This window comes from Corvus moneduloides, chromosome 2 (genome assembly GCF_009650955.1).
Source record: "Corvus moneduloides isolate bCorMon1 chromosome 2, bCorMon1.pri, whole genome shotgun sequence".
NCBI classification, from domain to species: Eukaryota; Metazoa; Chordata; class Aves; order Passeriformes; family Corvidae; genus Corvus; species Corvus moneduloides.
The window spans coordinates 98,014,314-98,086,402 of NC_045477.1; the positions used below are offsets into that span (position 1 = coordinate 98,014,314).

Below are 72,089 nucleotides of genomic sequence, written 5' to 3' on the forward strand. Positions count from 1 at the left end.
CACTTACCCATTTCCAGAAAGGTCTAGCAGAATGAACTGCACAAGATAACTAATTTGCATAGAAGTAAGAAACTTAGCTCCAGGCTGGGAAAACTGTTCTGTAAAAAAAAAGGCCCTGTTAAGCCCAGGCAGCATCCGTTCAGGACCCTGGGCAACCCATCTGCTGGATCGACACTGGAGCCAGGACTTGAGATCTTCCTTTTTTCCTTTCTTCCATTCTTTCTGTCTTTCTCTCTCCCTCTGTTTAATCCCTCTCTCTTCTCTTTGACACCACCCATTATTCAAAATGCACCACTGTGTGTTTATGTGGTAGCATAAGGGACTTACTTATCTATTTCCATGTCATGTGTATAATTTACTAATAAAACTTGGTAAGTTTTTTCAGACCCTCTGACTTTTGTAGTTTGCTTTTGACCATGGGTATCTATGAATCTTGGATCCTCCCTTCCCTTTTGAGGTGGGTTTCCACAGGGCTCTGTAAACATATATTTTCTATATGTGAAATTAAAGAAAGGGGTGAAAATGTATTTAGAAGCAAGATCTCACAAGTTCGTAGATTCTACTGAAACGGTAAACTCTCCTTTTACTGACAAACTCTGGATTTTTTAGATTTCACAGTGTCAATTTCTCCTAGCACAGTGAGACAAGCTGCATTCATACAGAGTATGACCTGATAAATTCTCTTTAAAGTCATGCTAAAGTGAGATCTGGACAATAAATTCCAAAGATGCCTAGTATACAGTAGTAGAAAATAGCATCTTGAATGTATTAGCACGTACAAAGCTTGCTTTTTAAAACTGGTTTGTTGTCTGCTTATGGGATCCTGGTGCATTCTAGATGCAAGAGCCATCTTTGATTAATGCTTTTTAGTACAATAAAAAATATGAATCCCCTATAAGTCTGTTTTGCCACCGGGTCCTGCATTTTTCACCCACCTGAAACTCCCACAATGTATGGAATGCCCAAGAAAGACTGGAAGGAGCCATAAATATTAAGTGATTGTATAATGGTGAGGATGCTGCAGTTCATCTGCACTGGTAAAGGCAAGACCTGCACATAAAGTTCCCACTCCTGTGAGTTATGGGTCATTTGCTCATTAGTGAAGTGACTAATCCAGTAGTGAAGAGGGTGTCTGCTGAAAATAAATTACATTATACTACTGACTGCTGTGATGGATTCTTTATATGCTCTTTGTGTTATCGTTCAGAGGAGCCCTTTTACCCAACCCTTGGTGTTGCTGCCATGTTATAAGGAATTTTATCAGAGCAAACAGGAGTCTTCGTGAGGCAAGAAACAATAGAACAAGCAGGAAATAAATAATAACCAGATAACCAGGAAACAGCACTCACACAATAGATGTTCAGTCATTAGTTTAAACAGTCGCATTTGTCCTGAAATGATCAGAACAACCACAGTGGAGCTGCAATAGTGAAGTTTACGATAAATCCATGCTTATGCATTTTGAAGGCCACTTCAGGAGGGTTAGAGGAATAAATAGGGATATCAAGGGCTAAAGTTGATGTTAAAAGTAGGTGAGCTGGAAAACATTTCCAAGCATTTAAATTCTGTAGAATTTTAGAAGCAGTTACCGCTGAAAAGAAACATTGTTTCACTTACCCACCATTTATGATGACCTAACACTAATATGGTAAACTAGATGGGATGTTTAATTATGACGGGGTTTCTTCCCCGACATGTTGTACTCCCAGATGGAGTTTAATGAGGCAAGTCTGTTCAGCCATTTCAGTCCACATGAGTGGCACAACATCGTTTCAACACATGGAAAGATTATTCTGCCACTGTCTGATCACTGATAAAATTTTATAGATTATAGATAATTTAACCAAACTACATTAATCCTGGATATTCAAATTCATAGTATTTATGCAAATACTGTAAACTCTGAAAGCTAAGGTCATTTATGACAAGTTTTTTTTATAATTTAACCTGTTCAGTGCATACAGGATGAAGAAAAATGAGTAGATTCAAGTTTTCTTTGTTCCCTTTTGATGCTTATCAACACAAAAGGATTCTGCATTGTAGCATCTGACTGCTTCTTCCACTTTGATTTCTCTTTTGTACCTCTTTTGCTGGAGACACTTAAAAGGAACTCTACCAGTCTGTAAGTAAAACAACCTCTAAGAGTGAGTGGCAAAGTTCTGGTTGCTTTGCTTTGCACTTCTCAGAGTCAAAGCTAAGTTTAATAGGAGCTAATCTGAGTCATCACTAAAAAAAAATCTTCTTATTTTTTCCCCCTCTACGGTACAAAACAGAGAGACATTTGAGTTTTCAGTTGTGGTTGTTTATGACCTTCTTTGGTAAGACTTGCTGAATTTCTATTTATGTGCTTAACAACTGGAACGAGCTCCTTATATTACTGCATAAAAAGTCCTCCTTCATCACTTTTTTCCAAATTACACAGAAGCCTTGATCAGTGAAGGTATGGGATTGCTTTCCTTACATTTCATGAAGAGCTATTATTTAAATTATTTTGCTTGTTTCAATGAATTTGTCATACATTGTATTTTACAATAGATTCCTTTTTCGCTTGTTATTTACATAAAATTTTCAATGTTGTGTTGCTAGAAATAAGGCGATGAATGCATACATGTAAAATTGAGATTCACCAAAAAAATCAAAGATGAGCGGAAATATATGAGAAAATGCAAATTTTTATGTTGCTGACAAATTGCATTTATTTGTAAGAAAAATTTTAAATTAAAAGTATTGCCATAAAAAGTAACCTTGAGCATCTCTCTTCAAGCATTTCTAATTCTTTCCAAGTTAATCTGGTTTCACAGGAAAAGAAAGATGTAGCAAAAATAACCTTTTTCAGCCTAGTGGCAAGAGGCATGGTGGTGTAAAAGTTCTTGAACCGCAGCCCACCAGAAGTCATTATACAGTGACATCACTCAGGGTTGGACCAGGGCTTGAGCAAAAGTTTTTTTGAGTTTTAAACAGATGTGAGACCAGAATCAAGCTCGACATACAGATATCAACTGCACTGGAATGTGTTTCTCTATTTTAGCAGGATCAGAGAACAATTCTACCAGTCTGCATCTGTACTTGTAAAACAAGTTGCTTTTCCAAAGAAATCTGAGTAGCTGACAGTTTGCTCCCAAAAATTATTTCCTTTCACATTTTCATCAAAGCTATAATCCAATTTAGAAAAAGAAAATAAATAAATACCTCAAACAGGTTTTTTAGTAGTATTTTTATAGTTCAGAATTCTACTCTGAAAAATGAAGTAGGAAACACAAATGCTATATATTTAAATGGAATTAAAATACCTGAAGGTTTGCTTTTCCATGGTGTAGACATTACACAATAACTGACAGGAATTTAAATTTCATCATTATCATGCATTTGTAGAGTTTCTTCAAAAGTTACATTGATAGTTAATTTGAGATTTCTGACTTAGATCACAATACAGTAATTAGCCAAAGTTAAAATTAAAGTAAAATTTGAAAGAAAATGAATCAAGTAATACAATACATGGTGTAGTACTTTTTCTATGGGCAACTCAACTGATAATCTTACAGTGCATGAATTACCAGGGAAGAAATATGCTTTGATTGTACAATTCTGTTACAAAACTGTCTTTGAATTAAGGTGGCAATGCAATATGTGCTAGCTTCACTGAAAACACTATGTGAGGTTTTTTACATCTGAAGATGTATTTTGCATCAATTTTTATCATGGCAATAAAAATAGCAAAGGTTTTGAGGTCTGCAGGATGTCTCGTAGTGCTCTACTGCTTTGGAGGAGTGTCATTTGTTACATATCACTCACACGTGTCTTACAGTAAAATAATTATTTGAAAGACTAGAACAAATCCTGAATAATAAGAGTTAATGTAAACATTTTAAAGTAATTCTGTTCCTTATCTGAGCATGAGATGAAATGAAACAGAAGGAGGAAAAGAAGAACCTGTATTTCAGCAGAAAGGGGTTCTTATCTCCTCCTGGCATCTCTGCTGTCCAATAATTTTTAATCTCATAACTGGGAGTTTTGGCTATCTTTTCCACATAATTTTAAACAGAAACTGGAAGAATAAGAAAAACAAGACAAAACAAAACCTAAAGCGTGTATGCTCCATTTGCTGAATATATGGTTGTCTTCCCCCAGTGTGTGCATGTGCCAGATGGCACTACACTGGGCTGGATGAAAAATACAGTCAGTGCATGAGCAGGGATAACTGTGGCTGAATGTACCAGGACTAGGGCTGGTAGAGAGAAGGGCAGAAGTTCCAGCTGTGAGAGAAAAGCAAAGTTCAGCTTCTCAAGGGAGGAGCTGATCTTGTTTCCAGTTAGTTCCCCCTGCCCAACATGGGGCTACTGGGGAAGGAGGTTGCCCCTGCTTATCCAAGCACCCTGCCCAAAGGGCAGATTTGGGCCCATTTCCTTCCCAGTAGAACCAAGGTCATTAACCTGATGTGATGGGAACTGGTTTGGTTCCATGAAGGGACAAAAAACCTGCAGGGGGGTGGCTAACCCACCTTTGGGCTCTCATCCCTGGCATGTGAGGCTGACAGGGTGCTGAGAAGGGGTAAGGCCCAGCTGGCAGCATGATCTTAGAATGGGGCTCTTGTAGGAGAGGGACATGCCTGGGTCAAGGGTGTTGACATGACCTTGTGGGCCCCTGTCGCCCACCCATCGTCTGGGCCCTGAGGACATCATCTGTCTCACCATCAGCTGGGAATTGTGGTGGGCACAGAGGAGTCTCCCACTTCTTCATAGCTCCAGGGCAACACCTACATGGGATGTGTGACAAGAAGCTGCTCCTCTTTGGAATTCCTCCTTCACAACATCTTTCTGGCAGTGCTTCAGCAGAGACCCAGATGAAGATGCGCCCACTGACAGTACCAGAGCATTTGGCCCCTGGCCATGTGCATTTGCTGTTGTCCTCTGTGCAGGCACTGGCTTCACAACATTGTTTTTCCTCTGGGTTTCTGCATTCGAGTCAGTAAGTGAGTTACCCAGACCTGAGGCATGTCCAACACCTCCTAGAACATAGATTTTAGGGAATCCATTTGTCTAGGAGGTAAAGGTTTAAGGTGCTAAGTGATCAAATAGCTGGCAGAGAAGAGTGCTTACAGTGCATATCATCTCTATTGAAACATTTGTATGAGGCAGGTAGCAGTCTGAGTTCCTGCATTACTCGTTTCACCATGGGGCTGATGCAGTTGAAAGCAGGGGCTTTTTTTAACATAGTAGTAATCCTTGGAAAACTTTCTTTGGTGAGGGGAAAGATCTTCCAGCCAGAAGATGAAATGGTACCTATGCATTAATTTACTTGCCCCATTTGCTTCAATCTCTCTTTGGTTTTCTTTGTTACTCCCATCTTTTCCTTCTTATCCACCACAGCAATCTGAAAGGGGAAATCTTAACTTCAGGAAGCCAATCAAATCACAGTGAATAATTATTTAGTTTTGAATAATTCCATCCTTTGCTTCCTTTGTAATTTATGTGATGTTAAAGAATGCATTAACCAAGCTAAAGGGAAAGAGCCAGTTTAAGGGGTAAGAAAGAAGCACTGAATTACTCTCGGTCCTGCAAAGAACATATTTAAGAGTTTCTTAGCTCAGCTCTCTTAGACTGGTGAAACTTTCTTCTCTGCTCCCACATGAATGCTAAACAGTCTGCACTGAAGGGTGACCACTCTCGTGTGTGACCGCTGCGTCTGTCACAGTGTCAGAGGCTGGGCAGTATCCATCTCTGTAGGCTCACTGGAGTCAGACTATCATTGGAGAAGAAGCTTCGGATTCACTAATTCCCGTGAGATAAGACACCGGGAAGAGGAAAAGACAACCCCCAGCATTTTTAGATATCGGTGGCACAGACCTTTGCTCCTTGAGCACAGGCTCCTGACATGAGGGTGGAAGAGAGGGGAGTTTCCTCTGCTCACCACATGGTGATCACAAATGTCACCTACAGACAAAAGAAAATGAAAAGGAACAATAAGTGAAACACGGGCAATGATTTAGTCCCTTGAAAATGCACATTAATCATCTGACATCCCTCAGCTTTACTGAACTGGAAGTTCGTTGCTCGTGGCAGAGCTAACTTTGGGACCAGTGCCGGGAGGCGAAGCTGGAGCAGGGCTGGCAGCAATATCCAGGAGCGACAACTGCATGAGTGTATTAAGAAACCGAGTATTCACAAAACTCCTAACGGACCCATAAATACCCAGCTTAGTTGCTGGTTTAATCACTCGCAAAGACATTGCCTCACTCTTTTAAAGCCGCGCGTATCTGAAGTTTTGGAAGCGATTGTGAATAAATACTTCACTGCCTGCTCACAGCGACGTTTCATCGGCGTTGGCTCATTAGAGTGCCTGAAAGAGACCCGACAGAAAATAAGTTAAATGCAACTTAAATCATCATCCGATTCGACGCTAAGAACAACATGAAAGGCGAGGCGTTCACCAAAAGGTTGCAAAAGGCGTCAGCTGCACCGCAGTTAGGAGTGGAGGGACCGGGATTGCGGGATGTGAGCGGGCAATGTGGCTGGGATCCCAGTCCCCAGTGGTGGTGGTACTTTTTCTCCTTTTTTTTCCCCCCTCCACTTTTTTTTTTTTTTTTTTGGTGACTTCGAAAGATGTCACGGCAAAGTGAAATCTTTGTGGAGGGCTGATCATGCATTCAGACTGTAGAGTTTTCAAAATGTGATGTTTTGCAATGATGACATTAGAGTAGCAACCAAGGGTCCGAGACAGCAACGCCTGCTGCAGCTGGGCTTCGCTTTGAAATGCCCAAGACAATGGGGGCCACTGTTCTTCATCGCTTCGCCTTTCCATTCCATTTGCATAGTCTGTTCTGCCTGATTGACCAGCTTGGGCTGTCCAAGGGACCAGCATTGTTCACAGATCACTTCAAGATGGCACAGATGACAAGATTCAGGTGAGAGATGAAGTGGGATGATTCTCAAATGCCATAAGAAAAAGCTACCCTGGGAACTTTTAGCTCAAGTGAAATAATTCAAGAATTTAAGCAGGGTTTTTTTGTTTTTGTTTTTGTTTATTTTTTTAAGAAACCGTTCATATTTGGAAACGCCCTGCCATGACACACAAAAAAGTAATAGGAGGTTTGTGTGTTTCGTTGAGGTGTTTTGTTTTGTTTATGTTTGGTTATGTTGGGGGGAAATTTTTTTTTCTGTTTTGTTTTTTGGTTGGTTTTTGTTGGTTTTTTTTTTCCTTTTCCGTCCTAGACCTCAGCTTCCTCAGGTTAAGACACGAGTCGTGCCATTGGAAACCTTCGTGAATAAAAGTTTGCTTGCGAAAAAAAAAAAAACAAAACACCAAACAAACAAAACAATCAAACAAAACCTCTTTAATCAAATGTAAATAAAGCTCATCACAGAGGCGAGTTTGAAATTCTTTGGTGCCTGCTCCATAACTAAACGCCAGGATTACTCAGTTAACATTCATAAAGCACTTTCAACGTGGAAAACCCTCCTAGAAGGGCGAAGCGCGCAGAGCGCTGTCATCCAGCCCTGAGGTGGCCGGGCAGGACGGCGGTGGCCTCGGCCCGGGCTCCGGGCGGGCAGCGAAGGGAGGCTGAAGGACGCCTCACTCTTCCCGAAGAAGTTGTAAACTCTCTGCTGGCACAGATTCACCACTGAAATGTCATTGTTTTAGCTGCTTTTTTTCTTCCCTCCCCCCCTTCCCTCCCCCCCCACCACCCAGGTACTCCAGTAAACACACACACACGGCAGCGCCCCTAAAATGAGTTTAATTTGACACCGATGTTTTGACTTCAACTCAAAAAGACAAAATCTTTGTCATACAAGTATGTTTTCCCTGGAGGGGTTTCCAGCACAATTTGCTATAATTTCTTTACACCTAACGGAACTGATGGGATCTGAGCATTAGAACATATTCCCACAGTAGTTTCGCTCTCTCGCACTCTCGGTTACCCTCCTGGGGTTCAGATCACTCTCTAGTATAAATATTGCCAATAATTGTGCTAATACGGTGATTCTCGGAAGGCAGCAGAACTCTCTTCTCGTGTATCAGACCTAAAGCCATGCGACTCCTGCTTAATCTCTGGGTGTATTCTCTCCTAGCTGCTCGTCTTTTCCCTGCAGAGACTAATACACTTAATTATATGATTTACAGGAATTGCCAACAAGGTCCCAGGGGCCGCTAAAGACCGACCCCCGCCCGACGAGCGGGGCGTAAGGTGCGTGTCTGTCTGCCACAAGGGCACCTCAAAGGGAAGGCGCCTTCAGCAGCCCTCGGCTGTTCAAAATAATCCAAAATTTCAGGCCCTTCTTCACTGTTTCACACACCCACACCCACACACACCCCTCTCATGTTGTGTTCCAGTCCCAGGTTAGTTTGAGGGGTGTCGTCGTCCCAACTCCCCCTCCTCCCGAGAAGGCGGCTAAAAGCTGCGAGGAAACTTAAGTGGCTCTGGAGTTTGTTTAATTTCCCTCCAGTGTTTACTGATAATTCGAGAGACGCTTATCTCGGGGAATATAACGATTAATACAACCGCAGGTTTCCAGATAAGTGATTGTGATGGAGATTGTTGGCGAGAAAATAGACAATTATCCGCTGTTAGCTTTACATAAAGATCGCATTAACTTGAATTAGTTATCAGACAAAAGAACATCAGAAAGCTGCACCTTTCTGCCAAGGCAACCGCTTGCAGGCGGTGTGCTCCACACAAGCAAACGCACCGCTGCCTCCCCAGCATCTCACAAGCATGAAAGGGGCGGCGGGCTCGGGGGGCAGGGGGGGCCCACGGCACCGAAACGCCGCGCTCCTGCGGAGGCATGGCCGCTGCGAGGAGCGGGGAGGGCGAGCTTCGGGGCCGGGGGATCGCTTTAATATCAGCTGCCCGGCCGGGCCGCTTTCATTTCCATAGGGCGAAATTAACATGGACGTGGGGCAGGCGCTGGGGCGGGGGCAACGCGCCCGGGGAAGAAGCGGCGTGGCTGATCGCCAAGGAAACCTCGCTGAAAGGGAAGGGTAGAGCATGTGGCTATTAAAACCCCGACACAATAATAACATTAAGAAAAAAAATAAAACCATAATGATAACTTGGAGGCAGCTCGCCATTTGCATATGAAACCAGCGGCCAGAAGCGCGGCAGTCCCCTTGCCGCATTATGTGCTCGGCGGTCCGAGGTCGTCCCCCCTCAGCAAGACTGAAAAGCCTTTTGATTATTTCTCCTCTCCCTAGGAAAGGCTGATTCCTCCGTAATTGATAGCGGGGAAGGGCCGTAATTAATTTTTCAGGGAAGTAAAGTGCAGCTTCTTCTCTCGGCTGGAGGGAAGGGCTGAGAGCGAGGAAAGGGGGAGAGGGAGCGGAGGCGAGAGGAGCTCCTTCCGAGAACCCCTAATTAAAAGTAATCACGCTTCACCCTCTCCGGCACCAAGACCCCCCTCGACTCCTCGCCACCCCCTCGCTCGCCGGGGAGGCAGGAAGGGCAGGGACCGTGGGCTGCTTTCAGCGAGTCAGAAAGCATTCACCAGGCGTTTGTGTTGCGGGAGGTTTCTGTGGGAATCGGGTGGCTCGAGTAATTGGGAGGGGAGGAGGGTGCACTCTCGGCTGGCTTCTCTCTGGAATTAAAGGCAGGCTTCCAAATAGGGTGTTTGTTAGAGAACTTCAGCTGGGAGGAAACCTGCCATTTCGGATCAGTGCGTTTTCTGTGCTGGGTTTCCAGACAGACCCTTAGCACCGTGTTTATCTGGGGAAGGGAAGACGAACAGGCTTTTCGTGTGGGATGGGGTAGTGAGGAAAAAAACGGCAAGGTATTTCAGGCGGCAGGCTGAAGACTAACAGATGCTGGGATACAAATCATTTCGGGGGAGCAGGGGCACCTCAGGTTCGTGCCTGAGGCAGCCGCGAGGGGAGCGGAGAGCGGATGCCAGGTGAAACGGCTCTGCTCCCAGCCGGGACGGAAAGCCCGTCCCCAGCCTTGGGACGTGCCGCTGCCGCCGCTGGGTCCCCCCTGAATGGAGAGGATAATGATCCCCGGTTCCCAAGGCAGGCTTGCTGCTGCCTGGTGAGCCTTGGATTTGTGTGGTCCAAGCCTTTCCCAGCTTGTCCCATTCTGTCACCGGGATAAGGGGCTCCCTCGGCTCGTTTGCACCTGCGTCGCTTTTGGCTCCTTCAGGAATGCGCTGAAGCTTGTAATCAGCTTTGTGAAGCCATTGAGTGCACGGCTGAGTGAAACTTCCAAAGCTCGCAGAAAACTGGCCCGCTGAATAGGAGTCAGCATGGGGCTTCTCTCCAAGCCCCTGGCCTGCCAAATTCCAGCAGAGCCCCTCACAATCAGTCCACACAAGCTTTACTGCTCTCCCCACACTGAGAGAAGCGAGAAAAGAAAAGCTAAAATACCAGTCACCGAGGTTAGCGGTTTGTTCCCAGATTAATGGCAAACGCCTCTCTGCCCGATGCTAACCAATTCACTCGGGTGATGTGTGTGTACATATATATATATATATATATGTGTGTGTGTGTGTGTGTGTGTGTGTGTGTACGCGTATAGATATAAGTGCATATGAATATGTATGCAAGCCTATGGCTATAACAAGAAAAAGAAAAAGGAAATAAGGGAGAGTTATTAAAATTTTATGTGACTGCAGAAGTTCTTATGGCAGCAAACAGGTAGCAGGCTGTCTTGCTATCCCACAGGGTCACATTATTCTCATCTCAATCTTTTCTGCAACCGTGTGGTTTTAAGGCTCTGGGTGAGCATGACTCTCATCTGCAGTCTGGTTTTCCATCTGGAAGGGTTTAGTACCAAACAAAACTCCGGGGGAGAGCAAGAGAAAAGTAACAGGCAGGTTAAAAAAAGAAAAAAATCACCAACCCCACCATCACTTAAACCACTTCAGGATAACTCAAGAGGGCCAAGACTCTGGGGTACTTGCAGGACGTGTTTGCCATACCCAAGGTTCGTGGCCACTCCATGGTCCCCAGCTCGGGGGAAGAGGGGATTCTCCACTACAGCCTGGATAATTTCCACACTGGGGAAGAGCGTGCGGGAAAGTTCCCACTTGAGGGAATCCCTTTATTTCGAACACCTTTAGCACTTGCGACATGTATCCATTCATCCTACATTGCCAGCATCTGACTGCACAGGCAGGAGTGACGCTAAACAACTCGGGAATACGTAGCACAACTTCATCATACTTTCTATCTGAGTTCTGTACGGGGTTGAAGATTCACATTTATTAGAGGGAAACAATTACTGAGTTATAAAACCACGTTCCTTTCTAGAGCAAGTCCTTTCACTGTAATAAACACTGTAAAATGTCCTTAAATCTAAAACTGTAAGATGAGTGCACTGTGACATCAAGTCTATGAGCATAGATCAACTGAACGCTCTTCCGGTTTTGGGATTTTTTATTCAATTTATGTCCTTCTTCTTCTACACGTATCTAAAACAATGAAAACAATATTATGACAACATTAATACTTTCTGCAAGCCCTCCTCTTGAGCTAGTATAAGGGGGAAAATGGAGACTAGCAACACTTGCAGAGAGGATGTCTCATGAAGGTTTTAGCCATGCCTCTGAATTACGTCATGCAAATCATGTTTTCTTGATGTCCACATTGAAATAACCGCGGCAGAAGGGACAAAACTAACTCCACAGAGCTGGTAGATGTTTCTTGTGAGTACAGCAAGATTTTGTCTCGCTTTGCTGTCATGCTTTTGGCAATTGCTTTCTCAATTAACGCAATTTTCAGGAATGTCCCAGAAACTGATGATGGCAGTAGGTGTTTTCGCCATTGCTTTCTGACGAGTTTGTAGGGGCTCATTGGAGAGTCGTTTGCACAGCAAACTGCATAGTTTAGCAGCGTCAACACACAGTATTCTGATCCCCAAGTCCCTCTAAGGACAAGGTAACCTCTGATGTAAAGAGTTAGGGAGTAAAAGCTCAGAGGAGCATGTCTTAATGTTGAAATCCTGACCCTTCAAACTGCTGCTGCACAAAACCTTCTACATATGGCCACAAATGGTTTAAAGCCACATCTCTTTCTGTGTGTAAAGTTTCTTTTTGGAAGTTTGATGTGCTATTTTCGACCGTGTTGCTCCTTCCAACCATTCTCAGTGAGAAGTCATGAGGATATGCAGTAATTCAGAAATTAGTGAAATTTTATTCTTGGTGGGGGCGTTGGATTAAGAGGCTGGGAGAGTGTGAAACAAGTCAACGTGTAATTGTATGATAAGGCTCTCACGAGGAATTTATTGGCCAAGTTGCTATTTCTATTCCTTCCTAATCTCGTTTAGCACATTCATTCTCTGCAATCTGTCTCCATAATCTTCTGTGACAGAATGGCAGCCAATAGAAGCATGCATGTTTGGAGAGAAGAGAAAATATGCAGAGGCGTGATAAACTGATGCTAATTATCCATATTTAGGACACCGAGTGCAGAAGATCAAGGTTTACAAATAACAAACCAGAGCCAGTGATGATGGCTTCCTAGTGTGGAATATATTGGAGGGGACAAGATAAGGGTTTCACATGCAGAAGAGATTTATTGGTCAAAGGGTTCACCTTCCACTTTTCCACTTTTATATAGCAGTAAATTATTTGGGCTAAATTCACCAGAACATTACTCTTTTATTTGGCAATGTGCCATGACTTGCTCTTTCTTTGTGTCCTTTCAATGCAAATCCTTGTAGTGTAACATCAGTTGATAAGAAACAAATAATTGAAGTAATAGGTAATTCCCTTTAAATTGTGCATATAGGACAGTAAGGTAATCATCTAATGTAGAATGAGACCGCAGTATAGAGCAGATAACTGAAAGTGAAACAATATCCATCTCGGCTATTAAATTACATTTATACTGGAGAAAAATAACCTGCAGAAGACTTGGAGGCTGAGGAAGAGACAACACTAGTCTGGTCACCCTTAGGCCATTTTCCTACAGACTTCTCAAATTTATTTAATTTTAAAAGACAGCTTACCACCATTTTCCTGGCTTTCTCTTTCTATTTTTTTTTTTTTCTAGAAAGCTAACATTTAAATTAGTGACTCTGCATTTCCTTTTTTAACAAGTGTTGGCTCTGAGAAATAATAAGGGAATTCAGTTTGGCAGTATCTGTGTAATATGGTTGAGGGTCAGTAGAGTGATCTTAGCAGTCTGCAGTAATTGTATTGTAAAGATTCCAAAATGAGAATAATATTTGTTGAGTTTATTTTTATTTACAAGTTCAGAAAGTATTCTGTACAGTGGCAAAATTCTAAATGTTGGTTCTATTAGCATCTTGTTGTCAGGTGGAAGCAAACTGTTCTTTAAGAAATTCGCTCTTAAATTGTGTGTCAACACTCCTCGCTTCTCGAATGGTATTTTTCCTGTGTTGGTGGTACAACAATACTCCGCAAAATACAGAACCCCGCTGTTGGAGCAGAAAACACAAAGTTCCTTCCATTAGGAACACTCTTTAAAATATCTGTTCTTCGATATAAGAAAAGGCATTTCTTCCGTGACCAGTAGTTCAGGAGGAGAAAATTTTCTGACTTTGTTTTACTGCTGAATGACTGTGGATTTATTTCTCTTCCTCTCTGAAGTATTCTTTTAAATGTGTTCATATTTTGCGTTTTGTGCAGGGGCAAAAATCCTGCATTACCAAGCTGAACATTTTCGCAGGTTTCCTGAAAATATTTCTAAAGTCAGTCACGCTTTTTCAAATTCCCGTAAGTAGCTGACTTCCCTCAAAATGACCTGAAGCACGTCTTTAGAGAAGGAAGGTAGGCAAGCAGACAGACTGCAGCTTAGGTCATAGAAGTTGCCATTTGGTCACTAGAGGACAAAAAATAAAGGGCCTAGGGAGAGGAGCAAGACAGCCAGGGGACAAGCCTGGCTCTGGGGCTGCCCGCCGCAGTCGGTACCGGCCCATGAGGCGTCCCCGGGCTCTCTGGACAGGGAATCCCCGGGGACCGATTCAACCCCCGCTAAAATCCACCAGGGCCAGCCCCACCTGTCCCACTCGGGAAGCGCAGAGTGGAGCCCCTCTCAGCCTGAGTGCCGCCGGTTCCCTGACCTAAGTCAGGTGAACCTTTGTCCCGTGTCCCTTCTCCAGGGACAAGAGGCGTTTATCTCCTCAGCCCGGCCACAGCAGCTGCTCCCCGGGGGCGTGGGGCTCCCCACTCGCATTCCCGCTGCCACTACCCGACCTCCTGCTCTCCCCCCGCCAGTCCCCGCACCCCCGCTGCGGGCCGCCTCCCCCCCGGCGGGGCAGAATCCCGCTCCCCACGCGGAATGCGGGTGGGCCTGGAGGGAGCCCTGAACCTGCTCAGCAGAAGCGCCAGGGCAGCAGCCGGGTGCCCCCCGGGTGAAGGTGCCACGGCGGGGCACAAGGGGCCGCTCACACCGCCTTCTGTAAGAAACTACTCGGCGCTGTCGGGGGGTGGGACAAGGGCGTGTGTGTGCACAGGATAGCCGGGTGCTGGGCTTCAGTAAATGACTTTTGGCAACTACTTTGTCTAATCAGGTCGATTTTCGAAGTTACGGCCTCTCAAGCCCGGCCCGGTTTGAATCAGCAGCCCCTTGGGCCGGAGGCAGAGCGGCAGGAAGCTCTGCTACTGCTGCCTCCACCCCTGCTTTCCGTGAGAAAGATCTTTTTCTCCCTGTCCGTAGGGAAAAGGCAGACGTCTTCCACCGAAAACTCTAAGAGTTTTGTTAAAATCAGCATTTCACAGTTCCATTTGTCGTCTCCAGAGAGACACTGGAAACCCGTCTGAGCCTGGTGTTCTCGCTAAGCGAGGTGTGCGCATCGGCGGAGGGAATGCCGAAGTTTCCCTTTCAAGTGTTCTGGGGTTGCGCTTACTATATGATACTCAGTGAGGGAAAGAACTCCATTCCAGATGTTGCCCAACTCTTCCACAGGATAGAAACGGAGCTTCTGTAATACTTTTTCTGCCCTGTCCTCTTTTTTTTTTTTTTTCCAAATTTTTATGTCTTGCACCACACGATCCTCTGTGAATTTCAGCTATGATTTTCTGCCTCCATACATCCACTCAATTTTCGCGCCTGTAGCGAGTCCTTTTCCTGATAGGCAATGGGCATGTGATATTAAAACTAGAAGGTACGACAAGACACCTCGGCTCGACGGTACCAGAATCTGGTGTGCAGCCATGTGTGTATGGAGAGGGACTTGCATTCTGCAGCAAACGTCCAGAAAGTGTGATGGGATGTTCCCAAGGACGTGACGTCACTGCATGTATTTCTAAAGCAGTTGGTATCCACACACTGATTTTTATTACAGTTTTTTTTTAAATAAGCCTCCCTGTTAAAGGAGATCAACAAGAATATCCTGAGGAGCAGAGACCGTGTTTTAAACAACGAACTCTGAGTTTGTCCATTTTCATGGCAATAAGCTTACCTATCAAATGTATTTTCTTGTATTGATCATGTAAGGCTACCCTAAGACAGATGATAAATACAGACGTCTAAATAGCAAACCTTAACCGTGAAAACATAAACACATAGTTTAGACATTATGAAAGATATAAAACGTGTCTGAGACGCACAGACATATTTAGTTTATCTATCTGAAACTACCCACTGAATAATACAGCCACATAGCAAGCTCCCACCAAATTGTACAAAACTGGGCTCGTTTGGTCACACTAGGATGCCTGTTGCAATAATGCCATTTCGTTGCTTTCCTTATCTTAAATATGTGGATATATGGCACATTCATAATGATCAGCTTGTCCCACTTATCTAGTTAGCTTTGGTCTGTGATCTCTAAAACTGAGATGTTGCTATATTCGGGAAAATCAGGCAGAACTTTTCTCTGCAGCTGTTTAGTCAAAACAAAACGATTAGGAGACTGTTCCTACGTTGTGACCCAAACTTAGTCGGCTAAACGGACATTTTGGTTGGAGGTGTAGCAGAAACTTACTCAGCCTTGCTAGAAAGTTAGAAACTGAGAGGAACATGAACGGAGGAAGTGCTTTTGGAGGGAAAAATGCATGTTCTACTCTCATTACTTTGTTCTCCACTGTTCCATAAGACACATAAGTAATGAAGTGACAGGAGAGCACCGAAATTCCCCGTTTGCAAAACGCACTGCATGCCCGTATCCCTCCTCTTCACTCTTACGGCTGTCCAAAACACCGCAAAACACAGGCTGAACTCCACGCTTTCCTTATTCGTACTCTGTCCTGAAACTTGCAGGATTGAGCTCACCTACAGCCATGTATTTTAAAAGACGTTTCCCGCTTAGTTTTCTTTTTTACGGTCCTTCAAGGTAGAAAATGCACATGTTCACAGTGACTCGATTGCACAGCGTCTTGGGGTTTGCACTACTTCCTACATTCTGACATCGGGGAAGAAGGGGACGATGACGAACCATGAAGCTTTCGCTTGTCCCGTGACTGAAAAGCAATTTAGGGGAAGGTAAAACTGATAATGCACTAAGGCACAGATAATAAAATAACCCCAAACAAACAAGTAAACAAACCAACCCTTAACAAAAGCAAAACCTCTTTCTCTCTTCTGCTACCTACAGGTAAAATGAAAGGTAACTGATCACTTGATCAAGTAATTACTCAAGATTTTTCCAAAAGATAAAAATGCTCTGTGTGCAAGGAAGGAAGAAAAGACGATGATTGAGGTGTACATAACTCGGAAGAACCGTAGGTGGTTTCAGGGCTTTCCTCACCGGGTGGGAATTGTGCTTTCGTGTCGATACTTCGTTTTGAACTCCCGTGCTTGGGGTTTTAGGTCTTTCCTGGCCTTGGGCTACTTGTGTTTGTAGCTCCAAACCTGAACAGCCATTCATTCTTCTAATCTGATTAGGATTGAACTATCCATTGGTGTTTTTTTCCTATAGACTTTTTCTGCATTGGAAAGATAAAAAAACCAACAAACCCAAACCTTTCTGTAATCTGGGTTTAACAATTTTTGGGTGGGAAATAAACGTCTCCCTACTCCCCCTGCACCCCTCCCGCAACTTCACCCCGCTCCGTGAATGTATGATGCCTTTGTTCACCACTAGTTCCTAGTTGCTATGGAGTTTTACGCCTTGGTAAACTATATTTCACCTCCTCCCGGTGAAAGCTATTCTTTTCCTAAATGCACACTTTGCAGACTCCTGTCCTTCCCCCCTGTGTCGGTCGCACTTCTTCAGCCCATGCCGGTCTGCCCCGGGCTAAAGTGTCGTTTTCCCACTCGGATCTCAGCTCACCCTCTAGCACTTGCCCAATTGTTTGACCACAGACAGATGCTCTCCTGCTTCTCCTCGGTTTCATTGTCCTTCTTTTTTTTTTTTTTTTTTTTTTTTTTTTTTTTTAAGGTTTCTGAGAGATAGTCCCTCTATCCGAGAGCCGCAGCTAACCGTGGCACACGTCTTCTCCAAATCAATGAGAGGTGTCCGGGCTGAAAGCGTGGACAATGGGATTTTACCGAGCATGAAGCATATTACCCCCAAACCCGTCCTGACAGGCCGTGCTAAAGCATTTGAATGACTTTCTTGAAATGAGACCTTTCTGAAGGCTCCTCCCTTCAGAGAATTACGCCATCCAGGAAAGATAGGCATGAAACTGCACGGGGGCACCCCAAGGCTTTGTAAATTGGGGGTGGGGTGTGTGTTCTCTGTCACAAGGCACCACTGCCTCCACCCCAAAGCCAGGGACCAGTGTCCTTTACCTTGGGGGTTGCCCCTCACTCAACACAACCCCGTTAAGGGATGGGGGTTTTCACTTTGGAACTTCCAGACTTTTTGATGGCACATACAGCCGTGTGGTTCAGCTCAGTCAGCTCCTACTAACTTCTAGCCTATCCTACAAAGGCATCTCTAGGTGTGTCCTGGGTTTAGGCATAAAGACTGGGAAGGACTTCCAGGTTTCCTGCTAGCATCCCTTACCGTTTTGGTCATGCAGCCACAGGAGCGGGCCCCATATATCACACCGCTGTTACATTAAAGATCCTCAAGATCCTCTGAAATTTCGTTTGTTAATCTTTACTTTTGCAAACTTTCCTCCAGCAGTAGAGTGGTTCACTGCATGTAAAAGTCAATGGGCTTCCGCTTCAGCCTCTAACGAAAGCCTCCCGTTACATCTGTACCTGCACACCAGGTTCCCCAGCTCCTCTGCCAGCTGTCCTGCTGCTCGGGGCCGCCCTTGTGCTCCAGCTTTTCCTGACATTATTAAGCAGAGGCACGGCGGGGCTGGAGCCAGCAGGCAGGCAGGCGTGGAAGCAGGCAGGCAAGGCCCTGCCCGCGCCGCACCCACAATCTGTTATCCTTCCTACCACCCGGGCAGCGGGAGTCGGCTCCCACCTCTTCCCCACGCCCCTCGCTGCAGCCACTCCGTTCACACCAGCCGCCCGGCTCGGAGCTCTGCAAGACCGTGTCCTGCCACATTTTCTGTTTTGTCTCCTCTGTCTTTTGGCCTTGCCTCTTCAGAAGTGACTTTTCAGCCAGGCTTGGCTGTCTAACTCCTCTTCGCCTCGGCCGTGTGAAACCACTTGCCCCAGGCTTCACTTTCCCCACGGAAAGCAGCATCCATCCCTAACCTCAGCACGAACCGAGGGAGAGTCACTTAGTCTTGACCGGTACCCTCTGGTGCCAGCCTGGCTGTCCCGAGCGCCAGCCCTCTGCGGAGCTGCATGAGTCCAGTGGCGCTGAGGAGTCGGAAGGGCAGCGGGGTGAGACGGCTCCGCGTTCCGCAGAGTGGGGCCACGCGTGGCAGCAGCTGCCTGGGGCTTCACTCTGCACTTTTACAAGGGATGTGCCCGAAGCGGGCCAGGCTATTTGGCTTCAGATCCCCTTCGGTTCGGACGATGTGCACAGAGGTGCTCGGTGCTGGTCGTGGGGTAGCGCCGAACCACCCAGCATCCTGTCTTTTTGGGGTGCTGAGTTTTCTGGAAGAGGAGGAGCCAAAATGTCGTGGGGTGGAGGGACCTCTTGCTTCACTCTCCACCACCTCACCCCACCCGCCACCAAAAAAAAGCAGATAGCTTGTGTCGTCTCCCCGCCCTGTGCAGTGTCTGTGTGCGTGGGGTGTGCGCGGCACGGCGGAGCGGCGGCACCGGCTCCCTGCAGGGCGCGGAGCGGCAGCCGAGGCGCCCACCCGCCACTGCCGGCCCCGCTCGGCGGCCCGTCGGGGGCCGTCCCTCCCCCACCGCCATCCCCCGCCCCCGGTAGCCGCGCAGCAGATGGCCCGCGGTCCGGGAGGGCGCCCGCCGGCCCGTGAACGCATGACTGGAGCCGGACTTTGGTGTCGCCCAGCCCGGGAGGGTCCCGTGTGGAGTTCAAGAGAGGCCTTTCCCGGTTGACAGCAATGCTCTTGTTTTTCCCAGATATCTCGGCCCGCCCCCGCCTCTCACGCCTGGAACTGTCCCTCCTTCCCTTCTCCCCCTACTCGTCCGTGAGGGGCCCGAAGGCTGCGGTCGGGGGACGGGGCACACCGCAGCACTCCCCCCACCGCCACCCGCTGCAGTCTTCCGACCTCCCTCTGGCACCTCTCCTCTCACTCCCTCCCGACTGTGGCGTCTCCCTTCTCCCCGCAGTAGGGCCGGGCCCTCCCCCACCAGACCCCGCTCTGTCCACGGGGGGGGTCTGGTCTCGCTGGCTGCCCGGCCGGCCGCGGGCTTGCAGCGGGAGCCGTCGGTTTTCTGCCGGGTGATTGTAAACGGGTTTGACTGGCCGTTGATCTCGGGGTCAGGACTCTCCTCGCTAATCCCTCGCTCTCCAAACACCGCCCCCCCGCTCCTCCTCCCCGCGCTCTCTCTCCCTCTCACCCCTCTCCCCTCTTTCCACCCCCGTTTTCCTCTTGCATCATTCATCTGCCGTCCCGCTGACGGCACCGGGGGCACCTCGCTTCCTGGGGCTGCAGCTCTCAGGGACGCACTCGCACCCCACGAACAATATCCCCCAGGCCCACTGCTCCACGGCTCCGGGGGGATTGGCTTAGCAAGGAGGGTCCTTCATGCAAGATCAGCCCCCTGCACACTGACACGGACACACAGACACACAGGCACGCTGACGCTGTCCGCCCCCACGGGACTGCCCCTTGCCGGCGCTCCCCACGTGTTGCTGAGTGTAGGAGGGAAGGGGAGAGCTGGAGATTACTGGGGGGAGCTGACAGAAAGTGTACAGAGAGGGGGAGGGAGGGGCAGAAAAGGGTTCGGGAGAATCGGTGAGTGCCCGGGAAAGGCGGGGATATCGTCGGGAGTGGGAGAGCGTCGGCGCCAGGCCCGGGAGAGCATCCCGTCCAGATAACCCATCAAACCCACAGACACCTGCCAGTTTGCGTCTTTTAGCTCCGTTTTACTCTACAACAACGCTTAGATCAGCCGTTTGGTTTGGTTTTCGGCGGGGGAGCGTGTCTGTGTGCTGTTGTGGTGCTTTTCTTCTTTCATAGGATATTTTTTTCCTTCCGTGGCAGTTTACACATGATGATAAAATGCTGTAACCGCGTCAGACGTTCAGGTGACCCGGCCTGATGTCGCCTGCATGTGGCGCAGCTGGGAGGGAGGGTCCTCCCCACCCCCCACCCCGCCCTGCCAAGGAGCATTTCGCGGAGCTTCTTGTCCCGCTGTGGCCCTATGGGCGCGTTGAGTCTGATTTCTGGAATCGTCCCTTTTTATCTTCATGGACAATTTCGTTGTGCCCTCCTCCCCCGCTCCGTTGCTTGCAGAGGCTCAGAGCCGTCCCACCGATGCTCCCCCCCGGGGCTTGTTGCGGTGTGACTCCGGCTGAAGGCGTGGGGGAGTGGAACTGGAGGGAACGGCTTTTCCCCGGGGCCCAACGCCACTCCTACGAGCTCAGTGAGCCACGCACCGTGGAGGGGAAGGAGGGGGGGGAAATGTTTTTTTAAAAGGGAGAACCGTTGGGAAAAGAGCTGTGAAGTTCAGGCCAAGTTTGTGTTTTGGCTCGAAGTTTGCAGCGGATCAAACCTGTTATCTCTCTGTGCCTCCTGTCCTTCTGGCTCCTCTGCCGCCGTCCCCTTCCCAGGGCACAGGGACTCCCCGGCAGAGCGGTGACCGCGGGGGTGGGGTCTGGCCCACGGGGGACTTTGACCCCAAGCTCCCCACGCTACACGCATCCTAACTGCGCAGAGAAAGCACTGCTGCCCCGCTCCCCTTCGCCTTACTCCCTGGATTTTCCTTCCTTTTACTGAAAACGAGATGACTTTTTGCTTTAATTCTTCCACATACGTGATTTTAATAGCTCTGTCAATCATGCTATAGGAGGAACATTTCATACAATTTTAGATGTAATGTACTTAAACCTTGAATCGCTTAAACCTATTCTTAGTTTTGCATATTCAATTACTCTCTTATATATAACTCGCACAGCAAAAAGCCCGAAGACATAATTGTGTTACTGTACCTAACCCCAACTCATCTGCCTAGGAAAGTTGTTTTGTTTAAATACCCAAACGTGAAGTTTAACTCAAATCAAACTGAACTGCCAAACCAACCAATAAATCACGAACAGCAAAGATTATACCCCGATGGTATATCAAGGGGGTGGGATGGGTGGATGGTTTTGGTATTTTATGGAGATAGGGTGGATTTTTTGGTTTTTGGTTGGTGGATTTTTTGGCTTTTTTTTTTTTTTTTTGATTTGGTTTTGGTTTGTTGGTTTTTTGGTTTTTTTTGGGGGGGGGAGGCGACGTTCGCAGAGCGAATTGTATTACTTTGAAAGGCGGGCTGAGGATGTTCGAAGCTTATTTGAATATAGCCGAGATTGAGTCTCTTTAATCCCCTTGTGATGAAAGTGCAGGTATTCCTATTATTCTAGGCATAATGCCATTGAGCCGCTAAATTGTGAGGGTACGAGGGAAAACTCGTTAAAAGGAGCTCATTTAGAGAAATATAATATTTCTTTTTTTCTTTTCTTGTTTTTTTTTTTTTTTTTTTTTTAAAGCGCTTCCCCATTGTACTTCTGTTGTTTGGACGCAAACGAACAGATGTTTATTTGCTTTTCTCCCTTGACCGCTCCAATCTTCCTCTTCCGTCAGCCGTGTTCAGAGATACACGATCGTCTCGCTGGGATTTTTCTACTCCGCATTGTCACTAAATGTGATTTTCAATAGCTATGACCCTTAAAGAAAAAGGCACGTAACAAGGGTGCACCAGACGTGTATGTGTCTACATGTGCACATGTACACACACACACTTCTCTTCGGTCGTGATGCTATCTCCGGTGTGTACAGATATTTACGAGTACGTATGCACATGAAGGACAACACGTTTCAAGAAACAGTTCAACAGGTATCCAGCTTAATCTGCATACCTAAAGGTACGGCTAACAATATTTTAAATTTCGTCTAGGACTGTATTTGGCTGGAGGCGACCAACGCCACAGAAGGTTTCTCACAGTTTCTTGCTTTCTGTATGCTCTTTTTGGTCGCTGAACACTTCTAAAAGTCGTCTGCTCTCTGTCTGAACCCGCACACTCTTCACACTCCTCACTTTAATAAAGGCTCAAATGGGGGGGGGGGGGGGGGGGGGGGAAGGAAAAAAAAGAAAAAAAAGCGTGGGGGATATTTTGGGTTGAAATCAACAGACAGCTTCCATGAAAATTTCGCGTTCAGTATGAGTGATGTATACAAAATTATCGACAGGAGTCTGAAGAGTTACGTATGTCAGTTGACATGTCAGCATTACAGAAGTGTAATCTGTAACAGCGTCCTAGCCCGCTCCTCATTAGCTAACTAAACTTCCCCACTCCTGGATGGATGCAGTACTTATTCACCAGAGCTAAAAGATGAACAGTCCTACAGCCTGCTGCGATTGACATTAAAGTCCTGGAAGTTAATTCTTTTTCCTTTTGTTTAAGCAGTTATGACTACTTTAAAAATTCATTTGCTACAGTAGTTTACAGCAAACTTTTAATTCTAACATATAGAAAAGTATCTCTCAACAGCTAGAAAAAAAATTAATTAAATTTCAAAGCATTAAACAACATTCTGCAATGAAATGACACGCATCGTTTTGCTCGACAGCTTTCGCACCAGTCGCTGAAAACGGGGGGCGGGGGGGGTGGGGAAGGGGGAGAAACGTGTGACCTCGCTGCTCTCCTCTAGCCCCCCGGAATGCTCCGGAGGGATGGAACTGCTTTTCGAGCATGAGGTTTAGAGGCCGCTTTTCTTTTCGGGACGCGCAAAACGAAGCGCTTTCTCCTTTCATGGTGTTAATTAGAGGGGAAGTGCCGCGCTGGACGGTGTCTTCTCGTTCCCCAGGGAGGTGGGTGTCCCCCGGGCCGCCGGGAACTCCCGGCCGAGTAGGGGCCCGAGGCGAGCAGGGGCAGGCAGCGCCCGATCCCCCCTCCCCCCGCCCCCCCCCCCCCCCCCCCCCCCCCCCCCCCCCCACCGCAGGGGAAAAGTTAAGGCCCCGGCAAGGTCCGGACCGCAAGCCCAGCCATAAAATCCACAAAATGAACGTTCACGGCTAGAAGAGTAACGCAGTAAACTGCCTTCCCTTGGAGTAGGGAACGAATATTAAAATTAAATCTACCTTCATCCCTTCTGATTTACACAGGTTAGGCAACATCGACATTTACTGCAGACTGCACTTCATTCTGTGTTGCCGCTGCTGTTTAAAACTTCCTCCCCAAAATCTAGGTTTCCCTGCTGTGTTTCCAGGCTTACCATGGCAAACACTACTATGTTCTCCAGTTAGCTTTTTTTTTTTTTTTTCCTAACAGGTGACTTTTTCCGCTTTGAAATTTATTTAACTAAAAAAAAAGAAAAAAAAAAAAAAAGAATGCATCCTTAGGGTTTCCGTTTAGCAGAAAGGCTTTTTAGTAAACTATATACACAATCTGATTTCCTTCGTAACCCCTAAATAAAAATTATTCCACAATGCATTTACATGAAATGATACAAAAAGAAAACAAAATCAATCAAAGAGAAAACAAGCAAACAAAAATATCCAGATACAATAAAATTTTACAAACGCCGAAAAAAAATACGGAGCTTCTAAAACAAAACAAAAAAAAGTTTTATAAATAAACAAACAAGTAACCAAAAAAAACCCAACCCCAACCCAACAAACCCGCGGGAATATCTACAAAAAACTTTAAAATGTTCTTTTGGATTTGTCTTAGTACATGAGTAATAAATGAGAACTGTTTCCTCATCAACTTCGAGTTAATTAGTCAATAAAAAGCCTTCGCAAGAAGCGATCCGTGACTGAAATCGTAGCGGTTCCGCGCGGCATAAAAGTTGGCATCACCTACAACTTTGTGTGTTTATTATTGGTATTTTTTCTTTTCGCCGCCGTTTCCCCCCTTTCTCTTTTTCTTTCTCTTTCTCCTCTTTTGCAAATAAACGCTCTATGTCTCTTGGGTGAATGATAAATACTGTACAAAAAGTCTCGATAAAACACAGAAGTTCAGTCTAAAACTAGTTTCATAAACTAGTCCTCCTAAAAAAAAAAAAAAGGTAAGTAAAGCAACCGTTACCTTTTTTCTCTCTCGTTATTATTATTATTATTTATTATTATTATTACAAGAACATCAAAACATTTCTGTACAAAAAGGAGGGAAGAAAGAAAAAAAAAAAGAGAGAGGTGGGGGAGGGCGGGAGGGAAGGGGCGCGAGAGGCAAAAATAAGAGGGGGGGAACCTGGGAGCGGGGCAGGAGCGGCGCGGGGCCGGGGCGCGGGCAGGCGGCCGGGGCTGAGCGTGCGGTGGCAGCGGCGGGGCGCGCAGTCCTGCGGGCCGGCCCGGGGCCGGGGCCGGCGGCCGAGCCGGTGCCGCGCCCGTGGCTGCCTCCGGCACTCCAGTGCCGGCGGGGGCTCAGATATGCGTCAAGGGGACGGTGCCGTTCACCCCCGTGCTGGCGCTCTGGTAGTGCTGGGGCAGGGAGTGGAGCCGGCTCTGGGCGGCAGCGGCCGCCGGATCCCCGCCTTCCCCGGCCGGTAAGTACATGCTGATCATCTCCCGCAGGTCCCCGGGGCACGGGGCCCGCGAGTGCGAGGTGACGGGCGGGCTCACGCTGGGCTCCGACTTCACCAGCGAGCCCAGGGCGCCCAGCGCACCCGAGGAGGCGGCCGCCGCCGCTGCCGCTGCCGCCGCCGCCGCCGCCGAGTTCTGGTGGGGCTGGGAGCCGTAGGGCAGGGCGCCGTAGCCCGAGGGCGAGGCGCTCATGTAGCCCTGCGAGTTGGAGATGGGACTGTACTGCAGGGCGCCCATGTCGTAGCGGTGCATGGGCTGCGGGTTGTGCGGGTGGTGCGGGTGATGTGGGTGCGGGTGGTGCGGGTGCCCCCCGCTGCCAGGGTGCTGGCTGTAGGCGAGCTGCGCCTCCTGCATCATCGCCGCCGCCGCCGCCGCCGCCGCCACCGAGCCCGGGTAGGCGCCGTTGGCCCAGCCGTTCATGTGCGCGTAGCCGCCGCTGGCCGTGCCGCCGGGGCTCTCCAGCCGCTGCCCGACGCCGCCCGGGCTGACGCCGACGCCCATGCCCACGCCGACGCCGGCCGGGCCTCCCCCGGCCGACCCGGCGCTCAGCAGCCCCCCGGCCAGCGAGTACTTGTCCTTCTTGAGCAGGGTCTTGGTCTTCCGCCGTGGCCGGTATTTATAATCCGGGTGCTCCTTCATGTGCAGCGCCCGCAGCCGCTTCGCCTCGTCGATGAACGGTCTCTTCTCGGCCTCCGACATGACTTTCCACTCGGCTCCCAGGCGCTTGCTGATCTCCGAGTTGTGCATTTTGGGGTTCTCCTGGGCCATCTTCCGCCGCTGGCCCCGCGACCACACCATGAAGGCGTTCATGGGTCTCTTGACCCGGTCCTGGTTTGCTTTGTTTCCCCCGCCGCCGCCGCCGCCGCCGCCGCCGCCTCCCGCTCCGGTCTGCCCCGAGAGGTTCGTGGGGGCCTGGGCTCCGCCAGGGGAGTGCAAGTCCGTCTCCATCATCATGCTGTACATTCAAATAGCTTTTTTATTTTCCACCGGTGCCAGACGTGAAAAATGAATCAAACATAGAGGAGCCCGGGAGGACGGTGAGTGAGCGAGGCGAAACCCGTTTGTATCTAGGTAGCGACCGCCGTGTGAAGAAAAAAAAAAAAAAAAAAAAAAAAAAAAAAAAAAAGAGGAGGAGAAGAAAACCGCGAGGAGAGCGATCGGCGACCCTGCCGGCGAAAACTTTCTCCCTTTCGCAAATCACTTTCGGGGCTCGGCGGCGACGGGGGTTCGAGCTGCTCAAACAGGTGCACGGCAAACTTGCTGCTTCACTTGGCGCGGCGGGAGGAGTGTGCGGAGCCGTCGGCGGTGTCCTCCGCTCGCCGGCGCTCCCCGGCAGACGCGCGCACACCCCTCCGCTCCCGCTCTTATCCTTAACGGAGCTATTTTTTTTTGTTCTTTGCTGCTAACTTGGAGAGAGAGAGGGAGGGAGGGGAGGGAGCGTGTGTGACTTGCATCCGCTGATCGCAGGTGAACGGAGCAGAAGAGAGGAGAACCCACCGCCACGCGAAAAGGAGGCGAAAAAAAAAAAAGTATTTCAACGTTAACTGAAAAAAAAAAAAATGCAGGAGGAGGATCGGGGGAGGGAGGGGGTGGGGGAAGGAGCCCAACCAAAACACGCGCCGATTCCGGCGGCCGGGGCGCGGCGGCACAGCAATTTGCTGGCGGTGGTCTCCCTCCCGCGGCCCGGGCGGGACGGCCGGGATGGGGCCGGGACGGGGCCGGCAGAGGAGGAGGAGCCGCCGGGCGCGCGGGCGAGCGACGCCGCAGCCATACGGCGCGCGCCGAGCCCGCCTTAAATCGCCTGGCGGCGGCCAATGGGGGCGCGCCGGCGGGCGCTGATTTGCATATGGCGCGCGCCGAGCGGTGACGTGCACCGGGGCGCGCCGCGCTCGGGGGGGCGGAGGGGCCGCGTCCCGCCCGCGGCCCCCGACGGCGCCCCCGGGGCCGGAACACCCCCCCGGCCCCCGGCCACCCCTCTGGCCCCGCCGGGCATCGCCGCAGGGAGCCCTGAAGCCTCGGGCTGCCGCGTCCCCGCCGGGCGCGCCCCTCACTTAGACGACCGTCGAGCAGTATTTAGGGGGGCTGAGGCGCCCCAGGCTGTCCGTCCCGGTACCGCAGGCCTGCGATCGGCACGCAAACACGCCTTTTCCGCGGGACTTCGTTCTGGAGAATTCTCTGGAGCCCCCTCAGACATTTCTCCCAGGTGTTAAAACTGCTCCCAGGCCCAGGCATGAGGCAGAGGCTGGACGCAGTCGTTATTCACTTAGTCCTAGGGGAGTTAAAAGCACCTGCGACTAAAGAAGGTACACGGAAACATGTTATCTTTGTATACAGTAACTACAGGTGCATGATTTTTTCCCCTTGAAAATATTAAAAGACTACCTTTGTGCCCTGGCTGTCCTGTGAGATTATAGTTATTTTATAGGGGGGAGAAAATGGTCCACACAGAAATTCATGCTGCAGTCTTTAATTGCAGCCATAGGAATGGCAAGTCCATCAGACAAATGCCCACGCATGTATAAACGGCCACCCCCATCATCTTTCACCAGGTGGAGAAAGGGACACGCAGCATGCCTGCTCTTTTCACGGTCCGTGTTAATTTTCCTGACCCTAGTGGCCATCCAAGGCTGGAATCACGCTGCAACTCCCCCAATTACTGTTATTACCACCAGAAGTTTTCTGCAGGAGGAGTATGCACCGTGTACAAAGCACCAGCCTTAGGCACTGGGCTAGGATCAGACTTTTTTTCTCATTTCCAGTGACTCGTCATGAAATAGTGATCTCATCATGATAATCTAGGTTTGCTGGGGAGGCGAAAGTGCCTCTCCGCTTCTGACGGCCAAAGGCTCAGGCTGCTTCTAGGCCCTTTGAGCTCAGCCTGAGTGATGCTAGTAACTCTGGTGCCGGTGCTTTTGGGAGGAGACTGTTCTCTCCCAGTGCACCTAAGGGTGCAAAGAGGGCATGGAAGACGGTGCAGGAACACACGCGCGCTTCTCCAGCTGAGAGTTTCTCAAATTGCCATACCTGCCACGGCAAAACAAGGGAGGCCGTTGTGATTGTTAAATTATGTATTAAAAATATAATTGGTTAGGGTAGGAGGGGAGGGAGACGAGGAGAAGGTTACTGCAGAAAGGCGTGTTTCCACTTCGACGGCCAAATGAAGATGAGGAGTAAAAACTGCGAGATAAGATGTCATGGCTTGCACATTATCCACCCAAGGCCCTAGTGGTATTTTCCCCTGAAATTTGATATAAAGGCACCTAAAGACTTCCTGACAAATAAATGGGTGGAATCGCTGGGGGGCATTCTTTTCCGGATGAGTCCTATGCGTCCTGCCAGCCGGTGGACCCCGTGGGAACACACCCTTATCCCTGGGAATTGGGCATACACACCAGCTTCCCTCCCCCTCACGTACAGGGAAACTGTGCCCGAGGCTGAACTTTCCCTTCCCTGGTGCACAGGAAGCTGCTAATCCACACCCTCCCGGGGCCTGCCCCCTCCTGGACTTTTTACCTCTTTTTCCTGATCCCCGGCAAATAAACAGAGAATGCCCCTTCCCTCCCCTAGAAGCAGCCAAACTACCATGAACGCGGTAGCGGGGAGAAACGCGGACAGAGAGCAGGGAGCGAGGATATGCTGCTGCCGTGAGTCCCTCTTGCCTCTGGCCCAGGTGTACCCCGCTCACCTTCGGCCAGGGGGTGTCTATCGACTGAACGGGGGGGGGAGGAAGGTGTAAAAGCCAGTTCGGGGGGGCAGACAGTGGTAAAGGTAGTGCAGATCCCGATTCACGGGACAAGGAACGAGGTCAAGCACTGGCGAGTGTCGTTTGACAGGGCTGCGGGGCTGGGGTGGTGGTGCAGGCCGGGGCTGCTCCCGGAGATGAGAGGTCCTTGGACTTTCCCCTGCAGAAAGGGGGGTTGCAAAGAACCAGGAGTCGGGTGGTGGAGGGAGTAGGTGGGGGCGGCCGGGGGTGTGGTGTGTGCTGGGTGAACGCTGCAGGAAAGTCAGAGGGGAGGCGGAGAGGAGGTCCCGCACTAGGAGCAGAACCGGAGAGGGCTAAATGTCCGGCCGCGGCAGCGGTCTCCCCTCGGGCCTGCAGAGGGGACAAGTACCGGCGAGGGCTTTTCGCAGGCCGGTCGCAGTGACAAGTGCCTGCCCCCGGCCACGGCTCCCCCCCATCTCCGCGCTGCGAGGTGGGACGCGCCCCGGCGGGCGGTGCCTCTCCCCGCGCCCTGCTGAGCCTGGAGGGCCGCCCCCTCGGGGTGGGGGTCGCCCGCCGAGGGCCCGGCCGACGCTGTGCGCTCTGTGCCCCCGCAGACGAGGAGGGGGCAGCGGGGCGGCGGGGCCGAACCGGGCGCCCCGGAGCAGGCGGCGATCGCCGTCTGCTGGCTGCCGCCGTGCCTCCCTCGCCCTCGCCCCGGGTCGGGGCCGGCGAGCGCCAGCCCGCTCCGGGGCGATGCCGTGGGGAGACGCTCGTGAAAGATCCTGCCTGGTCCCTCGCCAGCCCTGTCTGAAACGTGAGGCGGGGAGGGAGTGCGCTCGCTTGCAGCTCCTCTGGCACTTCACTCCAAAACCCGCCAGCCGGCACGAAATGCAAAGCACTCCCTTGCTACCGGGGTGCCATTACCTGGGCCAAAGCGAGCAAACCGGGAGGGAGGGCAGGCAAAGGAGAGAGGGAAAGCATTTTCCCGCCTCGGTGACTTGGCGACTCGGGGACCACAGCCTTCAACACGACCTGCTTGATACCCAGTCGAGATGGGATGGTTGGAAAAAGGGCGCCTGAATAGAGTCTCGCTTTCTTTTCCAGCGTTCTGTGCAATCCTACAGCCCCAGTCCCAAATCAGCTACGGCCTCTCTGTGTTTTGTTGTCTTTTCTCAGCTTGGTGGGTAAAAGCGTATGGAGAATCTCTGGAGCTTTCGAGTAGGGGCTCACCCTGTGAACGGTACTCACACATATAATTCAAATTTCACAGCTGACCTGCTCTGAAAACCTCAATCAGCTTCTAATTGAAGGGAAAACAAAATATTGCTTCCCTACAGCAGAGCTAACGATTTAATCATTATATCAGACATTATAGCTTTTAATTAGGCTAATGCTGATACTGTATGGAAAGAGATAATTCAACACAGTTCTTGATGAATTCTGTAATTGGGTTAACGGAGGAGCAGTTGGGGGAAGAGACGTCAATATTCAAGCTGCGTCTATAGCCACCAGGTTTATGAATGAAAGGGAAGGGGGAAAAAGAAAAGGGGGGGGATGCAAAGGGCTAAAATTCCCTGACGAGAAATGTCTCCCCCCTTCGCCCAGGAGAGCCGTGCCAACCAACTGGAAGCGTGAGGAGAGTAAGGGCTGTCCTGCCGCCGCCTCGGCGCGCCCCGCTCCCGGCCGCCGCCCCGCTCCCGGCCGCCGCTCCCAGACAGCCCGGACTGCTGCTACACCAGCGCGACCCGAGCGGCGGCCCCGCTGCGGGACCTCGCTGCGGCTCCCCGGAGCGGCTCGGGCCGGGGTCAGTGGCTCACAGGCCGCTTTCCCTCTATCTCCATCCCAACCAACGGGTCGTCCGCCGCCACGCTGGGAGCACGAGGGGAGGGGGCAATCAGGGACACCAGCACCGAGACTGTCCTGCGGGGGTGCGCCTGGGCAAAGTCGGGAGCACAGCGGGGGAACGCCGAGGGTGGTACGGGACGGGACCGAAGGGTTTCTGAAGTCCTAATGAGAGCAGGCAGGTACTCTGCACAACTGGGCTGGCGAGGCTCGGCTGCCGAGAGCCGCCCTCCCTGCGGGGCGCGGGTGCTGGGCAGGGGGCGCGACACGGAACACAGGGGTGTGCTCAGGGCCAGCCTGCTCCGGGCAAAATCAAAGCGGCCAGAGGGCAGGCTGCTGCTCCGTGTAGGAACTTCCATTTATTTATGTATTTATTGTGTCAGATAAAAGGGCGGCTGGAGCCATTTTTCTAAAGGAATTCTGCATCACCGCTCTCTCCGCAGTGTCGATAAATTGCCCCTTTCCGAAGAGTTTGTATATCCCAGCCTTCCTCTTTTCTCTCCTTCCTTTCTAGTTTTTACTGGCTTTGAAAATGAGCTTTATATTTTCCTTGCGCCTAAAAGAAGTACTATCGATCTCCCCGCACATTTGATCTCCGCAGCAGCCGGCGGCCTCCCCAAGGCGGCAGCGGGTCCCGGCGGGCGGGTGTGCCGGGGGTGTCCCGTCGCAGCCCAGCTCCCGGGACAGACATTGCCAAGGGAAAGGCGAGGCACACCTCGGTGGGACGGCGGGACGGTCAGACCGCGCCTAAGCAGAGATTTGCTTCCCCCCTCCTCTTCCCGGCAGGACATTCTGGATGCCCCCTCGGCTTGGAACAGCCCCGATCCTTCGCTCGGTGGGACTTCTGAGTCGGTAGAAAAAACAGAATCGTGTCTTTACGAAGTTTTGCCAGCAGGAGCATTTTCTAAAATGTTTGTTTATGCTACGCATCAGCTCGATTTCCAGCACAGTATTGTTCCGAAAGAGGAATATCCTGTATTGTGATCCATCCTTGTCTAATTTTGTTAGTAATTACAGTAAAACTGAATAGGTAATTGATAACATTCCAATGACACAACTCCCTGTAATTAACAGGCTGAATACACCTTCTTACATTACACAAAAGTTGTAATTTTAAAGTCTGTCCAGATTTTAAAATTTCTTTTAAAGTTATTAGTACTAAGGCACATGCCGGGAATATGTGCTGATCAGATGGCACAGCATCTCGCGGGAGATGAGGGTTTACACTGTTCTATTTTTTATGGTTTGGGATTTCTACCTAAAAGGATAGCCAGACCATTTACCTTTTACAGTCGAGTTACCGAGTGGCCCTTTAGAAAAAAAAACCAAAAACAAACCCATACCAAGAAACAAAAAAAACCCCACCAACAGAAAACCTACCCAGCAATTTACTTTCCACCAAAAGAAAAATATTTTAAAAGTTTAATTTTGTAACTGAAAACTTTTAAAGGAAAAGGAAGAGCTGCGGCGATGGAGAGTCTGTCGGACTAGAACGACAAGGGGAGTTATTACCCAGTTAATCTTTAAAACTGCACTGCTGAAATGTCAGTCACGGAAAAAGAGCTTCACAAGCCCAAATGCGACATCCCATTTATAGCAGGGCAACCTGGGTAGTTATGTCTGTGGCGCGTCGCTCAGAACACCATAAAGGCAATATTTCTGGTTTGCATCCTCGTCAGTTATCCCCAAATTGCAAAGGCATCATTCAGGGCAAGTCAGAATGAATTTGTGCAAAAAAAAAATAAACGAGGTAAGAAAAAGCCCTAAATAATATAGAAGCTTCTTTCTTGCAGGCCATCCTGTTATTGCAAATTAGATTAGCTACACAGGCTTCAATATAAATGTGACATGAGGTTCACAGAAGAGCGAAAGTATCATCCACTCCAATCTCTCCTTTCATCGAAACATCCCACACAAATTACATCTTCTCGTTTAATACACCTTTCAATGAGATTAAAACATCACTTTGACACGGTTTCAAACCTTTTCGGTCGCGCATTCAGTGCTTATTTTAGAAAACAGCAAACAAGGGCAAATCTACAAACATCTAAATAATCTCAGACCGCTGGTCTGGAAAATAAAGGTACCCAGAGGAAATACATGATCCTCTTGCTCCATCCAGTGCAGCATTCTGGCCATGGGAAGGCGGATAGCGAACCCCAGTGAAGGGAAGAGAAAAACCCGGTTTCTTTCCCCCCAACGGGACATCCTGGTTACTTGGTCGGTGTCGAGATCCCGTGTTTATTTGCCTTTTGGAAAAGGGGTGTTTGTTACCTGTTTTTCAGCAGATCACTGACTGATACTTCACATTCTCAAACGGATTCTCTGATAGTCACCGTAAAGGGGGATAGTAAAAAAAACCCGGTACTGACACCATTAGCAAACACATACTTTACGGCAAAGACTGGCAAACCTGAAAAAGGTGCTGGGGCCGAGGAGGAGGGGGGAGGCAGGTTGTTCATAGACTGTCCTGTTTTAGGAAAAGCGCTTGCAAATAGCTGGGGCTACAATTTAGCTGCACCCACAGCCTGACCCGGCCCGCAGCAGGTGCAGGGCGGTAGCCCCCGCCCCCGGCCGGACCCCTCCTCCCCGGGTGGGAAGTGCAGCCCTCACGGGAGATGCCTTTCTCGAGGTGGATGTGTCAATTTTTGCCTCAGGGTCTGCGCAGCCGGGCGCCCCAAGGCGGGCAGGGGATGGCGGCAGCCCCCCGGGCCCGCAGCGGCCGCTCTGCTCCTCCACGGAGCCGGGACCAGGAGCGGCGGGCGAAGACGGGGCGCGCTGAGATGCTGGGGCAGCCTGGCTTGGTGGGAAGAAACGGTAGTTCGGCATCTCACTGCCTGCTCCATACTGGGCATTTGGGGACAATTTGCAACCACTCTCCCTATCCCCATCCATCCATCCATCCATCCATCCATCCATCCATCCATCCATCCAAACCCCCACCCCCCTTAACAAAGAGGCTTTCAAAACATAACCTTTTATGGCAGCCTGCGGAATCAATGCGATAAAACGGGGTTTTAATGGGTTAATTGACTGGAGCCGCTATCATGTTTAAACACCTGTTTCTGAAAAGAGATTCAGCCAAAACGCGTCCCCTCCCTGATCGATAGATGTACAACCTTGCTGCATTGCCTGTTGATCGACCCCAAATACCACCGTCAATTATGAGAGGGAAAATCCATTTCACTTTTTTTAATATCCCGATACTTTATAGCAATAGTGAAAAACTCTACAGCCACTTTGGAGCTGGGGAGGGAGGGTAAGACCCTGGGTGGGACCACGCCAGATAGCCCTAACCTCTGGGCTGGGGCTTGGCTTCGAGAGGCTGGGCACAACCTCCCTGTCGAGAGGTCCCGGCAGCTGTCACTTTCGCAGAGGATCGGATCCGGGTATCCCCATTCCTTGGGAAAATCGAGCCGGGCTCAGCCCGGCCGCATTAGCAGTGTTGGAAGCCCATGTGAATGCTCTCTCCGAGGGGGAGAGATTAAGCAGGAATTAGTTGTAATAGCTGAGGGCTGCTCTGCCTATTGATTTCCCTTTTTTTTTGGCAGTATTAATGCAGCCAAGCCCTCCGGTCAGTCACAGCGAAATTGATTCTTTGCCCAAGACACCTTTCACTAAATGGCACCCGCGCACCGACATGTTAATTTTTGAACGTGTAAGGGGAGCGGGCACTGCGCGCTCGGGAGGCAGCGCCGCCGCCCCCGGCGCCCTCCCCGCCCCAGCCCTCCCGCAGCCCCCTGCCCCTGCCCGGCCGCCGCTTTCCTCCCCCGCCTCAAAACCCAGTGAGGCGTCTTCCCCAGAAGGCGGAGGGGGGCAGCCCAAAACGCTGTCACACCACACCCGCACCCCCCAAATCCGTGTCACAGCCGATAACCCAGTGACTGCAAACGGCTCTTCCCTCCTTGAAGCAAAAGTAACTTGGAAGCCCTCCCCTCGCCAGCTTCCCCTCCTCCATTCCCGAGACAGGGTGAAGACCCCCTCAAAAGTTAGAGGCACACTTACAGTTGCTCTTCCGGCTCCAGCCTCCTCCCAAATATATCATCTGAAGGGGCAGCCTTATTATTATTACTTTTTTGGTTTGGTTTTTTCCTCTGCTCTAGCCTAGCTCACACTTTCCTCCGACCGTGCCCGCAGGTGCAGGGCAGCGCGACACGGAGCCGGCGGTCTCCTCCTCGCCCCTCGCCCAGCCGCAGCTCCCAGGCGGCTGTGCCCGAGCCACGAGTGCCCGGCGACACACGCACACTCACCATTCGCGCTCTCTCGCTCACTCGCTCTCTCTCTCTCCCCCTCACACACACACGCGCACGCACACACATACACACTGCACAGGAGAGGGGGAGAGAGGGAGAGCGGGAGACAGAGAAGAAAATGAAATTTATTATTGATAGAAAAGACTTTAAAGACAATTTCAAGTTATTGTTTCGGTCTGGAGAGAAAAGAAAAAAAAAAAGAAAAGGAAAGGGGAAAAAAAAGGAGAGGGGCTTTTCTCCCCACCCCAACATAATGAAACGCCTTTTGTGTGGCACCGAACAATACCAAACAAGTATTCTAATAAATAGCCACTTTTTTGTTCCGTCGCGGCAGTGAATAGAATTGAGCAGTTGGTTTGAGAGCAGCTGGAGCGCCGCGCCGAGCGGGGAGGTGGAGCCCGGAGCCTTCCTCCTCTTTCTCTTCCCCTTTCCTTCTCTCACACGCACTTTCTCTTCTAATCTTGCATTTCTGCCTCTCCGCTCCTGCTGGGCCACTGTCCCCTGCCCCTTTCTCTGGGAGAGATGCCTCCTGGAAGTGAAGAGCCGCCCCTAGGTGCTGCCTCCCGCACCTGTGCGGCGCCGTGGGGCTCCCCGCGCCTCCTCTCGTCCCTCACCGCCCGCTTCGGCCGCCCCGGGACTCTGCTCCTGCCCTCCCCGCCGTACCCTGAAGGTCCCCGGCCGCCCAGTGACCCCGCGCCCCCCGCCGCACTCTGCCTCCGACAGCTCGGGACAGCGGAGGCTCCGAGCCTGGTCAGACCCTCCTTTGTTGACAATAAACTTGAATTTCACAGGGAGACTCAGAGCCCCTCCGCCCTCTCGCTCCCCCTCTCCCGGCCTTCCCTCGGGATGGAGCCAGGCTTTGTCAACCTCCCCCTCCCCGCTCAGGATCTCTGCGGAGGGTCCGCTCTTCCTCCCCCCTGCACCGTTCACTGCCATCACCTTCCCTTTCCTAGACAGCGCCTGCATGTTTTTTTTTTTTCTTCCCTCCCCGAAATACTCTTTCCCAGTCCCTTTCTGCCAACACGACAACCGCTCTAGGAAAGAAAGTCGGTAGAGGTTATTAAAATGGACACAAATCAGCTAAAGATTCTCAGGTAAAGCTGAGAGTGCCCCGATTTCCGTTCTGCTCCGGCTGTGCGGGTGTGTGCCTGCCCGTCTGTGCCGAGGATGTGCGGCGGGGAGGGAGGGAGGAGTGGAGCAGAGGGCTGGCTTTGCCCGCCGGTGGAGCCGGCTGTAGCATCCAGGCGGGTCGTGGCTGCCGGGGCTGTACCCTTTGGGGGGGTCAACGGTGCCGGCGCCAGAGCGCTGGGAACGGACACCGCGGGCAGCCGCCTTCCTATGGCCGGACTGTCTCCTTTTATTAGGGGGTGGATCTAGTCTTCGTTCAAAAAATAAATTAATACATACATCCCCCCACCCCCAACATTAACCTCCGATTCGCTTGCCAGCCAGAGCCTTGCTTGTCTCGCAAAAGCTGCGGGAAGCACCCGAGTTTCAAATAAACCCCAGCAATTGCTGCAAAGGCTCCTTAGCATGCAGGGATTACCTCGTCAGCTATTTTGAGTTGCTCAGTCACATACAAACATTAGAGATGTTGGAATAAAAAGCAGATTGCTTTTAAGTTTAAGCCACCGTTGCCCTTTACAGACTCGTATTGATGCTTGGAGGGGGAACAGGGAAACCTGTTTAATGACTTGAATTAAATGTTACATCCTCATCCGTGGGGCTAGAAGTGGGAGAGATCTCGGCCAAGGCTCAGCTCTCGCCCTCCCCTAGCGCCGTTCCTTGCACGTCCTTCCAGAGCTGCCCAGAAGGACCCCTGGGGGGGTGGGGGGGCAGAAAAGGGGGGGGGGAGGGCGCTGCGGGAGTGCCGGGATGCCCTCAGTGTCCCCTCCCCAGAGCCCGTCCCTTTTCCCGGGGGGGTCTCGCTGTGAGCCGTGCCCGGTTGCGTACCTCTGCCTGCACGGAAAATTCCCCTCCCTCCTTTTTCCACCCCCCTCCCTCCCCTCTCTTTTAAGTGGATTTTTGCTCTCACTTCAATAACACGCCGGCTCTAATTAGCTGCAATATTAAGAAACGCTGCTAAATGACAGTTTTATCGGGTTTGTGCAGATAGGAGGAACGCGGGGACCCAGCGAAATATCCACCCAATACGTTCGGCGCTGGATCCCCGCCAGCAACCACCGCTCGCTCTTTTTATATGGAAAAATGGCAACATTTTGGAAAGCAGCTTTAAAACTTTGACTTATATTTTACATGCTAAATAACGGGGAGAATGGCGACAGCGTTACAGAAAGCTTCAACCCTGCAAATATTTGAATGGGGCTTTTTTGTAAAGTAGAGCAGCTGTCAGTCAGCTGGCTTTGACAGCCTGCCACAATTTTGTCATTTAATAGTGGGTGTTAGGCTAAGTGCAAAACACTCTGGCAAACAGATGTCAAACCTACATCTCATATAAATGGGGGTTGTAAAATTGAGTTTTAACCCACATATACGGTTTTAAAAAGCGGTGCCAGTGTGTAAACTGTATACAAAATAAAGATACTGACAATCTCCCGTGTGGGCTTGTTATTTAAAGTAGGCTTATTTAGAAATCTGACCTCCAAATTATGCTAAATCTTCCTACATTTCAAACAGTGGAATATGAGAGCAGCGCTTGGGAAAGTCGAAATTAAGGACAAATATGATGGCTTGTTGAAAGGGTCTTATTGCCGTGTGTACGGAGAAACCAAGGCTCTTAATTCATTCAACTTGTCATTGCTCTTCCAAATCTGAAAAGAAGGAAGGAAGGAAGGAAGGAAGGAAGGAAGGAAGGAAGGAAGGAAGGAAGGAAGGAAGGAAGGAAGGAAGGAAGGAAGGAAGGAAGGAAGGAAGGAAGGAAGGAAGGAAGGAAGGAAGGAAGGAAGGAAGGAAGGAAGGAAAAGAAGGACTTTGCAGGTTCCGAGGTTTCAGGGACTGTTTTCTACAGCGGGACCCGAGGGATTTGATTTAGGAGGAGGCGGCAGGGGAAGGAAAGACCACAGACGCAGCGAGCAGGCAGCTGCAGAAGCACAAACTCCGTAGGGTGAACGAGGAACCGTGCAATGAGGTGGCCAGACCCACTGCAAAGGGTGGAGCCCACTCGCCTAGGACATGACAAGAGATTATGAGTGGTAGCAGGAAAATATTGGTCGCATTTAACTCCTTTGGAAGTTACCATTCAAAACATGAGCTGCTCTTCCTTTTGAACTCACATTTCCAAGACTCGTATCTTCACCGAGATGTGGTTTCCCCCTGTACTTTGAGGGACCTTCCTGACAAATTTCCTTTGAACATCTAAAAAATGTCCCAAGTATTTACACGAAAAATTGTTCGTTACCTCAGCTGGTTAGAACGAAGCAAGAAGAGTAAAGATGATAATTCATTGCACGAATGATACTGTATGAATTGTACCAAATTCCCCAGAAAAAGTCTACACCCACATTATCGTTTTGGAAGGTAGACATGTAGCTTCCTAGACAAGTCGATATGAGGCGATTAAACGAAACATTTAATTGCAAAGAATTGTTCAAATTAATAATTAACCACAGTTTAAACACGTGCTCAGCTGATTTCCTTGTCGGGTACTCACTTGCAATATTTGCACTGTCCTAGCCGGTGTTAAATGAGTAGAGGAATGCACACGGGGTGATTATTGATCATATGCAGTGACTGCTGTTTACATTTAAATCCCGTTTGATCCTAACTCTCTCCACACTCGTCTCCAAACCCCCAAAGCTCTGCTGCTTGATTACAGCGTTTTCCTCTTTGCAGGTTTTTTTTTTTTTTTTTTGTTGCTTTGTGGGGGCTTCCGACACTTAGTTTGCAGAACGACAATGAATGCCTGAGACTGGCTAATCCTGCCCCAGGTGTTCGGGAAGCACGGGGAGAAGGGGATGTCCGCAGCCCCGCGCCCGGCGAGAGGTGCCCCCGCTCTGTGGGCGGCGGGCAGCGGCCCCCGGCCGCAACTGCAGGGTTGTAGATCGCAACCCAGGGCTGGCGGAGAGGGGCTCGGAGCCTTCCCCAGCCCGTACCAGGACTCTTGGGTCAGTACAGTAGACACTCTGCTGCCGCGTTTGACCTGAAAGTTGCCGCTTCAGAAACCCCAGATTTTAAAAAATATATATTAAAAAACCCCCAGCGGTTCGCCTGGAGTGCTCCACACTGAGGGTGCTGGGAACTCCTCGGGTCCCAAACACCAGCCCCGAGGTAAGGGGCTTCCATGCCTTGACAACACCAACTACAGCCTAGCGTCGGGTAACATCGTCAAAGAAGAAATCAGGTTTTATTGTGGAATAATTGCTGCTGAGTTATTTTAAATCAATTGTAGCTGCAACTTTGATGGGCAACGCGGCTGGCTCTGCGGCTGGTCCCTGGCTCTGGAGAGGAGCCTGAACTGTCTTTATTCAATTTCCTCATGCAGAAAAATGCCTGTAGCTGTTATCCAGCCCATTTGCCTGCAAAGAAAGGCTATGGTAGAATGTGATCCTTATTTTCAAACAAGTAAGTGATCAACAAATCTGGAAAAAAAAGTATTGACATCCTCGATAGATATTAAAAATCTCCTCTTGTTACTTAAAAATGGACATTCTGTTACCTCTAATGTTTGCTTTTTTAACCAATATACTTGTATGAATATCTGATTGCTTTCCATCATAGACACAGCTGTTTCTTTTTCAGCATTCTGCCGTGAAATAGTTGCAAGCCTCTGAAGTCAAAATATAATTGACATAGCTAAATGTTTTTTCCTAAATGCAGCAGTTTTATGAAGTCTTGAAATTAAGTCCAGTGACAACCTGCCTGTCCGACAGTTGCTCTGAAATACAGATTGGCACCCTCTCCAACTGCAGTGTCATAAGAAATCCAGGCACTCAAATTGTGTTTATCCCCATACTTCAGATGTTAATATTAGCATGTTTTCAAGGTGGAAATACCATCGAACAAGTTCAAATGATAGAGATGGAAAATGACTAAAAAGACACAGGACATGCAAACAAAGATGATTCCAATTTTAGTGTTTAAGGGTTAAATGGGGTGTGTGCTGTAGACAGGAAAAACAAAGTTCACCAAAATCATGTCTCCCATGGGCTTGGTTCCTGTGATTGCTGTGGAGTGATCCCTGATCCATACTGGAGTGAAATCAGAGGGAAGCTATGACTTCTGTAACATGCAAGGTATTAAAATCAACAGGGGAAATCTAATTGTTTGTGTTGATTTTCTCATTTAATTTTGGAGCAGTAGACAGTAATGGAATTGTTTTCTCAGTGTGGTGGGGTTTTTCTTGGGAGGGGGGTGGGGGTGTTTAGGTCTTAGATTTGTTTCCCATTTCAGTAGGATCTGAAGTCCAAACCACACCATCCAAGTGCAGAATATACATTACAAGACCAAAGTGCAAAACAGTTTTTCAAGTGGCTTATGAGTAGAAAGCGTGGGGTGAAGATTAGGTTATCCCACTGCAATGCAATCGAGTTGTTTGACGACATCATGAAAGTTGAAGGTATTGCTTTAAAAGGGTGCATGGCTTAGCATCAGGCTTATCTTCAAAGAGACTGAGGCAAACTAACACTGCTCATTGAAGAATGAAGTGTTTAGAGACTGGCATCATTGTCATGAACCCACCAGAACGCCATATGGCTTTAAGAAATCAGTTTCTTTCTGAGTATCCAAGCACATGTACTAAAAGATCAGATTTTTATGGCAGTGGCAGAAATGGTTGCACATACTTTGTATACATTTAACATCATGTATTTGTATTTCCTGGGGGAGGTGACAATATATTTTCCATTTGATGCCCCAGCAGTATATGCAAAAAGAGGGTATATATTTTCTTCTCTTTACTCTGTAGATGTTCCAGTGCTGGAGAAGTTCCTTCTCAAATCATTGGGGTGAGTAGATCACAGTGAGGCATAGCTTGCTGAGACACCGACTGCTATGAAACTCTCCAAACCTTTCAGCTCCTCTTCCAGTGAAGATGATTCACTTTTGCTGTTTTACCAGGACTGCCCCTGGGTCACTCGGGTGTTAGATTGTTTTTCTGTTACATTAGGTCCAGCCGTGCTGTCAGTTTGCTGCCTTATGCTTCACCAAAGTGTCCTGATGCTCTGATTGTTACCACTGCAGAAATCCTGGGCTTTTGGCTGGGATGGACATCTCATATCCTTTGTGAGAAAACCCGGAGGAAGGAGAGAGGATGGTTTTGTCCGGAGCCCTCTCCTCATAGGCAATATGGATATGAGCCAATCTGAGCTGGGAATCATGGACTCACACCCTGTTTCAGCTATCAAAAGCTGTTCATGTGCATTGAAACAGTGCAATCAACTGGCTATTAAAAACTATTAAGAAACAGCCTGAGGTCCCTGGTAAGTCCTTTGGATTTCAGTATTTGTAGGGCTCCAGGATACTTAGACACAAAATTGTCATTGAAATGAACATAAGCTCTGCATCTAAATCCCCGGACTTAAATATCCTTGAGCTGAAGATGTGAGATATCTGGCTTAATCTCCTCAAGCCTCCACTGAACCCTGGATACACTGGTTACTACAGCACACAGGAACATCACAGAGAAATTATGAGAACAAACTTGCTAATACTTTTAAAGAGACAGAAAGAGGCAACCAATGTACTCAAGATTATCATTACTATTTACCACCATGACACTCACTGGCTGGGAAAGCAGGAGATAATATTTAGAAAAATCTGAGGAATATGGTCTTGTTTGAAAATATCTCTGCTACTAATGTGATGACTGTCTAGTGCAGTTGTGGTTGCTGGGAATTCACACACTGATTTTATGGAGAGATAAAAGAGTGGAGTTTATATGGAATAAACCCCTTTTGAATAAAACAATCTGCATAAATGCTTTAAGAAAGCCTATAATTATGATAAAAATGTTTCTCAGAGTTAAAATTATGAAGCAATCAAAATTTATAAACAGTCTCATCGACTTTTAATCATACTTTCTCATATACAAACTGTAGAAAACATATAGTAGCAATATATAACAATACATATTTTATTTTTGGTAATTTAGGGTGCCATGCCATGCTCTTTAATCAGTCCGGAGGGACTTGATTTACGGCACGGTACAGTGTCAGCTTGTCTTGTCAAGCTCTACAGTACTATCCTTAAATGTCAAAAACACATAAAGTCCTCTAGTTTTATATACACTTAGCTGAGGTTTTATCCTTCTGGCAGCTAAACACCTCTGGAGATGTGTTGTGCCCTCTCTGGGCTAGATTCAAAATTTTCTTTGGTCATATTCCCACCAAGAACCTCTGGATCAGGGCCTCTACTCTGACTGCCTGCTCTGAAGGTGTTCACTCAGCATAACACAGGATCCTACCCACATCTTCCCTGAAATTCCCTTGCAGACATTGTTCTTCATTTATCATTCATTAAGGAGAATGCTCAAATTATATGCATCATGTAGGACTTGGATGGCAAGAGATATTCAAAAGAAAGAATATTTCTAATGGGAACCCTGCCAACTTGAATGGTAGCCTACCATGTCTATATCCATTGTTTCCTTCGAACTGAACTAGCTGAACACATTCAGGATGCATCCTCATAGTAACAAGTTTCCCTTGGCAAACAGTAAAATTCACTGGTATTACTGTGTCATGAAAAATATTATCACAAATGTGATCAGATAGGTCAAATTAATGAAATATTTGCTTCAAGAAATACATGTTTTTAATGCAATATTACTAGATTCTTTTTTGAAACAGAATAGCATGCAGAGTATTCCACCTGAATTTCTTATGAAAATGAGATTTTCTGTTGAATTGACTGACACAGATATTATTGATAGGTTAACTGTCCAACTCGTCTTAATTATCAGAGTGAACAGCCTTTTCTGCTAAAACATTGATTCAACTGCTGCTTTCAGCTAGACATATTAATAAGGAACAACTGCCCTGAGTTTCACAAGGTGTACACCTTCCTAATGGAGTGTGAAATCATGTCCATAAATACACTCTTTCAGTGTTTTCAAGGGGTGACACCCTTCCAGGATTTCCTATTGATTCCATTTGTCTTCAGGTCCTTGTGACCTCACTCCCATTTCACTGACCAAAAGCCTGAAACAAAAGTTGCCAAGTGGACTACTGGTGAGGAGAAAGACTGGAGAAGTCTCCTTCCACAGTCTGTGGGGCAAGACTCTAGGGGATGTTCATCGTCTTAGTCTGTGGAGAGATACGAATACTTTGCAGCTTTTCCAAAGAAATCATGCTGTATTTTATATGAGTTCTGCAGGGAACATGTTTTTGGCCTGGGAGAGTGAAACCTCAGCTTGATCCTCAGCTAGATGATTTAGATGGCAGTTTTTGAAGGACAGAGAAGCATCATGCCTGCAGCTTGATGTGCATTCTCTGATAGCTTTTGACTATCAAGCAATGGCATTCTTGGATGCACTTGCCATGCTCCTGCCCATGCCCCAAATCCAACTTCCTTTTTCAGCCAAAAAAAAAAGAGCATTGTCCTTTTGGGACTTTATGATTGTGGGAGAGAAAGGCAAATCTTGTTTTTTCTTCTTTTTATGGACCAGTTTTCTGACACTGGCCCTATTAGGTGTTTGCCTACAGAAGGATGGGTAGAAGTTATTTTCTGTGTGTAATACACTTCATTTAAAAGACTTCCTTGCCATGAAATCTCTGTATTTAGCAGTCTTTAATCACTAAATATAAACATCAAGTCTCACTTTGTGTCTATATGTGGGCCTAAAAATATTGTTCTGTTTCCAGCTGAGACAGATGAATGTCATGAATGCACTGTGTAGGATGGACGGCAAAAATACTGCAGCAAAACCTAAACAAACCTAAAGCATGAAACCAAACGTTTTGTACACTTACATTAAAATTATATTGAAAATTGGGAGCATGAACTACAAAACTAGGCTTCTTTCTGTTTTACAAACTGCAACATCTGTTAAGAAAAACTAAAGCATAATTGCAAGTTGAAATTTCCTGCCTATTCTTACATTGACATTTGTGTTTTTCTCTTATCATCTCCCACATGTTAATGCAGCAGCTTCCTAACCCTCTTGTTATATATCACATTCAATGTAACAGTTGAGCAAATTCTCCAAATGTGTTGCTGTTCACTTTCACAAACATGGAAAGCAATTTGGTGTGTCCTTTTAATGAGTCATTTTCATGCAAGGAGGAAAATAGTGGTTGGGGAAGTTCCTAAAGCATTCTGCTCATTGATTTTAAGATTCCCTTTTGAATCTATGTTGCTTAAAACCCAGATTGTTTTGTCAGAAGAGTTATTCAAACCATCTTTTCTTCTAACTCAGAAGTATGAAGAATTCCAGCTTCCTTTTACTCCTTTGCAGGGGCTGCAATTTTGTCACTGACAATGAAGTGAAATTCAAGGTTTAGTTTAAAAAGTTTTTAACACTTGTGTTGCTAATGGTAACTCTGAAGTGTTAGAAGGATGCAAAACCACCTGTGCATGGTAGGGCAAGGGAAGTGCAGATGGAAGTCTTGTAGGGCAGAAGCTCTCTTCATCCAAAGCAGGCGTTGACTTTAAACCATAATAGTGACAATATAAATGTAATTTTTTAAGCTTGGCTCCTGTGCTATCATTTCTGTGGTGTTTCTTATGAACACACAAACCTGCTTATCTTGCTTGAATTCTGAGCTCAACAAAGGGTGGCATGCTTGAGAAGAAAACTAATGGCAACGGATAGTTTCTTTACAGGAACAAGGAACCTGGGACCCCACAAAAAAACTCTGCGAAGAACAGATGGGCCAGACCTCCTACACTGGTCACTGAAGCAACTAAAGTGGTCATCATAACCCTGCCTATGGTCACGTGCTCTTGCTCTAGCATTCCTTTGGGGTTTCACTTAACTGCCCAGACGGAGAGATGGCACATACTGAGCTTTCAGGCACTAATAAAGGAGTGCCGAACTTTTGGCTACAGTGGGCCATATGAGCTGTGTCACTTCAAAGAATGTAGATGTGCTTTCCTACCCCTTTGCTTTGGCAAGACAACTCAGATGTGGCCTAGCTCCATGCCAGGGGTAGATCATCCAATCCCTGCGTTCAGCTTTCTTTTCAGATGCACTGGCAAAGAGTTGTAGCGTGTATGGCAGTGAGATCCCTCATCTAAAGCACTGAGATTCATGACTACTGGGTGAGCACCCTACAACAAAGGATACAGCTCCAGTCATTTAAAGAGGTGGGAGAATGGGCAACAAAAAAGCATAAAGGAAGGTGGTCCCTGTAGCCTTTTGCATTCCCACATGTATGTGGCATTTAGCAGGGGCTGCAGGCAGTGTGCGTGTACAAGGGATGAACTTTTGGTCATGTTGTCAGGGCAGCAGGGGTGTGCACTGGGGCACTGTGGAAAGAGTTACAGGACACAGACTGCCAGAACAACTCATCCAGTTCCCTCCCTGGGGCAAGCTGGTGGGTCACAGGGAATAGGCTAAAGGATTGAATGAATGTTTTCCTTGATTTGGCTTGCTGGATACATGCAAAGCACTTTGGTGCAACTTGTGACTACAACTCAGTCTTGCAAAAGTAAATTTTGTTGGAATAAGGGACCATTAGAAAGCAAATTCTCTAGGATTCATGTGAGTCCATTTAAAAGTAAAATCATAGCTCATTTTTTTTTTAAACTAAAGAAGAGTCTTCTAAAACCAAGAATTGACCATAATTTAGTTGAAATGTAGGTGAAATAGGTAGGTGAAGCTACTAGTGAACAGAATTTGTAGTGTGCAGGCTCTATAAATTATGTTCAATATATTTTCCAGACTACAAAAATAAAATGACAATTATTTATTAAAAATCCTACTTCACTACAAAAGTTTAAAGTTACTTTTTGGGCACAATGACATTGGCCATACTTAGAGTCTGTATATTAGAATGATAGAGGTCGTTGTGAAATTGTAAAAGCCTTACCAAAGAGTGAAACCACTGCATACATGCTGAACTACCTAACCCAGCCATGAATTGTCTAAACAAAATAATTTGATACTGGCTGTTGTCCACATTTTAATTAGCAAGTACAGAGGCTGTTGCATAATCCTATTTAATGTCTATGCTTGATACCTCCCGAATAGCTCAGTGATTAAATTCATACCTTAGCGCGGCTAACTGCATTAGCTGAAAGAAAACTGCTAACACTAAGATTCACTTTCTGACATAAATCTAATGCAAGCACGTCTCCTTCATTGGCTTAACAGACAAAATGCTCTTTTAATTTATAGTCTGTTGGTTGCAAAGATGCCCTGAGGTATTTTGTACAAATGCATATTGATGTCTTCTGCAAGTTTTTCCTCCCCAGCAGAGCTTCCTTGCGACAGAGATCACAGTGGCCCCATTAGATAATCACCACCCTCAATGACATCCAGCCTAATCAGGCAGTTGATCACAGAAATCACAGATAACCCTTTCTGTGCAATGGGCTGCCTTGGCCAGGTTTCTCCCAGGGGCAGATTTATGGGAGGGGAAGGGAGGGCAGGTGTGGAATTTGCAGCCCACCTGTCAGAGTGCTGGGCCCCAAGGTGCAGCGAGGGCTGTGCTCCTGCTCCCCATTGCTGCTGCTGCTGCCTCACACTGCTGTCTGCCACAAAGCTCTCCAGTCCTGTTAATTGTGGGGGCTAACAAGCTACTCACATACCCGTGTGCAACACAAATCACACTAGCTAAATTCTCATCATTTAAGATTTTTGGAGTCACAAACAGTGACAGTTCTACCTTGCCTACCTACTGGTAACCTTTTTTTTTTCTGTGCTTTTTTTTTCCCCCCTCCACACAACCCTGCTATTTTAATTGATGTTATGAGAAACAAGAGACAGCGCTGGCATCTCACTGCTGCTTTCTTATTTGAGTCTTAATGTTCAACGAATATTTAGTTTGGTGTTCATGTAAAAGGGTAGAGCTTTAAGTGTTTGCTTTGCCACATTAGGACATATATTTTAACATGCTTAACTGTTTCTTCACATGAGAAAAAGAACTTGCCAGTTGATCAACAGGGGCATGAGTCCCTGTTGGTAGAGAACTTACGTGCATTTACTTAGACAAATAAAAATTTACATAAAAATAACCTTTAAATGTTTCAAATGCAGAAATGAACGATAAAAAATTTTAAATGATTAAACAAGATTTTTATCTCAGCTCAGTTTGTCTCTTTAAAAAACAAATCCAAAACTACCATAAATAAAACTAATTATGTTATGTTTTATCTTATCTCTCCCAAAATATATTTTATTACAAAAGTCTAGAACATGTGTTGTGCAGCTTTCTGTGCATTTTAAAAACTATTTAAAAAAATTTTAAAGCGAGGGTACATATTTCTGTTTATTGAAATATTTATTGGATGACAGAATGTACAGCTCTCAGTGAGATGGTACATATGATTTTAAAAGAAAATGGCTTGTGGTGGGTTTGTCTTAAAACCAAAGGGTTTCTTTCTGTGGCTGGCATAAAGTTACAAAAAGCCACACTGGCATTTTTCAGGAACAAGGGACAATATTCTATCTCTTGTCAGTGGTAGAAGTAGAGATATGTAATTTTATGCTTGATTTTTCTAAGGAAGTTAGTTTTGTGACTGTACTAGGGCTTAGTAATGAAAGGAAGCATCAACATAAATTTGTAACAACATTGACATTGTTTGCTGAGCCAAGACCACAAACAAACTCACCAAAGGTTTTATGCTGTTAATCCATAAATTCAGGAAAGCTGAACTGAACTTCCAACAAGACCAAGAGGTATTCTTCATGTCTTCAAGACATTACCTCTGCATTAAATACCACCCCTGGCTATACCTGTAAAATGCTGCTTCCAGTGTTGCCTGGACAGTGTCATTTGTCCAGGGGGCAAAGAAAAACACAACTTAAGACCAAATTGTGGACAGGTACTGAGATGGACATCCCAGAAGAAGAGCTATTTCCCAAATCCTGAAATGGTTTTCATGGTGCTGATTTATCAGTCTTTTTTTTCCCAGAACTCCTGCTGGATGCAAAACAGAGTTCAATGGGAGAAAACAATGGCATGAGTGGATGATGTGGAGTATACTTGAATATATCTAGAATTAAGATAATGTTCTCTTGAGGAGAAGGTGAAAGCCAGTACTAGAGACAGTGTAATATACTATTGGTCCACAAGAAGTTTTTTAGATATTTTTTGTTTGTTTTGTTTTTATGCACTTCTCTTTGGGTGCTTTATTGCAGACAAACTCCATGAAGAAATTTATAAAGATTCCCCTTATTCCATCTATGTCCAACAAGTACCAGAAAAAAATACAAAAGCATGCAAGAATACTAGATTAATTACAGGGAACACTGTGCTTGTTCATGATTTTCATGATATTTATTTAAAGACACCAAAATAAGTGAGAAGGATCTTTGAGTTTTATTTTTCTGAAGCCTCGTGATAACAAAAAGTTTGTGATTCCTTTGAGGAGCCAGAAGTGGCTGATATCCAGTACTGAGAAAGGAATCTTACTCAAAATAGGGTAATTCTTAATCTCTATTTCTACTTCTTCTGTTTCTCTCTACATTCCCAAAGACAATTTATGTGTTAAGCTCTGCTACTCAAAGTGAAACCAGGTATTGCTTAAAGACATGGGAGTACACGGAGAATCTTTAGGAACTGAGAGACCCTCAAACTCCATGACTTTTTATTTTTGTTAGCCTGGCTTGGAAATAAAGCTAAAAAGTTATCTTATGAAAATCAGTGGCATATCTTATACAACACAGAAAGCAAAACCACAGTTCAAGTAAGGAATGGAATAACTTCAATTATGTTTGGTTTGGCTGTACTCAGAAAATCTCACTTATACAAATGTGTTTTAAAGTTAATTACCTACTATAATTCCAATCTAAATATATTAAAGGGACTCCTTTCTCATTCTTAGTCTCCTGTGAAGTCATTCGAGTGTCCAAGTGATTGAACTCTAGCATAAAACTGTTGACATTAAAATAGGATGTAATAAAGAGAGCCAGTTAATTGCTAGAAGGTCAATGAAGAGAAAAGGACTTTGCTCAATTTAACAGTAGCACAGCAAGCAACACTAGGAAGTGAAATAGCTGCCAAAGAACGGACATATGGGTGACCTGCACTGAAGAAAATGAAAAATGACATACCATTTTCTTATTCTCGGGTAATTGAAGTTGCAGATGGTTCTGTGATTGACAATTCATACAGACAAACTGAGTGAGATGTACCTTGCCAAAAGTCTGTGTTCTCAAAGTCTGTATCTGAGCTGGTGATCTGAACACCTTGTAAAGTCAGTGGAAACAAATGGTTTCTTACCAAAGTACATGTCTAAAATGTAGTTCTCTAGAACTACATGTATTTTTCTTCACTGGAAATTAAGACCTGGAGGTGACAAGTTCAGATGTGAACATCTAAAACTAGATGATAGAAATCCTACCACAGGCATGTCTGATCCCAGAAGACCATTAGCAGTATAGGTGGGACACGGGAAGACCAGGGAGTAACAGTCTTGGACACCTACCAACTGCTGCCACACCAGATCTTCAGTGGGGAACTTCAAGACTGTCCAGTGACACTACATAACCTTAGCAATTGTGCCAGTTCTTGGTTTTATAGAATATATCCAGACTATACACTGTGGTTCCGAACTTAGAAAGAAGATCCCTGTTTCACGATTCTGTTTCTAGATCAAACTTTCTGTATGAAGTACTAAATTGGCAGTTTGCATCAAAGTAGTCTTGACAGGAGAAATCCTCAGGAAGCAATATATGCTCTTACACTGGTTAGTGATGCATGAAGCAGCTGGAGCAGGACCACAAATCTTTAATCCTAAGAAGCCTTAGTCTTGCTTTTACCATTGACTCAAAAATATACACTGAGATGAAGACATTGTCTGTAGATAGGGCTGGTCACAGGCTTCCTTGAAGACAAATCTACTTCACAGATTCCCAAACATCTTCAGTTGTTTTCAAGTTAGGCTTTGGAGGTGTTTATTTAGAAGTTGATATGTCCTGCTGATTTTACTGCACTTCCTTTGAACTGGGGAATGAACTCTAATACTGTGCTTTGCAATCTGCATTATGACCAAAATATTTTTACACTGTGATTTTCAGCAGTTGGGATATTTGAAAGGTTAATGCTTTGCACTCACAATTCCATCTTGGGCACCAGCCTACTTTCCCAGGCTATAGCCATTAACAAACAGGTAGCTGAAAGTGCAAGTGTTCAGATGTATATTCACTTACCTATACTGTGATCATGAAGTTGAAAAGGCTCTTTCACAAGTACAAAATAGAAGGTTAGGCCTCTCTTCAGCTGAACAACATATTCTCCTCCCTTCAGCATCTTGTTCCCCATCAAACCACCAACATGCACAAAGACTTGTTCTCCACTGTGCTGTAAAACCCAACTCTTACCTTTTTTCTATCAATTCTCTGGTGCTATCTTGGGGTAAGAATACTTCTTATTCTTTATTTTCTCTAGTGAACAAATGCTTAAAAATGTCATAATTTTGTATGCTGGCAGTTGTGTCAGTTTGTGTAGGTAAAATTCCCCCTTCCCTGCTTCTACTTAAGCACACAGAATCTGGCATGTCTTGTCTATGTTATGGTATCTTAATTATATATCATCATAGAAGATATCTAAGAATTACAGCCCAGCTTTTGATTATTTGTTTCATCTAGCTTGTTTACTGTTTAACTCAGTTAATTTATTACCTTTATCATATACTAATGCTGTGGCATGATCAAATGTCACAGAATGGTTATAATGCTGTTGCAAGTTTAACCAGACTGAGAAAATACTGTTGATACAGGCATTGAAATTCTTCCAATCAAGTCTAAGAAATTTGAACTAATTTGACACTCTCTTTGGGGCAAAGCAGCTTTAAAAAAGTCTTCTGTGTAAAAACTACTGGTTTGTATCTCTTATTGATATACTGAATTTACTCTTTAATTTACTGAATCTTCACACACTAGGTATTTATTTCCACATGGTCTAAAAGTCTTGGCTTTGTAAAAAGTCCCTGAAAGGTCAGCAAGGCTTCTGCATGACACACTCCTTGTAAAACCAGGGTTCTCAATTTGCTGATCCTAAAGATCCCTTTTTTCCCATGGTGAAAGAGGACCACAGGCATACACAAGAAACAAGTCCACTTCAAAGGACAGAGAGAAGAAAGCAAGAGCTTCTATCTTAAAATGGACTTTCCAAGAAAGTGTCCTGCTAAAGATGAGTTTTTAAAATAGGGGTTTTAATAGAAATATCAGTACTTCTGTGACTGTGCAGGCTATGTATCTCAGTTAATGTCTAGATTTATAGACAGAGCAGATATCTGTGCTCTTAGATATAGAATGAAACTAATGACAGAGAGGAATACAAGGATCTAGGAGTTATGCTTATATTATCATACACTGATGCTGCAGGCCTTCAGGCAGTTTTCTCTGACAGTTCTTTGCAAAGGACCATATAATGGGATGACAAGGACAGAAGTCAAAATCCTCACTTAAAGAGTGAATGTGGTAGAAAGAGAACAGAACTTTATTGTAAGGTATTCGGGCTTCTTTTTAAAAGAGAACACCTGTACAGAAAGGTTATATTTTTGCCTAACAAAAATGAAACCAGATTACTGGCTTGGAAGACTAATTACTGTGTGTGCTTACTTAAACCAGGAGTGGGAAGAAACAGGTGCTGAGAAGCACTGAGGTTCTATTAAGACATCTGCTTGACATTCAAAGTTAGCAGCATTTTTTAGAATGGGTAACACCCAAGGATAAAAGCTGTAACAATTACAGATAGACTGAGGAATTCAAAAGTAACCCTCTAAAACTCATACAACAACTAAAGAGCATGTGATGGAGATAAGATCATAGGGGGAAGGTTGTATAAAAATGATAATATCAAATAAAAGCACTAAATAAACACTGGTATGTAGAGAAAGATAAAATTCATGTAAATGTCCATGCACCATTACAGGAGGCCTAAAACCAAAAACCAATTTGCCAGGCATTGGAGAATCTATAATCTGTATTGCTGGAGCATGATGGAGTCACAAAACAATGGGACATTTTTTGTCACACACGTAGGCATATGGAGAGAACAGACTGTGATAGAACTGGTGTGGGAGTGACCTTGCACCTGGAAAAAATCCATAGGTAACATTAAGCCAAACTTTATGTATAGGAAAGATCATGTGGCAGATCTTGCCTCAATACAGACCTCTGCCTTCAGAACCACTGTGTGGAAGCCAGCCAGAGAAAGACTTAGGAGTAAGTCCTGACACCAATGAGCACATGAGTGGCTTTAGGATTTTACTGCCTTTACAGGGATCCTGAGGCTGCTGGCATAACCCTACCTGCTCTCTGACTTCTGAACCTGCAAGAGCAGCCCTTTTTGCAGTAGGAGAAGGCTCTCAGTTCTTCACAGCATCCTCCCTGCCTGAGCGCATCTGGCCAGGCACAGCCCTGCTGGCGTCCCCATGATGGGAGTGGAGCAGCTGTAGGTATGGAACCCTGGCAGGAGGTCCAATGCCAGGACAGTTTAGGACAGAGTGGGAAGAGGCATCGAATTTTATGGAATTGGGAGAGCAAAGCTTATCCACAGAGATGCCAGAGGCAATGACACCTAAGTACCATAAAGAAAACAGCAGAAAGCAACTACAGTGTTTAATGGCAACAGTGACAACAATCATCATAAAGATGAAAGCACAGTCTGAGTTAGCACACAAGCTACTAAATTATTGATAATTTGAGCATACCTTTTTGGAATAGCTACTCTTAGAGAGAGAAAGTCGCTTTCTGATTTGATCCTAGCAGTTAAAATGTAAACTTTTCATCTCTCTGCACAGAAGGTGATATGTTAATTACTATACAGGAAACAGGAAACAAGACCTGCTAACTGAAATTAAACATTCCCATTACACGCTGGCACAAAAAAAACAATCGGAAGGGAAGCTGCCAGAATCTATAGGCTAAGTCATCCCTACCAGTAAGAAAGAGCTCTCAAATGAGGCAAAAGCTGTGGGAGAAGTTCCCTATTTAGAATTGTGTTCAGCTGGTGCTTCTGCTGTTTCTCTGACATTTCTGGCAAGGCTGGTAGATTTAACTCAGAGTTATTAATGTAAATAATTGTTTGAACTCACATTTAAATTAGATAGTACAGAAGGGAAGACATTAGCCCTAGTTTTTTGTCATCATGGTTTTGAAGGTTTTTAAAAGTAACATAGAAGAAGGAGCTGGTTTAAGGCAAATCTAAGAGAGCATCTGTGTTTTCTTTACCCGTAACAAGAGCTATGTTATAGATTAAGTAATACATCCTTGCCTCTTCCCTAGTACTTCCTCTCCAGTCTACTTATTTTTGGAGTAAAGTCAACTAATTCAGTGAAATGAACAGGGAAACACCCTTGCCAGGGCTCTTGAACTTACCAGCAAAAAAAGATACTTCAAGAACTGGAAGGGTTTTGGGGAAAATACACAGTCAGTCTAAATGTTACAAAGATATACATCACCCTAGGAAAATTCCCAAAGGCAATAGAGATGAAAAAGCCTCAAATTTTGTGTTCAGACAGTAGTAAAAGTGCTGGTACACGGCAGACTACCTGCAGGGAGACGGTGGCTGTGTTGTAACTTGCTCCTCCAGAAGCTTCCCTGGGCCTATTAAGGGGTGTATAATTTACTCTGGATCACTGTGGTTATGAAGGATGGTGATGAATATGCGGAGACCATCAGAGAACTCAGGTTATGTGACCTTTATTAGATTTTCACTAACAAGTTAACATCCCCTTAGAATGAGAAAGGTGAAAAACACTGCACAGAGATATAGAAAGGCTGATGAGTCATTTCAGTGACATTATTACTGAAGCCTTTTCCAAACAAAAATGGCAAGTGTTCACACTGTCTCTGCTAGTTTGCTGAAACTCTCATCGTCATCAGCCACCATTTCCCCTGCAATTGTTACTGCTCTGTTATTTAGAAAAATGAAAAATAGTGCTACACAGCCATATTTTCCCTTCAGCTTCACTGGTGGAAAGACAGGCCATTTAGGCCACTGGTGAGGACTGAAGACATCTTATTAGAAAAGTCTTTTTTTTGGGACAGGGTCTAATTGTGTATATTCTGGATTACAGTTACAAAACATTGTTCCTCCACTCAAAGCTCCTAAGAGGTACATCTCAGAAAAAAAAATTAATCTATAGCGGCTTAATTTTGATTTTGCTGTCATTACTATTACAATAATGACATGAGGCCCCAGACAGCAATAAGACCTTTTGGAAACATATAGGAAAATGCACCACCTGCCATCAAAGACCTTATGGTCCCAGAATTACCCATAGGGCCCAAGTCTGCAATACAGAGATCCCTTTGAAATACTTGCACTTGAAGGAACCTTTAGCTAAATGGTACAACCAGTTTACACTCTCACAGCAATGAGTTTCTTCCTCTCTTGTGTGAACAACCTTTCTTACAGAAGCACTTTAATAGCAAGAGGTGTGTTCCTGACAGATAATGAAATACTGAAAATAAGTAAGGTGGAACCTCAAAGGGGATATTTAGGATTCTTCACTACAGATCCCTCCACAAGTGACACTAGCAGTACAGCAGTGTTGCATATCTTGTCACCTTTTTAGGACTTCTCTTTTTATAGGAGAGCCAGTGTTCGGAATCAGGAAAATGTTCTCTGGTGAAAAAAATCCCAACATGATGAATGCATTTTATATTTTGAAACCACACATTGTTTGATGGAGAAGATGTATTTAATGATGTTAAAGAAGGTAGAACTGCTGACTGACATAACATTTCAGGACTGATTTTTGAGCATATCTTTCAAATGGGGTCTGTTCTTTGTGTGCTGGTTTTGGGAAAGAGTGAAGGCTTTGCTGTACACAAATTCCCTGGGGCAAAGGGAAGGTTTAAAATCTCCCACACTTCACCCTGAAAGGTTGATGCTAGATAGCAATCTTGGCACTTAGGTTGTGTTTAGACAAATCCATTGTATCTTTCTCCAAAGGTGTACACCATTCTGAGGTATTGCTTCCTGGGAAGCTGGGGGTGGTCACCCCAGAGTGCCGCAACCTTCCTAGAGAGTGTGTCCTGTAACGAACAACTCTGCCAGCTCTTCCTCATATGGCAATTCCACAGAGGTGGGTTTTATTGTCCAGCAGCCCGTGTGAAGGGAAGGTCAGAGACAAAAACCCCCTACTGAGGGGCAGAAACAGGGGCCTTTTATGGGAAAAGCAGGGGGTGGGGTAGAAACCAACTAGCCAACTGGGTACAGGCTATATTACCATATAGAAACAACACATGCTGGGGGTGGTTCACTTTCTCACCGTGACCCAGAGGAAGGTTGCCTATCTCTGGGGAAAGTCTTTGACCTCAGACCTCTGTCCTCCAAGGGAGTGCAGAGGGCTCCTGTGCCAAGGGCTCCCAACCCTCCACACTGAGCTGAACACAACAGAAGCCAGCAGCAATAAATTGAAAAACAACAGAGGAAAAAAATTATATTCCTTGATTTGGGCATACTAAATTCAACAAAGAGGTTTATTTGGGGAACATTGCTATTCTAGGCTCACTTTGTAAACAACAGAGAAGAACAGGCACTTCCAGGATGTGATTTGAATGAGGAATGGTCTCACTTTTCCTTCATCAATTTCCTTTCTGTCTCAACTATGTTTGCAGAAGGCTTTGAACAACTCTGCTCCTAACTAGGCAACTACGTTGCTAGTCTCAGCGGTTGTTCTCACTGGGCGTGAGAAAGTCAGGAAGTACGTTCACATGTTTTTGGTGCTTAGTACAAGTTCAGGCAGAATTAAGCACTACAGTCTCTACAGTCTGTCAACCATGTCTACTTGACTGTGTGAGTGCCTGTATTACAAATTAACAGTAAAGAATACTTAAACAGCAGTGACAGCTGGGACCAAGCCTCAGGACTCTCTCATGCCTGCCCTCACCAATGGGCTGCAAAATCAAGCTCCCTCTTACCTATTCTTTCTGTGCTCCATAGCCTCACACAGTGAACAGAATGAAGAACTTCTCTAGCTTGATGGGTAGGATAAACTCTGAGGAAAAAGGAATTGCAGTTCAAACCCCTTCAGTCTGAGAAAGGCTTAAAATCCATGTTTCCCACTTCTTGTAAGAGTGTTCAAACAATGAAGTTATTCTGAAGTGGTTGCTGCCTCTTCCTCCTCCATCATTAGCTGCTTGCTCTCAAGAGACGACTCAGTGCTCTGGATTTCAAGTGGATGAAGGTGATTGAGGTTCAACACTTGTTTAGATCAAAATGGAGAGGTTTCCCAGGTGATTGGAAGGTGGGAGTTTCAGTGACCTGCTCAGACAGTGGAGAGAGAAGTTCCTAGCTTCTTTGAATTATTTCAGAGGTGGCCACCTTTCCCCACCCATTGTATTTGGAATGGAGATGTCTACCTTAGATACTCTGCATCATCCTGCTAGGCCAGGGGCTGCCTGGAAGCATGGCAGCACCCAAGCTGAGCAGTTCCTGTTGACAGTTCAAATACTGCCTTCATTTCATGACACAGTTCTTAGCCATTTCCTTTGAGCAGGAACCAGAGAAGTGGTGCTTCAGTGATAAATATCCCTCACCTTCCATGATCTACCTGAGTAGGCTGGAATACAGGAAAGGCTGCTTTAAGCAGTAGACCCCCGAAACATATTCAAGGTGACCAAAGGAATTTGTTTTAATTTCTCAAGATTTCCCTTCCATAATGAGTCAGTATATTTGCAATCATACTACTGAGCTCTCTGGGGAACTGAGAAATGTATTCAGCACATACATACAAGTAGAGAAAGTGTGTTCACTCCACTATAAATGGCTAGTTGCATTAAGTATAACATTTACATTTGCTTGTAGTTGTCTGAATTCAGAAGCAAATTTGATGTACTACACTCATACTAGTAGATCCTCTATTCTCCCCCCCACTTAACTGAACACTTTTTTTTGCTAGCTACTCTTCCCTTTTCAGTCCTCAGCATGCAAATTATGCCCACTTTCACTTATTTCCTGACTAATTTAGACCTAAAATTTATGCTGCTGTTCACGTCACTGCTGAAATTGGCTCAGAGCTTTCCAAGGGAGTTGCACTTGTTGACAGCAGGTATGAATATATTTCTTAGCTTTGAATGCCTTCATGTGAAAAAAAAAAAATTGCAGAGCACTGTCAAAGCTGTGGCTGATACACTGCATAAATGTATAAAGTAAATAACCATACTTACCATGGTGAATTCTAGTCTTAGTCCCTAATAACCACCTTTTGCAGGTAGTAGTTGCTGAACTTTTATGTGGAAAATATAAGCCTGGTACCCTAGCATTTATGTACTAAAAAGCAAAGGCTGGTTATCAATATGCTTTCTAAATCACAAAATTCACTACATGGATAGGTGATTAAAAGATTACCAATTACTGCAACATGATGATGGGCTCCTCCACTGGGAACAATAAGGAAATCCCTCACGACAGCATGAGCCTGAGAAGTAAGTTCTATTCTAGACACTTTTCAGGCAGAAGGTGCTGAGCCTCCTGTCATATGATAGTGATTTGGATCTTTGCATTGTATATTGACTGGCCTGATATTGACCTTTGTCTGAACTGCAGCTGAACAGTTTCCAAAGCATCTGCCTACCAGAACAAAAGTAAACTGCAAAAGCATATTAGATACAAAGCACTGACCTCTCTAGACTGTTTTTTTTCCTTTTTTTGGTGTTTAAACATCAATTTGTAGCCTGAAAGGCAGCTTATGCAGGCTAACGAATTAACTGAACGAAATGTTAATGTTTTAGTCATAATATATAACCTTTTAGAGAAATTTTACTCTTTAAAAAATGTAGAGACTCTCTACTTTTCTAGCAAACAATGTAAGAAATTATTTCTGCTATCAAAGAAGCTGGCAAAGACCAAAATTCTTTACCACTGCACCTTTTTGGAATGAAACATTCAGTACTTTGAGAGGTAAAGACTGCAGATAAGAAATCAGTAAAAGCACCAGCCATGCACAGAGCACTTTTAGACACCCATGAAGAATACAGGTGGAATAAGGAGATGTAGCTACTGTCACTATTCTTTGAAAGCAAGTATTTACAGTAGCCCTGAAAGCATGTGATTCTCCCTGTTACTTCACATTCGACTTTATTAAACATTTAGCTTGGTCTCAGCACTGTACTTACTACATTTGAATTTCAAATAATTAAATAAAAAAGGAAAATATTCACTGCAAATAGAAAAAGGGAAAAATTTTAGAGATAATCTAAATTCCCCATCAACTCACTCTAGAGAACAGAACTTTTCAGTGAAATACCAAATACAACTTCCTGTGAAAACAGAACTGAAAAAAATCCAGCAATGAACAGGTTTCACTCAGTCACTGTTTTCCAACAGGATTTGACAGCCACCTTCTGAATGAACATCTAGAAGGCCCTGGACCACTCTACCAGGCAGCAGTAGCTATACTCATGGCAAATAGATATGAGTAGGCACATACACATGGGCTAATACCACAATTCTGTTAATTATTCTCTGTTAGGTAGGAAAGAAAGGCAGAAAAAAGTTATTCCATTGAAATGGCTGAAGGCATGGGGGCTGGTGCCAGAACCAGTCTTCAAATGCCTGTAGTATTCTCTTTCCCTGGGCCTTGTGCTGAGCTCATTTGGTTCCCGACTGCTCTTTTCATAATTAGGTTTTCCACAGAGTAGTCAGACAGCACAATGAATATACTGAATGTTGAGGTCAGAGCCAGGCTTAGAAAAGACCAAGGATCTTTGCACTTGTCACTGGGCAGAACAACTTCCCAAAGCCACAAATGATTGCCCCAGCTCCCAGAAAATAATGCAGTTTTCCAGCTTAAAAGGCTCTAAGGCCACTGAATAAACTGTTGTGGGTGGGATGCCAGATGGGATCCCTGGTGGGATGCCAGATGACCACCAAAGCTGCTCTATCACTCCCCTCCTAAGGTGGGAGCTAGGAGGGAAAGAAAATATAATGAAAGCCTTGTGGGTAGAGATAAGAGCAGGGGAAGATCATTCACATGTTACTGTCATGGGCAAAACAGTCTAGGCTTGGGGAAAAAAAAAATATTAGCAATCAAATCAGAGTAGAATAATGAGAAATAAAAACAAATCTTAAACCACCTCCCCTCTTCTTCCTTCTTCCCAGGCTCAACTTAACTCCCAGTTTCTCTACATCATCCTCCCAGTGATGCAGGGGGATGGAGAATGAGGGCTGTGGTCAGTTCATCACACGCTGTCTCTGCTGCTCCTTTGTCCTCAAGAGGAGGACTCCTCACATGCTTCCCTGCTTAAGCATGGGGTCCCTCCCAGGGGAGTCAAGTTCTCCATGAACTTTTCCAACTCAGAGCCCTTCCAACAGGCTTCAGTTCTTCACAAACTGCTCCATTGTGGCTTCTTCCAAGGGATGCAGTTCTTCAGAAACAGCCTGCTCCAGCTTGGGTCCCTGTGTCACAGGTCCTGACAGCAAACCTGCTCCAGTGTGGGCTTCTCTCTCCCTGAATCCACATGTCTTGCGAGGAGCCTGCTTCAGTGTAGGCTTCCCATGGAGTCACAACCTCCTTTGGTCATCCAGCTGCTCTGGTGTGGGGTCCTCCAGGAGCTGCAGGTGGACATCTCTCCACTCCAGACCTCCATGGGCTTCAGGGTGACAGCCTGCCTCACCACAGTCTTCACCACAGGCAGCAGGGGAATTTCTTCAGCACCTAGACTCCCTCCTCCTGCTCCTTCTTCTTCACTGACCTTGGGGTCTGCAGGACAGTTTGTCTCACATATTCTCCTTCAGTTGCATTTGCAGTAACTTTTGCCTCTTCTTAAATACATTATCATAGAGGTGCTACAGCTGTCACTGATTGGCTCTGACTTGAGAGTATTCTGACATTGGCTCTATTGGACATAGGGGAAGATTTTAGGAGCTTGTCACAAAAGCCACCCCTGTAGCCCCCCCAGTACTAAGACCTTGCCATGCAGACCCAATACTGGTCCTTAGGAAAAACAGTCTCTCCCACTCCTCAGGCAAAAAACTCAGGTATTTGGCAACCTAAGCAGCTGTTTTTTACTTTTCTTGAAGAGTTAGAGTCAGAAAGAAGGCTAGGGTGGGGGAAGGGCAGGTGAGATGAAGTCAGAGCTGGTACTCAAGATCATTTGGTCTGCTAGGGACTGTGAGAGACAGAGGTCTCTATGCAGAGGATGTTGCTGTTGAGGAAGAAGCAGAGCACCCACGGAAGTGTACAGGTGGTAAACTGGGAAGAACATTCATGTCTGAAAGTGATGCCAACCCTAACCAAAGTGAATGACGTCTGGAGAGCTGAGAGCCTTGTGGGTTACACCCTCTAGCACAAATTTTTAGCAGAATGAGGAGAGCACAATGCAGCAAGGGAGTATCAAAATTTTCAAGTGTTTTTGAGAACAAACACTTATGCAAATTGTGCAGTGATGCCTTATCTTCTGCCCCCAAAACCTACCACAACAGAGGCCTTGTTAAACCCGAACTAACACATAAGCAGCCCATACAGGTACACACTGGTCCATCACATCAGCTGTGGGTACCAAGCCAAACACTAAGTAAATAACATTTGACACAGAGACTCAGCTCCCAAAGATCATTTGCCAAGGCTGGCCAATTTCCTTGCTCACTTTTTGCAGAAGGTGAGGACCCAAGGCATGACAAAGCAACAGACTGATAGTATGTGTATAACCTAAACTGACATAAAGTAATGAAAAAGGGCAGCAGTAGAAGCGGGTATGGGTCAACAAAACTTAGCTGCAAAAATCCAGCAATTTCTTTGTCCAAGTCTCTGACCTCCATGACACCAATGCATATAGCTGATGAAAAAAAGAGATGTGTCTCCATGTTCAGTTCATCATTATTAGGCTCTCATTAGTAAAAGCATGAGTAAGAACTTGCTGTGGAGTCTCATCACAAGTCTTCAAAAAAAAAATCCTCACTACAGCACCACAGATACTGATAGCTCACCTGCAGAAGTATGATACTTTGTCATATGACACAGAGCACAAAATAACAAAATGAACACTGATCCATTAAACAGATTGTTCCTGACAGGGCACGACATTAGGGCAGAATCTTTTAAAGAGCAAATTCATGTAGTCATGTCTAATTAATTAGTCTGAAACAAGAGACTGACAAAACTTATGGTTGCAGCTAAGCAAGATTGTCAGTGAAATACACTACCAGAATTTATTGTTACTTGTTGTTCAGGTAAGATCAACAGCACCACTCCAGAGAGAACAAATCAGGGGTAATATCTAGGTAATTAGTAGTTAGGTCCACTGTGTCACACATATGCTCTGACCACACAAACACGACAGCAAGGACCACCCATTTACAATGTACCCGAACAAGGAAGCATCACAACAGGTACACGTAACCACAGAGGCAGTTAAATCCTGGATGGGCTTACTTACAACTGTGGACACTTCTTTCATAAATTTAAGAATGTCCTCTGCCAATCCACTTGTTCTCAGGGGCCAGATTCAGCACATCTACTTCAAGACGGTTATTTAGGTATCAAAATGCCAGATTCTAGGAAGGCGGTTCAGGCCACATAAAGCTGTCAGCTGGGAGAGGTCGGCATCTTCAATGGTCAAGCGGTGTCCTTGTCTAGAGGGTGAATTTACAGCTCACTGACAGAAAACACAAAACAGTGGACAGCACCTCCACCAATACATGGCCCTGAGCAGCAGCACTGGGGCCTGTTTTGGAGCTGCACGTATACAGAGGGAATAAATTCTACTGACAAACCTACGTCTGCTGTTTTCCTACTTGTACAGGATGCCTTCAGAAATGCCAAGGTACTAGGGAAAGATGTGGAAGGAATTCAGGCCATCTTGATCCAGATCCCTAATGTGCAGCCTTGAGTCAGGCACTTGACTTACGCCTTGATTTTGATGGAATCCAGGGACAGAAACAAAGAAAAGCCATAAACCAGTGAGGCTGGCAAGGGGTTACTTTCATCTTGCTTGGTGGAAGTGAGATGGAAACTGCACAAGTAATAGGAAGACACTCAGAGACAGCGGAGCAATGCATTGGCAAAGCTCCTGCTGGAGGTGTCTGAGGGAGCAAGAGATGGCAACAATTAAGGGAGCTGTGGCAGCAGGAGTAGGCAGAGGATTTGTCTTGATGATTTAGGAGACAAAGGAGATAGGAATGTATTTATAGAGGCAAGCTGGGTTGGAGAAGGTATTTTCAAAATAGAGGTTGCAAGAACAAGGTTACCGTGCTTGTGTCTCTGCCACTGAGTCATTGCGACAATTTCCCCATCTGTAAAACTGAGATAATAATACTTACCTATCTTACAGAGGGAGGGGAGTGTGTTGTGAGGATTAATTAGCTAAGGTTTGTACAGCACTTTGAACATGTAGAGAGTGATATAAGTGCTCGGTACTAAGATTATTATTAATATGGAAGAAATAAGCCAGGGTGGGGGTGGAGAGCGAGTGAGCAAGCTTTTAAAAGATAAGAGGAAGGAAGTAACAACAGGATGACAGAGAACAGGAAGGGATGGGATTAAGGGACATTTCTTAAATTAGAGGTAAACACAGGGAGACTTTACTGGAAGCTTAAATGAAGGAAGAAAGCATTAGGAGTGGAACTGTTAAAACTAGAGGCCTATGAGCTCTGATATTATTCTCCTCTCATTTTCTCTTGTTTTGTCAGCTTTACACCACACTGTGGGATTTTTGTTGTCTTCCCAGAAGTCTTTATCTGGAACACTGGCTGCAAGTAAAATAGTCTTTATCTGGAACACTGTAAGTGAAATAAACGTGAACTGTCAAACTCAAACTTTAGCTCTGGCACTACAACTCCCACCACACCAGTAAGTTGTGGGTCTGAAACCAGAACTTAAAAAAGAAGTAGTTTCCTATTTGCATATTTTATGTAACCGTATCTCCCTCCTCCCCTGTAAAACCACAAGAAAGAAAAATCAACCTCCCTCCCAGGGATACTGCCTAAAGATGGAAAACCCATGTATTTTTAGCTGGTCTACAAACCACAAAACTAAGGCCATTTCAATCTCCTTCTTTTAATGGGGCAAAGTAGATGAGGGTATTTTACTGGCCAAGGGATTGTGACAGGTTTTGTAAAACTGGGAATTTTAAATAGAGTGCATGTTGATTACAGATAGTACAATTCCAAGACACTCTGTATCCTGGTTCTCCAAGGCACCAAGCAACTGCAGTGGTAACTCTGACTTTGTTGTCTACGAATTTATTATGGAAAATTATATTTCCCCCTGCCAAACTCACAGCTTCTGTTTTGTGACAGACAACTTACAAAATAATCTAAATTGTTCTCAATTTTACCCAGAATAATGAGATAAAACAGTGGGGGCAACACTCTGTTCACCCAGGAGAGGAGATACAGTGCAAAACATTTTAACTAAGATAGGCAAAACAGACTTCAAAGTCAGTGCACTTGCAGAGCTTGTTTCAGCTCTATTTCAGCTAATAAAAGCAGCGCTATTGAAACAAACCACTATTCTTATAGACTAGTTTGTCCTCAACCTTTCTTTGGGGATCATGGATTGAAACTAGTGTGGTTCTTGATACATCTTTATATTCTCTTGGTAGTAACAGCACTTGAAGTGACCTTTTAGTTTATCATCAGGTTTATTACACTGTATAGCTGCCTCCACACATATGATCCTATTCATAAACATAAGGAGACACAATTTCATGGAAATAGCTCATTTTTCTGCTGTGCTCAGATCCACAATAATAACCAGTGGTTCAGGATAGGGTAAGTGATTACCAATACAATGAATCTTCTTACCAAAGGAGCTGGCTTGAAGCAGAAAGTTTTTATAAAGCTAAGTATTTCTGATAAATTCTAAAAGCTCAAGAATAGCTTCCATTTGCAGTGACACCTGATGCTGGTAGCTGGTGCTAGTAGGTGAGGTGTCTGAAAGAGCCTGAGAACTCACCTTCTGACAGTGAAGATTCCTGAAGGCTCTCAAGCTGGTTATCTCTGATACAAAGGCTGTTCCCATTTGAAAATTTGGTCTTAATATAACAGGAGAATGCATCAGAGCTTTAAGTGAAGCAAATACACATTTTCCCTTGAACTGTAACAAAATCAGTAAAGCAGAAAAAAGGGAGGCACTTTGTTGCCTGTGAAGTCGCCTGAGAATATTGTGAAAACACTTTTTACAGTTGTACTATCAGAGTTACGTGGGCATTTACTCTAGTTTATTTAGGATGTTTACAATAGAACTTCATGGCTTTCCCTCTTGGGTCCAGGTTTTTAACAGTTGTCTTCAACAGTAAATTATGTATTTCAAATTAAGTATGCTTTTAGCAAGGTCATACTCTGTCTTTGTATCACTAGTAGAACAAAATACTCACCATATTTAAACATGAAAGAAAACAAAATGTCCAACAGCAACAAGGGGATGAGGGTGCTCCAGCTGTACAGCATAAATGATTGCAGAGATTCATTGTAGTTTTCATACACTCCTACAAAGGTGTCCTCATCCAATAATTCCAATCAGAGCCTACCACTACCTAAATCAAACTAGCTGATTTGGATAACTACATAAATATTGCCAATTTCTTAGCCAGTGGTTTGCATGAGAGACAGCTTACCCCTTCATGTGTGAGTCTGTATTGCTGCCCAGTAGAGAAGAGCAGTAGATCTCTGTGTAGCTAAAAGAGTTGCAATGTGGTGCCCTCCTATTCCTTCCCTTCCATTGCTTTTGGCTGAGAAAGATGTTCATGCAATGTTCCTTACACAGGTCATTAAGATGTTTTTCCAAGGAACTGCCAGTCTGGCTATCTAAGCATTGTTTCAGCCTTCAGACCCCTATTCTTACCTTACACCTTCATTTTGGTGTGGCACACTCCTTACTCTCTTACTTTGATGGGCCTAATGCCTGAAGAGCAATTAGCAGCCATACTAATTTTTGCAAGGGGGACTTGCTGTTATTATTAATGCTGTCAGGTCCATTAATCTCAGGGGTTTATAATGTCTGCATAGCATTGCAATGACAAAATGGAATCATGTTTTTGGGCATTTTAAAATCTGCACAATGCTTCAAAGAGATTGTCATGCCTAGGGGAGAATTCATAGCTCTTACAACCACTGATGTTTTAAAAAGCAATACATTTTTAAAAAGAAGCTAGGTATTCATGAACGTAATCCTGAACAAGAACTCTTGGTGAGACTTTGCAATTAAAAATTTGAGGGTTTGTCCATGTGAGGAAATTAACTACGGCCATAAAATTATAATGCTGCAGCAGCTACTGCTTGTGTAACTCTCTGTGTTCCTGCACAGACACTATTCTGGAATAATAGACCAGGGTTGGTTTTTTTTTTTTTTGGTTGGCTGGTTGGGTTTTTTGTTTGTTTGTTTGTTTGTGTTTTTTGTTTTGTTTTGGGGTTGTTTTTTTTTTTTTTGGTAGACCTTATATTGCTTTGGAACTAATATAAATTCTTCCTGCCTCATAATCACTCGGCCCCCCTACTACTGACATCAGCTTTCCATTTTCTCTTTTGTGCAAATGCCCCTTCACCAAATTACACTTTTGCAGCATAACCAATGACTAGAGAAAATGTCTACAACTATTAACTATAGGCAAAAAAACAAAAAGAAAAAACCCAAATCAACAAAGAATGTGACATGGTAAGGGAGTGTGTGCAAAAGAGGGACAGAAGGCCAGAGCCAAGGCTACCACATTTTATGTACAGTACTAAGGGGAATGGTTGAGGTGATCTCTGACTGGGAAGAGAAATTGCTGTACTCCATCAGAGGACATGAAATTCCTTCCCTTACTTTTCTGGGATTTGCCAGCTTATTGTGTGTAGTACTGGCAGATGAGCCCTAAAAAACTTTGTTGCAGTGATTTAAAAGAGAAGCAATACATGGTTTAGGGAAAAAGCTGAGGCAGTTAAACACAGCACCTTCAGTGAGTGAATTTCAATTAGCTTTCAACTTAGTATTGCAGGAAACTTTGAGAAAAAATGAATTGAAGTATTTACAGTGCATATAAATCACAATAAAAATGGGAACACTTTTTCAGTTATCTACTTGATGAATAGTAAGGAGGAACAATATTAAGCTGGAAGCTTAAAAATTTAATATGGAATAATGCAGAAGCAGGGTTGGTTCAACCGGGGATCTGATATTGTAATAGCCAAACAAAAATGGAACTTGAGTGGTTTATACATGTTATCAGAACTCTTCAGGTGAATGGAGGTTTCAGTAAGAGGATATACTTTTTATGTAAACTGTATAGTCTTCTGATAAATGTTTAATATTAAACTTATCTAAAATTCTAATAAAATAAAACATACAAGGACAACATCTACATGAAGTGGTTCCAGTTGCTTTTACCATGGCTCTTAGAAACAGTTTATATTGTGTTTGCTATCACAGAACCCTGTTTAATAAAAAAATGGGAGTTGGAGTCACATAAAAAAATGGGAGTCTCTGTTACATAAATAAAAGATTCTCACTCACCAGATGAAACTGGTCACAATACATTGTGCAGACTGGTCCAGCAGTGCACACCACACCATGGGCTCCATCCTACAGACACAGCTTTAACAGAGGTTTTACCATTTTGAAGTCTGTAGTCCCAAATTATGTATGCTTGCCAGGAATGGGATAAAAATGAAAACTAAACATAATAGCTACAGAAGATGTCCACAAATATTCATGTTATAAGTGACTTTTCTTTTTATATGTTTCTAGGCTTATGTACTTTTTCTTCTAAAAATGCCCAAATAATCAAGTTTATTGGTAAGAATATAATTAAATAAATAAAATATAATTAAATATGTATTGCAAAGTATTCCCTAGAATAAGTTCTTAGCAAGAAGTTCACCTTTTCCTAAGTCCTTCCCTCTTCCTATCAGGGGACAGAAACACAGCATGTGAACCATGTATCTTAACACAAGAATTTGAATTTTGAATCAGAAGAGGGTCTGAGCCAAACTCCAAAGAATAAAAGGTCTAGTCACACTTCCCATGTTACAATCTCCCTCTCCTACTCTGGAGAAAACAAGCAGGACTGAAGCTGGTAGTGAAGGGACTTGCCAGATTGATAGAAAAGCAAGGAATAAGAGTCCCAAATCCCCACTCAAGCACCATCTGCAGTGAGTTGCATTTCCTGCTCACTCTTATAGACTTTGTTCAGCTTAGAGAAGACCTGTGACTGAATTCTCTTAGTTAACTGATGTCAAATAATTCCCAACTAGGAATGTATGACCAATGTGAATACATGAGAAAATCTGAAATGGGTCAAAGCAGTCAGTTAAGGACAACATTAAGAATTCACATACTTGTGCTGATTTTGCATGCTGCTGCTACAAATCCCAAAAAGTCACAGTTACACTATCCTACCACAGCTAAAGGAGTTTATTTGTCTAAATATGTTTTCAGGAAGGTGCCTCTCTCACTTAGATGCTGGCAGCATCAGTGCTCAAGCCAGCCTGTGCAAAAAATGGTCTCCATTGCTGGGAACTTCAGAAATACTCCAGTATTTTAGCTTTTGTTACCACTTCACCCTTAGGAATGTAGTGCATTGCTATGTACTAGTTAGTCTGTATATTACCCTCGGCTAGTGTAGAAACAACCAGGATTTTTTTTTTTTGTTACAAAATTCCAATTGACCATATATTTACAAAGGATAATGAAGACCCTTGGAGACAGAATAAAATCAGGTTTAATGCAGTTATCCCAATGCTGAGTAAATGATCTTTTCCTCTCTGTCTTTATTTCTCTGACAAGCTGTTCACACTTAATTTGTGCAGAGCACCATTTAGTCTTAATGTGCACTCCATCTTCCCAGATTAGTTTAGTCAAATAGCCACCTCATCACCTACATCCAAACAACCGTTTTACAACAAAAGATACCTTATGGCCAGTCAGCAGAGAAATCCTTAGTGTATGGTGGAAAAGAGGTGCTGAAGCTGCTTCAAAAGGAATGAATTAGCAGATAGTATGTTGGCAAGGCGACCCAAAGCCACAAGCAGCAAAATGCATGAGAACATGAGAACCTACTGGGTTGTAGTCCAGTATTTTGCCTCAATGGCAAAAGGAGATGTCATTCATGGACAGCATGTGAACCTAGCCATTTTTTGCAGTCAATTTCTTTTATATTCCCTTAGCACACAAATAATTACACCAGGGATTTCAGAGGGCACCGCCCCGTCTACTCCTAATGACTTTAACAGACTTGTTGTCCATGAATTTTTCTGACTCCCGTTTTGAAGACCCTCTGAGGGTCTGCATCTGCAATCTCTTGTGGTAGCAAGCTCTGGAAATTCACTATAGAGTGGGTAAAATGATTGGCTGCTTCTTTGCTTTAACTCAGTTTCCTGCTATTTTCACTGAGTAGCCTCTACTTCATATAATGTGGAACTTGGTGAACAGCAGTTCTGCATTATCTTTGTGCCAGAACTTCACTGATCTGCCACCTTCCCCGCCTTCTTCTCCAAAGAGAAGAGAGATATGACTTCAATTTATTACACAACTCTTGATTAGTCATAAGATCAAAACCACCTGTGTTGTATTTTATTTTAGTAGAGTATTTTGAACTTGTAATACAATGTTCTCATAATCTTTGAGAAGCTTTAGTTAAAAAAAACCACACACATCAATATTAATGTTCATATTTCTCTCCAAAGGGAAGCAAAAGGGAGAACAGAATGATCAAACATTTCTAGCTGTTATTAAATGTGTTCATAGAAATAATATAGTTTATGTTGTGGGATTTGAGACTAGGTAAGCAATCATGAAATTAAGGACTGTACTGTAATGTGTATGGAGGGTAAGAAAAAACTTAAATTGTGAGGCCATGTGGAGCCCTTCTCAGAATCAGCACCTCAGAATTAGAAAAGACAGTGGGGATTAAGATACAACTGAGAATGAAAGGCCTGATTGCTCTCTCACATCTGGGAGCCTGGATGTCTCTTTCTCTAGGAAAAAATCCTTCACTATATCATTTCCAGACTTTAAGCATCAATTTAAGTATAATTTAAGAATCATCATAATATTGCTGTAAAATAACTTCTTGGTGTGACTTTTCTTTCAACATGTATCCTAAAATACAGAAAAATTCTAACAGACTTCATGAAGATACACCTTCCTATGTATCATTATACCATCTGCTGAAGGTATCTCCTTTCCTTTAACCTTAAAAACCTACTTTCATAATCCTCAAATCAAACACAGCAAGGTATCTCACCTCATTTTCTCTCTTTTATCTCTGCTGTTGTGGTATATTTTCATAGAAATACTTAAACTGTGATCACTAGTGACACAAACACCTTGAGTGCCGTGTCCTGTGAAGTCTGGGGACCAAGGTCAGGTCACTGCCTATTTCAATATCCATGTCTCCACACATGCACCTGAATAAATCAGGCACACATGTACAGCATTTATTTCAGTCCTTTCCTTGCTCATCTCAAAACAGTTGTTTAGTAATGTCTACTTGCAGGCTGAAATGTTTAAGCCTTATGTTTGACTGAGTACTAGAAAGCAGAAAGAACCTTCCAGCTCCAGTTCCAGTTCCAGGGACCTGCCAGGCTCCTCTTTTCCAGCCTTTGCTGACCCCTGAAGCCCAGATAAACAGAACCAGCTGAACTTGGCTGCTTCTTTGCCCTCAGTGTCAAAGGAATAATCACACCATAATTGCTTAATCTGCCTTTGGCTCCTCTTGTGTCTTGCTCCCCTTCCCATGCTCTGCTTTGCTGTGCAATTTCTTGGCTTTCTGACTGTTGCCTCTATCTCCCTCTTGGTTAGCCCTTCAACTTGGTATAACTGTATTGAGTTTCCTGTCCTTTGGCTTAGCTTCTGATTCCAGGTCTTGCCTAGATGCTTGCCTTGTATATCTTTACTCTTCCATTGCCTGACTTTGACTCACCTTGCTCTGATAGGGCTCTACATCCAACTCTAGCCAGATCCTGGCTAAGGTATTGATTACCTGTTAAAGTCCCCAGAGAAGATGAATTTTGTTCTTATTTTTATTCTTTCTTTTTGCTACATTAGGAATATAACTCTATGTTTTCAAACTGAGATAGGAATGATCTATTTATTTGCAGAAATATCATTGCATATTCAGCTCTCAAATATGGAGTGACAAACATGTGCCCAGCCATTAACCTGTGACCCTTGCTTGTCAGAAATTGTCTGGCCAGCAGAGCTCAGCATCAAACGCCTTGACACCAGAAAGGTATTAGCATTAGTTCAAGTGAAGACCTGTATTAATATGTCACTTCACAGGGACTTAACCAGGAATGGATGCACTGATGACTTTTTACCCTCACAGAGAACTGACTTAAAGAATTCCCAAATAATGGAACAATTTTTTGATCACACGTTCACAAATGCTTGTTCCAAATCTTTGAGAAAACTGTTAGTATGTGAAGCAGGGATACACTCATGAATGTTTTTTGCTTTGAGGCAGTAAGAAGAAACAAGCTCACAAGATAATATTCTACCTTTCTCACAGTATAATATTCTACCTTTCTCTCTGCCCTGGAAACACCAGTGGTTTCATAAGTGGCAGTCAAGAGAAATGTTACACCTACCATTTATGAGCATACAGTTTATCCTTGTGTATAGCCTAGATGCCATCCAGGAACATACTTAAGCAACCACTTGAGTGCTTTCCTGACAAGGTGTATTTCCAACCAGGGCCTCTGGGCACATTCTTGCCAGGCCAAGAATGAACACTATTATCACCTGAAACGGTCACTTTAATTCTTAATTTTCACATTGTAGTTTTCTGCAGAACCCAATCCCCATTAAGCTACGTATTTTCTATGTGTGGCTTAACAGTGACCTGTTTTTTAAACAGCAAAGCTCTGTCCTCTTGGTTTTTTCTTCTTCAAAGAAGGAAAATAACCTTTTTGCTTTTTCTTAACTAAAAAGGTTCTAAAATCTGGTTTTGTACAAGGTCAGGGAAAAAGGGAAATGAAGAGACATGTCTATCTTCTTCAAATATAAGTTTTGCTACAAATTTAACTTGGTGATTACTGACACCCAGAAAAAGAGCTCCCCAATCATATAAACATATCATGTATATCCCTGATTGTAATTTTTTTTTGGCAGGTTGACTGACATTTGTCAGACACGACAGGATCACTGTCATTTAAGGCAGTATCAGGACCTGTTTCTGCTAATGCCACGCTCCTCTCAGAACAGAGCTCTGGTGATACACTGCCTGACTAGACTAACAAATAAGCCTTACTCTTACAGGGAAGAGTCTCTGTAAAGAAAAGTGCTAGAAAGACCTACCAAACTGCTAGCAGACCTGTTGGGGAAGATGAAACAGGAAAGCCTTATAAATATGATTGCCTGACAAAAGATCTTGGGAATATGAAAACTACAGGCAACATCAAAATGAAAGCCACTTTTGAAATACCAAGTCTTAGTTACTGAACAACTGGAAAACAATGGTATGGCTGACTGAAGGTAATCCCCTCTTGATTGAACAATACCCTCTGCTTGCAGGCAGGTCCAAGGGTCAGAGCAGACCCTACTAGCTCAGCAGAAGGGGTCCAAAGAGTAGTTTTTAGAAGTTAAGATGTAACACTCTATGGTAATATAAGAACTCTTATAGGCTGTATGTAAATGCTATAGGATTTGTATCTTGTATTAGATTGGTTAGTGACAATTAGAATATTCAGTACAGAAGATAATTTATTGTATTGTAACCAGGACTTCAGACACTTCCTTACTACTTCTTCCACTCTTGCTCTTACTTCCACTCTTGCTCTTACACTCTCTCTCTCTCTCTCTCACCCGCTTACTCTCTTGCTCTCTTGGGCCTGCTCAGAGCTGAGTCTGGCAGCTCTGAGCAGTGCCCCTATACCCACGCCCTTTACAATAAACCCCCATGATCAAAGATCTGCCTATAGAGATCTCTCGTCTCCGTCACCGACCGTCCCATCCGTCCCGCCAGTAACCTACACAGACCATTCTTTCCTCCTCATCTCTGGACTTCATTCTTTCACTGCTAACTAATATTTAACTCTTTTTTGTATGTTTTTGGTCTTACTTCTTGGTTCCCTTTCCCCTCTCTCCCATTCTAGTATCAGTGATTACTTAAGGCCTTCTCTCTTGCCAGGTATTCATGTATGACATCTGTGGCTTGCACTGATAGAATACGTGCACACAGCAACACTATTTGAACAGATGTAAGACATCTACCTTTCAGCAGCAAAGGTTAACCTTCCTTCCTTCCTTCCTTCCTTCCTTCCTTCCTTCCTTCCTTCCTTCCTTCCTTCCTTCCTTCCTTCCGAATTCCTTCCTTCCTTCCGAATTCCTTCCTTCCTTCCGAATTCCTTCCTTCCTTCCGAATTCCTTCCTTCCTTCCGAATTCCTTCCTTCCTTCCGAATTCCTTCCTTCCTTCCGAATTCCTTCCTTCCTTCCGAATTCCTTCCTTCCTTCCGAATTCCTT

General features: G+C 45.4%; 1 protein-coding gene and 1 long non-coding RNA gene across 2 annotated transcripts; both read right to left on the reverse strand.

The window, feature by feature from the left end:
* Positions 1-2,670: 2,670 nt before the first annotated feature.
* On the reverse strand, positions 2,671-34,708 carry LOC116440150. Its single transcript, XR_004238428.1, has 2 exons — positions 34,439-34,708; positions 2,671-5,930 (listed from the first exon to the last, which is right to left on the reverse strand). It is a non-coding gene; the product is annotated as an uncharacterized LOC116440150 (long non-coding RNA).
* SOX1 (SRY-box transcription factor 1) lies at positions 24,634-25,994 on the reverse strand. Its single transcript, XM_032100544.1, has one exon. It carries the CDS (start codon positions 25,849-25,851, stop codon positions 24,730-24,732), a length of 1,122 nt encoding a protein of 373 aa, XP_031956435.1. The 5' UTR covers positions 25,852-25,994; the 3' UTR covers positions 24,634-24,729.
* Positions 34,709-72,089: the final 37,381 nt, after the last annotated feature.

Coding starts and splice junctions, on each gene's coding strand:
- SOX1 (XM_032100544.1), bottom strand. CDS start 25,851: ATGTACAGCATGATGATGGAGACGGACTTGCACTCCCCTGGCGGAGCC.